This window comes from Thalassophryne amazonica, chromosome 11 (genome assembly GCF_902500255.1).
Source record: "Thalassophryne amazonica chromosome 11, fThaAma1.1, whole genome shotgun sequence".
Classification (NCBI taxonomy): Eukaryota; Metazoa; Chordata; class Actinopteri; order Batrachoidiformes; family Batrachoididae; genus Thalassophryne; species Thalassophryne amazonica.
In genome coordinates this window covers 73,222,754-73,294,842 of record NC_047113.1, presented here as the reverse complement: position 1 = coordinate 73,294,842, position 72,089 = coordinate 73,222,754, and the positions used below count along the sequence as shown (strand labels likewise).

General features: G+C 40.4%; 1 protein-coding gene across 1 annotated transcript; it reads left to right on the top strand.

The window, feature by feature from the left end:
* The first annotated feature begins 18,752 nt into the window (after positions 1 to 18,752).
* fgf24 (fibroblast growth factor 24) lies at positions 18,753 to 50,902 on the top strand. Its single transcript, XM_034182157.1, has 5 exons — positions 18,753 to 19,398; positions 19,575 to 19,611; positions 33,385 to 33,562; positions 46,005 to 46,111; positions 49,692 to 50,902. The coding sequence occupies exons 1-5, from the start codon at positions 19,367 to 19,369 to the stop codon at positions 49,968 to 49,970; spliced, it is 633 nt and encodes a 210-aa protein (XP_034038048.1). The 5' UTR covers positions 18,753 to 19,366; the 3' UTR covers positions 49,971 to 50,902.
* The last annotated feature ends 21,187 nt before the right edge of the window (positions 50,903 to 72,089 follow it).

Below are 72,089 nucleotides of genomic sequence, written 5' to 3'. Positions count from 1 at the left end.
TTATTTAAAAAAAAAAAAAAAATAGAACATACAACAACAACAACAAAAAAAAGAACTTTTTTTTAAATGAATGTATTCACAGTTTTCTTTTCCCTCAGTACCAATGCAGCTGATTTGTAAAACTGCACTGCCTGGAAATACATCAACTTAAGTTTTAATTTCAGTACAATTCTAAAATTAAAAATCAGAAGACTACAAAATTCCTTAAATAAAAAGAACAGAAGGTTACTGTTTTCATTGTCTGTGGACAAAACACTCAAAATCAGCTGGACACATTTCCTTCAGACTTTGTGGTGGGAATATTACTTAAATAGAGAAGATTACATTTTAGAGTAGTTTGGTCAAGGAAGACATAATCCAAAAAACTCTGTTTTCTTTTTTCTTACCACTGAAAAAAGAAAAAGGAAATAAATGCAACACTTTTGTTTTTGCTTCCATTTTTCATGGGCTGAACTCCATCCATACATCCATTTTCTTCCGCTTTATCCGGAGTCGGGTGGCGGGGGCAGCAGCTCAAGCAAAGCCGCCCAGACCTCCCGATCCACATTGGGCCTCCTCCCAATGGGATGTGCCCGGAACACCTCTCCAGCGAGGCGCCAGGGGACATCCAAAAAAGATGCTCGAGCCACCTCAACTGACTCCTTTCGACGTGGAGGAGCAGCGGCTCGACTCCGAGCTCCTCCCGAGTGACCGAGCTCCTCACCCTATCTCTAAGGGAGCGCCCAGCCACCCTGCGGAGGAAATTCATCTTGGCCGCTTGTACTCACGATCTCTTTCTTTCGGTCATGAGCCAAATCTCATGACCATAGGTGAGGATCGGAACGTAGATCGATCGGTAAATCGAGAGCTTTGCCCCCCTACTCAGCTCTCTCTTCACCACGATGGTCCGATACAGCGACCGCATCACTGCAGATGCTGCACCGATCCGTCTATCGATCTCACGCTCCATCCGTCCCTCACTCGTGAACAAGACCCCGAGATACTTAAACTCCTCCACTTGAGGCAAGGACACTCCACCGACCTGAAGAGGGCAAAGCACCTTTTTCCAGTTGAGAACCATGGCCTCGGATTTGGGGGTGCTGATTTTCATCCCGGACGCTTCACATTCGGCTGTGTGAAGTGTGAGTGTGTGAAGTGGGCTGAACTCAAAGATCTAAAACATTTTCTATATAGACAAAAGATCTGTTTCTCTCAAATATTGTTCCCAAATCTGTCTAAATCTGTGTTAATGAGCACTTTCCTTTGCCGAGATAATCCATCCCACCTCGCAGGTGTGGCATATCAAGATGCTGATTAGACAGCATGATTATAGCACAGGTGTGCCTTAGGCTGGCCACAATAAAAGGGCACTCAAATGTTCAGTTTTATCACACATCACAATGGCACAGATGTCAAAGGTTTTCAGGGAGCATGTAATTGTCATGCTGACCAAAGGAATGTCCACCAGAGCTATTGCCTGTGAACTGAGTGTTAATTTCTCTACCATAAGCCATCTCCAAAGGCATTTCAGAGAATTTGGCAGTACATCCAACCATCCTCACAACCACAGACCACGTGCAACCACACCAACCCAGGACCTCCACATCCAGCATATTCACCTCCAAGACCATCTGAGACCAGCCACGCGGACAGCTGCTGCAACAATCGATTTGCAGAACCAAAGAATTTCTGCACAAACTGTCAGAAACCATCTCAGGGAAGTTCATCTGCATGCGCATCATCCTCATTGGGGTCTCAACCTGACTGGAGTTCATCATTGTAACCAACTTGAGTGGGCAAATACTCACATTTGATGGTGTCTGGCTTCTGATCTGCTCTATGCAAAGCAGATGTGTTGCCTCCCACACCATAAAGCAAAACTACACATATCAGAGTGACATTTTTATTGTGGCCAGGCACACCTGTGCAATAATCATGCTGTCTAATCAGCATCTTGATATGCCACACCTGACACCTGTGAGGTGAGATGGATTATCTTGGCAAAAGAGAAGTGTTCACTAACACAGATTTAGACAGATTTGTGACCAATATTTGAAAGAAATAGGTCTTTTGTGTATATAGAAAATGTTTTAGATTTTTGAGCTCAGCTCATGAAAAATGGAAGCAAAAAAACAAGTGTTGCATTTATATTTTTGTTCAGTGTATATGTCAAGAACCAAGAAACCTAGATAAGACATGGTGTGAAAAATACTTTGTTTTGATACATTCATACTTAAGCAACAAGGACTTCGTCAGTGAGGACGATTCTGGCCAATTTGAAGTTTTTGGATGCAACATACCTCTTTAGTTCCTTCCCGCCAGTTCAGATTGGGCTGGAATTTATACACAAACCTGCCCTTCGTGCAAATTTATACTTGCGCCCACCCCTTCAAAAAGATCAAACCAAAACTGACTTTTATACAGTAGTCTAAATTTTTTGGGGTCCACAATAAGCGAAGTGCACATCGCATCTGCGCATGCATGGGTCAAACGGGGGCAAAAATTCCAACTACCAAACTCAAACCACTCCCACTGAATTTCGTATACAGTAGCATTAGCAGACTGTAAAAGTTAAGGCTTTTACAGGGATTGTTTCAAAGGCTTTAAGCCTTAAGCGATGCATACAATAATGACAGGGGCACATTGTGCTGTTTTCAAATGCTTGAACAGAATTTATAAGCTTGAAAGTTGGCTGAAAACACATAATTGCAAAGCTCCGCCGAGTCCACACAAAGACAGATAGAAGAAGAAATGCGGTTGTAAACCTCCGTTCATTCTACACAATTTCACCACAGAAAAGAAAGATCCAGATGGACGTAAAAGACGGACTAAAATTGTAAGTTTCTTGCACACATTTATTTTGTCAATATCCTGAAACTGTGCCGAATTACGAGGTCTGTTAGAAAAGTAACGGACCTTTTTATTTTTTGCAAAAACCATATGGATTTGAATCACGTGTGATTGCATCAGCCAAGCTTGAACCTTGAGTTTTTTCACGCCTGTCAGTTGCGTCATTCGCCTGTGAGCACGCTTTGTGGGAGGAGTGGTCCAGCCTCCTCGGCCGATTTTTATTGTCAGGAAAATGGCTGAATTGCTGTATCAAAATTTTTTCAGAAACTGTGAGAGACAGCCAGGTGGAAACCATTCGGAAAATTCAGATGGCTTTTGGTGAAGATTCAATGGGCATCACAGAGATTAAGGAGCATTACAATTGGATTAAAGATGGCCCACAGCGGCTGAGGGCGCCCCGCGCTCTGAGCGGCCATCGACAGGCTGAAACGACCAGATCATTTCCAAAGTGAAGGCTGTGTTGATCCGGGACATCATGTGACTACCAGAGAAATGGCAAGAGAGGTGGACATAGCACTTTTTCGGCGCATTACACTGTTACAGGAGATTTTGTAATGAAAGACGTGCGGCGGAATTCGCGCGTCAGGACGGAGCCGCGTAATGGCGCAGAACAAAAACCACCTCCGTGTTGGAAGTCTCACGGGACATGCCCAGCTCTTCCACCATTCGGAAGATTCAGACAGCTTTGGGTGGCTTTTCAGTCGAGTGAGTATCCGAGAAATTGTCCAAGAGCTGAGCATGTCACATGTCCTGTGAGACCAACACGGAGGTGCTTTCATTCCGCGCCACGTGGCGAATTCCCCCGGTCCTGTTTTCATGACAAAATCTCTTTTAACAGTGGAATGTGCCGGAAAAGTGCTGATGTCCACCTTTTCTGCCATTTCTCTGGCCAGATGACGTCCCGGATCAACACAGCCTTCACTTTGGAAATGATCAGGTCGTTTCAGCCTGTCGATGGCCGCTCGAAGCATGGCGCGCCCTCAGCTGCTGTGGGCCATCTTTAATCCGGTTGTAATGCTCCTTAATCTCTGTGATGCCCATAAGATCTTCACTGAAAGCCATCTGAATTTTCCGAATGGTTTCCACCTGGCTGTCTCTCACAGTTTCTGGAAAAATTTGATGCATTGCTGCTCCAGCCGTTCAGACATTTTCCTCACAATGAAAATCCGACGAGGGGGGAGGACCAGTGCTCACTCAAAGCCTGCCCACAGGCGAATGATGCAACTGACAGGCGTGAAAAAACTCACGCATGCGCACGAAGGTTCAAGCTTGGCTGATGCAATCACATGTGATTCAAAGTAGTTTTTGCAAAAAATAAAACGTCTGTTACTTTTCTAACAGACCTCGTATAATGTGGCTGATGACGCCATTTTCATGCATCGGCTTATGACTGTAATGCCGCGCCATGAATGACGTGGCGCATAATATTGTATTATTGACATCTTCTATAAACGAACTGCATGCATGCACATATCATTGTATGTCTGTAAGTAAGTCCTTTCGGCTGCTCCCTCGATTGCACTCGGGGTCGCCACAGCAAATCCAAGGTGGATCTGCATGTTGAATTGGCACAGGTTTTACGCCGGATGCCCTTCCTGACGCAACTCCACATTACATGGAGAAATGTGGCAGGGGTGGGATTTGAACCCGGAACCTTCTGAACTGAAACCAAGCGCATTAACCACTTGGCCACCACCCCTACATATCATTGTATGTCTGTCAACTTATCAAAACAAACGTGACACCAAAGAGGTTATATGTGAGACCCTCCTTCCTTGTAGTCATTACGAAGCCGGCGAGTAGCGATTTCTCATCCCTGCTTAGCAAATATTCTGCAATTTCCACAGTTTCAGACTCTGGATTTTGTCTAACCATCCGTCAGTTGCCTTCAAGGGGTCAGAAATTTGTTTGTCTCCAACTATCAACAAGGACTGGTCATTTTCAACAGCAGCTCTCTCTTCCTCCTTTGTCGGCACTAACGGTAGTTTCTGTAACAATGCAGCGTAGGCAAGCACAGCCAGCTCTTCTTTCCATTTCTGTCCACTGCCGTACGTAGTCCTGGTTGTAACAGGCAATCCGCGGAGCTTACAAAAACGCTTTAAATCGTCAACTTTCCCGCGGTTGAAATGATCCAAATCACAGCACTCCTCGCTGCTTTCCACCGTCATAGCATGTGGATTGGTAGTTGAAAAATTTAGCCTACCCATAATGCACCACATGGCCCAAGATGTGCACTTCGCTTATTCCACCCAGAGTAAAGCCAAAATGTGACTTACGCGAATGCGAGTTAACAGGGTTTACCTGTAATTTGGTCAAAGGCAACGTCAAGGAAAAACACTGAAACACCAAGAAGCCTAGATGGATGATCTAAAGTATATATTGACCACAAAAATGAATGATTGGTGTGAATGACTTCATAATGAAATCATATGATGAAGTTATACATACTTAAAAAAAAACTAACATGTATATTTAGTATGTGTAGTGTGTGCATCAGCTCTCTGATATATTAGACAAATACCAAAATTGTCCTTATGGTCCTTTTTGTAGCTTGCAGAAATAGCATATTTAGTCAGGTCGAGGTTCTTACTGCAGCTTTAATGCTGTATATGAAACAAGCAGCCCATTAATGCTGCCATTATCACTGTGCTAAAAACAATTACACAGTGATTTCTTTCCAGAAAAGAACATAACACATTAAAGAGCTGACAAACTACACCTCACTTCACCAGCAGTCCGCCCATTTCTGAAGCCGTATTATGTCATTAACTTGCATTGTTCAGCAGTTGTCCAACAAAGAACCTTTTAACAGTCAAAGGGAGTCGACATTTATCTGTCAAGCGTGGCCCAAAAAGCTGGAGCCCACGGTGTCCGTTTAGCCGAGTTATTCAGTTGTGATGTCACTGTGGCACAATTTGGCAGTTTGATCATTCAAACAAATGGAATTCATCCAAGAACCAACAATTCTAATCTTTGGAGGTTTTAGCGCCGATCAAGGAGATATTGCATTCTTTTATTTGTACAACTTAAAGTCATCCTCAATATGAAACAGGCGACTGAATGGAAACATTAAAGTTTCTGTGTGTTCGCCACCAAAGAGCATCCGCACCCGTATGCTCTGACCCTGAGGCAAAACCTAAACGGCCCTTAATGACTCCATGCAAACATCGTGTGACGGTGAACAAATTACTAAATCGCTTCCCTCTTTTTTTTCTTTTTTGTAGCCACTCCCCTTTCCTTCAGGTGATACTTGAAAGGTTTTGGAGGTGCGAGTGCGCCTGTTGCTCCCTCCTCTGGCTCCTCTCTCTGTCACCCTCCACAATGTCAGGGTGTCGCGACCCCGTTGTGACCCAAACCTGCGTTAGGCGTTGGAGTTCGGTAGCCTGAAGGAGGGCATGGCAAGCAGCGTGAAGAAGGACACGGGGGGTCAGCGTGTACTAATGGGGTGAGGCTGATTCCAGTGAGATGAGAGGAAGAGGGCCGTCCCGTTAAGGTCTTCACACGCTTGCTGGCCTGTGACTTTTCAGTTTTAAAAAAAAGAAGCTTCTGGGTGGCTTATATGAATCAGTGGTCACCCCGTTGCATCAATCGCCTCACCTTGGGGACTGAATGGAACACATGCACCCCCCTCTGAAACGCACCCCTCCCTCACCCCTCCTTTCCTTTAAGTCAATATGTCCGTGTCAGAGATGAAAGTGCAAAGTGGGAGGGACGCGGAGGGGGTCCTGACACTAATGTAGTACATTTGGGCTTCACTTACTGATCTGCCCAGTTCTTTTGTCAAGCCTTAAATGCCTGCTCGGGCCCTTTGAAGCGCAGAGTGCTCGCTCGCTCGCTGCGCCTGCCTGCCCGCCACCCTCGGATGCCTCCTCCTCGAGCTTCAATGAGATATCCTCTGTGACGTTCCCACAGTCCCGTCGCTGCGCACAGACATGCATAGCTGCACACAAGCAACGAGGTTCAAATTCAAAGGCTAGAAAGGAGTCTGGGAGGACATCAAAATAACATAATTCACCACTCTGCAGCTCAGGTTCAAAATCATTCAAACGGTTCATCGAGTCATCGATATAAATAATCAGCAGAAAACCTACAAATGTTTGTCTCGTCCCAGCTTTTCAGTTGTCTTATATTTTTGGTGATTTAATGTATTACTTCATCTGAAAACGAGCGATCTGAGATTTCTGATGTCCGCTAATCCAGATCCTGATCACCTCCAAAATTCAGTGGAGTCTTCCATGCCCTAATATCTATCTGTGGTGCCAATTTGGTGAGAATCCCTGAAGTAGTTTTGATGTAATCCTGCTAAAAGACAGACAGACAGACAAATAAATAAATAAATGCCGATGATTTTATTATGTCCTTGGTGGACGTAATGATTTAAGCAAATCAACTCAGTGGTTCATTCTTTCATTTTTGCCATTTATCCAGGTCTGAGTCGCAGTGGCGGTCGACCAAGCAGCTCGTCCCTTGCTTCCCTATCATTGGCAAAGTCCTCTAACTCGTCCTGATGGATTCCAAGGTGTTCTCAAGCCATCTCGGAAATATAATCCCTCTTGGGTCTTCGCTGGGGCCCCATCCCAGTTGGATGTGTCTGGAAGACCTCCCTAGATCAATCAATCAATCAATCAATCAATTTTTTTATATAGCGCCAAATCACAACAAACAGTTGCCCCAAGGCGCTTTATATTGTAAGGCAAGGCCATACAATAATTATGTAAAACCCCAACGGTCAAAACGACCCCCTGTGAGCAAGCACTTGGCTACAGTGGGAAGGAAAAACTCCCTTTTAACAGGAAGAAACCTCCAGCAGAACCAGGCTCAGGGAGGGGCAGTCTTCTGCTGGGACTGGTTGGGGCTGAGGGAGAGAACCAGGAAAAAGACATGCTGTGGAGGGGAGCAGAGATCGATCACTAATGATTAAATGCAGAGTGGTGCATACAGAGCAAAAAGAGAAAGAAACAGTGCATCATGGGAACCCCCCAGCAGTCTACGTCTATAGCAGCATAACTAAGGGATGGTTTAGGGTCACCTGATCCAGCCCTAACTATAAGCTTTAGCAAAAAGGAAAGTTTTAAGCCTAATCTTAAAAGTAGAGAGGGTGTCTGTCTCCCTGATCTGAATTGGGAGCTGGTTCCACAGGAGAGGAGCCTGAAAGCTGAAGGCTCTGCCTCCCATTCTACTCTTATAAACCCTAGGAACTACAAGTAAGCCTGCAGTCTGAGAGCGAAGCGCTCTATTGGGGTGATATGGTACTACGAGGTCCCTAAGATAAGATGGGACCTGATTATTCAAAACCTTATAAGTAAGAAGAAGAATTTTAAATTCTATTCTAGAATTAACAGGAAGCCAATGAAGAGAGGCCAATATGGGTGAGATATGCTCTCTCCTTCTAGTCCCCGTCAGTACTCTAGCTGCAGCATTTTGAATTAACTGAAGGCTTTTTAGGGAACTTTTAGGACAACCTGATAATAATGAATTACAATAGTCCAGCCTAGAGGAAATAAATGCATGAATTAGTTTTTCAGCATCACTCTGAGACAAGACCTTTCTGATTTTAGAGATATTGCGTAAATGCAAAAAAGCAGTCCTACATATTTGTTTAATATGCGCTTTGAATGACATATCCTGATCAAAAATGACTCCAAGATTTCTCACAGTATTACTAGAGGTCAGGGTAATGCCATCCAGAGTAAGGATCTGGTTAGACACCATGTTTCTAAGATTTGTGGGGCCAAGTACAATAACTTCAGATTTATCTGAGTTTAAAAGCAGGAAATTAGAGGTCATCCATGTCTTTATGTCTGTAAGACAATCCTGCAGTTTAGCTAATTGGTGTGTGTCCTCTGGCTTCATGGATAGATAAAGCTGGATATCATCTGCGTAACAATGAAAATTTAAGCAATACCGTCTAATAATACTGCCTAAGGGAAGCATGTATAAAGTGAATAAAATTGGTCCTAGCACAGAACCTTGTGGAACTCCATAATTAACTTTAGTCTGTGAAGAAGATTCCCCATTTACATGAACAAATTGTAATCTATTAGACAAATATGATTCAAACCACCGCAGCGCAGTGCCTTTAATACCTATGGCATGCTCTAATCTCTGTAATAAAATTTTATGGTCAACAGTATCAAAAGCAGCACTGAGGTCTAACAGAACAAGCACAGAGATGAGTCCACTGTCCGAGGCCATAAGAAGATCATTTGTAACCTTCACTAATGCTGTTTCTGTACTATGATGAATTCTAAAACCTGACTGAAACTCTTCAAATAGACCATTCCTCTGCAGATGATCAGTTAGCTGTTTTACAACTACCCTTTCAAGATTTTTTGAGAGAAAAGGAAGGTTGGAGATTGGCCTATAATTAGCTAAGATAGCTGGGTCAAGTGATGGCTTTTTAAGTAATGGTTTAATTACTGCCACCTTAAAAGCCTGTGGTACATAGCCAACTAACAAAGATAGATTGATCATATTTAAGATCGAAGCATTAAATAATGGTAGGGCTTCCTTGAGCAGCCTGGTAGGAATGGGGTCTAATAAACATGTTGATGGTTTGGATGAAGTAACTAGTAGATAGAACCACCTTTCTGTGTGAAGAAAGAGCACCTTGACTTCACGTCCCTCCTGGATAGTTGAGCTTCTCACCCTGTCCTGAACTGTAAGGCCAGATACCTGATAAAGGAATCTCATTTCTGCTGCTTGTATTTGCAAACTTATTAATTTGGTCATTACTTAAAGTTCATGGCCACAGGTGATGATAGGATGGTTCAGTAGTCTCTTCATACTTTAGATCTGGTGTGTGTTGGAATTTTTGGTATAGCAGTAATTCTCTGACAAGAAGATTCCTGGTTTAAGGCCGCACACTGCCCAGTCTCCAATACATCTGGAGGTGCACCAGGAAAGCCAATCGACATAAAACCTGTGCCAGCTCAATGTGCAGACGACCCAGAGCAAAGAAGTATAGCTGCTCTCTGTACCCTCTTACTCCATTTAAGGCTAACAGAGGGGCTGGATGCCAGCAGTCATAGGGCGTGAGGCAGGGTTCACCGTGGATGCCCGTCTGTCACAGGGCCACATATAGACAAACACATTCACACCCATTCATGCACACCTACGGACAATATAAATTTTCCAATCCACCAAACCTGCATGTCTTTGGATGTGGGAGGAAGTCAGAGCACCTGGAGGGAGCCCACACAAACAAACTCCACACAGAAAGGCCAGTTAACTCTACTTTATCATCTTTAATCTGATTAAATAAGTGACTGCCTTTTTGGAAAATTTGCTTGAAACAAGACTGTAGCTCTCTGATATAACGTTTCAAAAAGTCTAACCAGCGGTCAACTGGTTTAACATCTATAAAAAAGTACAATGAATGTTAGACAAAATATTGAAAAATTCTTCATATTTTCCTAGAATTAAAAATACTCATAAAATAATTATTTTGCAAATAGGAAATAAATACAGAATTAGCATGAGATGTGTCATCAACTATTTAATATCAATTTGATTAGTGTAAGGTTCACAATACCAGTAATTTAAAACTGTCTTCTGAAGTTCTGAGAAATCTCAGTGTCCATGTATTACTACACAGTAAATTTTATGGAGTAAAATTTACTCTGCCAGGATAACATTTGGTGCTAAATCAGTTCTATCACAGGGTAAAATCAACTCTATCATGCTGTGAATGACTCTTATTGGAGTTGAAAAACAGAATCTAACAAGACGGTAAGAGCTGATTCCACTCTATAATAGAGTGTATTTAACTCTATTTGGACTGGGACCAAATTTGATCCTGGCAGAGTATATTTTACTCCGCAAAATTTACTGTGTATTTGTAGACCAAGGGCCTGATTTACTAAAGCGTTGCATGTAAAAAAATGTGTGCAAACACCACTGCACTCACAAAATCATGCATGCTGATTTACCAACAGAGCACAATGAGTATTGCAAATATGCATGTTTTCTAACTCCCACTGCTATTTAACTAAGTCAAGTGTGCTCAGCCAGTCAAGACCTAGGAATCACCATACTTGTCTACTTGGTTGTGGCTGCAGCAGAGACGTGGGAACCAGGGCAGGTGACCTCCAGGAGTAGGGTTGATGACTCCTGATATACAGGTACATCAACCACCACAGCTCCCTGAGGTGAAGCAGTCGAGCACCTCGGCCCTATAGCACAAACTTCATCACAGACTACGTTTACATGCAGCCAATAACCCTTTCATAACCGGAATATTAGCAATAACCCGGTTCTTTGCGGGTCCTGCATCCGTACCCCCGGAGGCAGTGAGCGAAGGGACAGCACACGCATTGTGTTCTGCTTGTGTCTGTTTATAATCTTCTCACCCAGAAGAAAAAAGAGAGTGTTTACACAGGAGAGAAAAGTGAGAAACTGAGAAAAGTGTGTAGTGAGGGTTTTTACACGAAGCAGGATTTGCACGAACGCCAGACCAAATCAAGCACCGGTGGAAGACGTGCGTCACTGTTTAGATGGGAATATTCCAAATGATACCAATGACCATGTATACAGGAGTAACTGTCTGCTTAAGCATGTAAACGGGTTATTCCTAATGATTCAGAAACCGGAATATTGACCTTAACCCGAATATTAACGGCATGTAAACGTAGTCACTGTCCAGCCACTCTTCTCATATCCTATCAGGTGCAGAAAGCTCCTGCTACACCTGCACTACCTCATGGTGATCCCCATCTTAGTGCTCCCTTCATGAGTCCAGGAAGCAAGAAAAAACAGTATAAAATACAGTACAGACTAATTATTCAAGTTTTGTGTTTTTTTCTATTAGTTTTGCTTTTAATGTTTTTTTCAGTTCTATTTCATTTTAGTTTATGTGATGAAGGTTGAGCACCAATGTGGATCCTTGTGCATGGAAGCAGCATGACATGAACCCACTTGTGTAAAGTGAATCTGAATAGATCCCCTGTAGAAACACCAGAAATCTGTACTTGAGTGTTGACCAGGATTTTGTTGGTCTATGGTGCAATCACTGTCTGCTGCCTCACATTATCACTGTGCTTGACTACATTTTGTTTTAAGACTGACACGCTCAATGTGGGTGTGGGAATTACAGCTACACTGGTCAGAAACAATTACAATGACACTTGTGCCGCGCTGTGTGCTGCTTTACACCAAATGTAAGACGGCTCCCAAAATGACAAATCAGGAATTTAAACACATTAATATAACTAAACTCATTGTTACTTGCAGTTTCTGGTGGAAGCAGATTTTTAAGGATCATTTCAGTCATCTGTGGTTTCAAAGCACTTTCATTAGTTGCCAAACACAGCGAGTCAGGTAAAATAAGAACTTGAACTTGTTTTTCCTCTGTACTTCACTTGTCTACTAATCTCTGTTGGAAACCTTATCCCAAGTCTGGAGTGATTAAAACACACACATACACACAAATCCTGGACAATGGTGCCGCTCTGTCCTTTCAGAAATTCTCATCCTCCTGTTCCAGCTTGTGTCTACTTTTTACAATCTTAAACCACATTTTTAACTGCACCAGCTGTTAGGACGCGTCAGTTATGTGAAAATGTATTTTGAGCAAAAGGTGACACGCCTGCAGTGGAAAGACCTCAAACCCAAAACACACACACATACATGTAGTCTCAATCCCAAACTGTGACTCACAACTTGTACCATCACTAACGTCTTTAGCCATCGCCCTCGCCCCAAAGACCTCTAAACTAGTGCATCATTGTGTCGACAAAATAACTGACAGTTTTTCTGTGTGTGTGCGTTCAAATTGTCAGTGTAAAACCCTGTGTGCACATAATAATTGGGTGCTGACATCAGGTACAATTTAGGTTGTTTTCTAGATGGTCTACATTGCAGATAATCTTGTCTAGCTGGACCATGTCCCCTCTGCAACAGTGGACAAACTGGGCAGTCAAAGCCCCTGAAGCCTGGACAGGTAATGTCTCCGGGTCCATCAACTAGCTTTGCAGCACTCTGTTGCAACCTTTGGATGGCATCCTGATCCCTTTTAAAGAGCGGACCTCAGATGACATTTGTAAACTCTAGGTACAGGCTGGTGTAGAGCTTGAAAAGACAGGCAGCAGATTTCATCTTGACTGGTAAAAGACTTGCAGATCAAGACCAGTAGACTTTGTATTCTTAGTGGCCACAGCTGCCTGTTCATGAAACTTGAGGATCTTGTCAGTCATCACTCAAAAATCTTTCTCTTGACAGAGTTGCTGGATTTGGTGATTTCCGCCATCTGATATCTCTACTGCAGTTGTGAAGGCCGAGATGAACTCTGTTGTGTTTGGGTCTGTTGAAGAACATCTGCCAAAAGTCTGGCCAGTTCAGAACTTGGCTTTTAAAGTTGTATTTCATCCACCAACAGAAAGAGGAGGTTATATGGGATTGTTGTTCACTGCTGGAATGACTTTGTGTAAAATGAGTGGTTACTTAGGGAGTCCGGGATGAGACCAGTTGCATGCATCATGAGCAGAGTGTGGGCTGCAACACTATGGCCATGTGGTAGTGTGTTTACCTGATTGTGATCCAACATGCAGGTGTATCATTGTGAACAAACCCAGTGAGTGCAACAGGCAAAGAGGATATCCATATAATGTGTGACTGCATCGTCATCGTGGCGATCTCTTGGTGACAAGGTAGATTCTTTTAATTGATGCCTGGATCGGATGGTGGACACTGAGATGAGGCCCAGTCTTGGCGTGCACTGTTTCTTACAGACACTGCACATGGTTGCTGTTTGAGACTTCACTCAGTCAGGATCTTGCTCTCGCTCCTTCCTCTTTCTCATCTTCTCCTCAGTGTTGTTTGGCTGCATTTTTTGAACACTTCTACTTTCATGTGGATCATTGCTCACCAGCTACCTCAATCCCTCGCTTATTCTTCCCGGGTCTTCACTTCAGTGGAGCAGCTCTTGAGTTTGTGCTTCAGGAGGTCCTTGTAGTGTTTCTTCTGCTCTTCTCTGGACCATTTCCCTTTGCTCATCTTGGAGTAAAAGATCTGGACATTGGCTGTCTTCCATTCTAATGACATGACCCACCCATCGTGACTTACCTACCAAAGCTGGTTCTTGATGATGGCACACTCTATGCTGTGGATCTTGGCTTCAACCAGGACGATGTTGGTACGGTAGTCTTCTCACCAGCTGTGGAAGTTATTCCTCAGGCAGTGTTGGTGGAATCACTTGAGGATCTTCAGGTGGTCCAGGTCCAGGTACAGCCAGGTTAGCATTACAACAGTTCTGTAGATGAGGATTTTTGTCTCTTGTTGAAGATCTCTGTTGATGTAAACATGGGTGCGAAGCTGGCTGAAGGCAGTTCCTACACTCTTGAGTTGGTGTTGGAGCTCGTCTTTGATGTCGACACTTGATGAGACGTGGCTGCCCAGATATGGAAAGTTGGTCACATTCTTCCCGACCTGTCCATGCAGTTCCACAGTGGGAAACTTTGGATTGGCCATTTTGGGTGGCAGATGATACAGGAACTGTATCTTATTGAGGTTGATGTGAAGACCAAGGTTCATTGAAGGTTTTAAGGATTTTCTGAAGATCATCTTTTGCATTAGAAACACAGGTCGTGTGAGTTTGCGTTGTAACCCCCCCCCCACACACACACACAAAAATTGCCATTCACAACCCAGTTTCTCACCACCACCAGCACTGTCTCTTTTATTTGGTCCTATTATGCCCCCTGTTGCCATAGTAGCCATGAGAAGTTGTGGGACTGTGTAAGTGTGATGGCACCATGCACATAGCACAAAATACGAGGTCTGTCAATAAAGTAACGGTCCTTTTTATTTTTTTCAAAAACTATATGGATTTCATTCATATGTTTTTACGTCAGACATGCTTGAACCCTCGTGCGCATGCGTGAGTTTTTCCACGTCTGTCGGTGACGTCATTCGCCTGTGAGCACGCCTTGGGAAGGAGTGGTCCCGCCCCCTCGTCGGATTTTCATTGTCTGGAAATGGCGGAATGAAACAGACTTTTTTTCCATCAGAATTTTTTCAGAAGCTGTTAGAGACTGACACCTGGAAACCATTCGAAAAATTTATCTGGCTTTCGGTGAAAATTTTATGGGCTTCACAGAGAATAAGTTCTGTTACTACAGCGTTAAGGACCCCTTTAAGGACGCTCGGCGTGCCGCGCTCCGAGCTGCGATGACGCGGCACAAGTCACCGGACCATTTCTAAACGGATGGCTCTGTGGATATGAGACCGTCGTGTGCTCTTTCTCTGGTTATCACAAGAGCTGGACATCAGCCATTTTCCGGCAGATTTCACTTTTAACAAGAGATTTTGTCATGGAAAGCCGCGCGGAGGCTTCGCGCGTAAAGACCGATTTGCTTCGGAAGCGAGACAAAGGAACACCTCCGTTTCGGCGTGTCAGAGGACAAGTTTGGACATGTCTCGGCTTTCAATGCTTACCAGTCCAGTAAGTATCAGTGAAATTGTGGAGACCTGGACATGTCCAAACTTAAAGGGGCGTCCTTAAAGGGGTCCTTAAAGCAGTACTAACAGTCCTTATTCTCTGTGAAGCCCGTAAAATTTTCACCGAAAGCCAGATAAATTTTTCGAATGGTTTCCAGGTGCCAGTCTCTAACAGCTTCTGAAAAAATTCTGATGGAAAAAAAGTCCTTTTCATTCCACCGTTTCCAGACAATGAAAATCCGACGAGGGGGCGGGACCACTCCTTCCCAAGGCGTGCTCACAGGCGAATGACGTCACCGACAGGCGTGGAAAAACTCATCCATGCGCACGAGAGTTCAAGCATGTCTGACGTAAAAACATACGAGGTCTATTAGAAAAGTATCCGACCTTATTATTTTTTTCAAAAACCATATGGATTTGAATCACGTGTGATTACATCAGACATGCTTGAACCCTCGTGGGCATGCGAGAGTTTTTTCACACCTGTCAGTTACATCATTCGCCTGTGGGCAGTCTTTGAGTGAGGAGTCACCCACCCTCTCGTCGATTTTTTCATTGTTTAGGAATGGCTCAGAGACTGCTGCTTTGTTTGATCAAATTTTTTTCAAAACTGTAAGGCACAACTGAGTGGACACCATTCGATAAATTCAGCTGGTTTTCGGTAAAAATTTTAACGGCTGATGAGAGATTTTGGTCTGGTAGTGTCGCCGTAAGGACGGCCCACGGCGTCTGACGGCGATCTGCGCTTCGAGGCGGCAGCGTCTCGCTGTTTCAAGCTGAAAACTTCCACATTTCAGGCTCTGTTGATCCAGGAAGTCGTCAGAGAACAGAGAACTTTCATAAGAAGTCGGCATGAGGAGTTTATTCGGACATTCCGTTGTTAACAGACATTTTGTAATGAAAGAACGTGCGGGCAGAGTCGCATGTCGGGCCGGACCCAACCGCGGGGGTCGCGATAGGAAAAACACCTCCGTTGGAAACCTTAACGGGCAAGTTGGAACATGCCCAAGCTGTTAAACAATTTCTCAGTTACTCACTTGTTGAAAGCCATCAAAAGCCGCCTGAATTTTACAAATGGTTTTCAACACGGAGGTGTTTTTCCTGTTGCAGCGCACACAGATTCGCAAATTCGCCGAGTCGTTTCCGTGACGACTCGGCGAATTTGCGCGCATGTCTTTCATTAAAAAATGTCCTTAAACAGTGGAATGTCCGCATAAAGTCCTCATGCCGGCCTCTTCTGAATCTTCTCTGTTCTCTCACGACGTCCTGGGTGAATTAAGCCTTAAATTAGGATGGTTTCAGGTCGAAACAGGCCGACGACGGCGCCTGGAAGCGCTGCACGACGTCCTGCTCTGTGGGAAGTCCTTACACCAACAGAAACACCCCATAATCTCTCATCAGCCGTTAAACTTTTCACCGAAAACCAGCTTAATTTCTCGAATAGTGTCCACTCGGATATTCCTCACAGGTCCAGAAAAAATGTTGATAAAGCAACATGCGCCGTCTCAAGCAGCGTGTGAAACAAAGGAATTCAGCCGAGAGGGCGGGACCACATCTCACTCAAGGCCTGCCCACAGGGAAATGACGTCACTGACACGCGTGAAAAAACTCACGCATGCGCACGAGGGTTCAAGCATGATTGGTGTAATCGCACGTCATTCAAATCCATATAGTTAAAAAAAATAAATAAAAGGGTCGGTTTATTATCTAATAGACCTCGTATGAATGAAATCCATATAGTTTTTGAAAAAAATAAAAAGGACTGTTACTTTATTGACAGACCTCGTATTTGTATTTATTATTATTAGCTTTGCCTTGGCATGCCAGCCTAATTAAAAATTGGTTGTTTCTTTGTCATGAAAACCATTCAGGTACCAGAATCTTGTGAGTTTGAGAAGTTGGAGGATGACATGCCAACATTCAGAAAAACAGTACAGAAGAATCACACCACCTACATGAAAGCAGCCCCCTATCCAGAATGGACAACTTTTTTTAAGTGGTTGGAAGGTTGATAATGATGTTTAAAGAATTGCGGTTGTCTATTCTGCTGTGAATTTTATGGATGAGATAATTGTGTGCAGTCACGCATATTTGCATATTTTTAGCTATAAAATTTTTATACACCCAAAGTGGGTGGTGCCAGGGGACCCATTGGAGCCAGCACTGAACAGAAAGTGGCTCCTTTGACTGTGAGTCAGCTTGGGTGGTCATCAGTCAGAACCCAAAGCAATGTGGCAGGCGTGACAACGAGCTGCACTCTGCCACCAACCCGCTGACATAATAAATTAAAATAATGTTAATCTACATGTAAAAATCTGAGGATTGCTCAGCCTTGGCAGAGGTATGCACACTGTCAGAGTGCCCCCTCTAGTTTTATTTGTGTTATGCATTCAAAGGTCAAGCTGGAATTTGTAGTGAATTTGCCAGATGATCTCCTTGATAAGTGCTCTTTTCTGTGATTTGATTTTTCCCTGAGGCAGACAAGGATGAATGCTTAACATGACATTAGACATTGACTGTGGTTAACAAGATCAGGTCTCCTTGTGCAGACAGCCATGAAACCCGTGTTAGCCTGATTTATGCACATTTCACAGAACAGCACTTTTAAAAACTCCAATGCAACTTCATCATATGTGTAGGTGCATCATGATGCTTTAACTAAAAAATAAATAAATAAATAAATAAATACATGCAGCAAAACACGCATTTCTTACAGATCTTTGAAATCTTCAACTTGGGAATTTATAATCATTTAGATAATTTTGAATATCAATAGCGCAGGAATGCCGAAGACCCAGTTTTAATGACGCAATAAAGGGCAGAACCACAAAGGTTTTTTTTTTCCTTTAATGGCAGTAGACATGTGATCTCACTTTACTGCTTCCAGCTCTGCGGTGGTCGTAAACACATTCACACCTCTCTTTCATTTAAATGTGGGATAAGTTACAGCACATTATTGACAAAAATCGAGGTCTGCATTTGAATGTTGTCTGGCAGAGTCGAGGCCAATCCACAAAACAGAAAGAGGAGACGCAGACGCATAAAGACTGTGATGTCGCACCACCCAAGTTTGTCAGTTAATAAGAGGGAAAAAATGAAATATGCGACTATTTGACAAAAATGAATAGATTTGAACGGCCCCAATTACGCAAAGTGCGTAAACGTAAATTCTCATTAGCTCAGATAGTGTCAAGCCTCCACTTCCACGAAGATCATCCAGTGCCCGTTGTCACTGTGTCCATATCTGAATAACAATTAAAACGTCAGACTTATTTGAGGAAAACCTCCGTTACAAAGCTCAGAAAGAGTTTACGCCGTTGTATGCGCAGCGCTTTGCGCAATGAAAGGAGAGAGGGGGAAAAAAAAAACCCTCTCGAAAATGATGGTCTCTCTAAGATTACCCTATCAGGTGCAAACCGCTGACATGTTTCCACCCACAAACAACAAAAAAGTCTCCCTGTGCCCAAATCTCCAGCCGCAGACGCACAAACACCTCCGACAGACACTAGTGCGCCATCGCCGGCTCCCCAAACTCTCTAGGGATCTGCTGCTGCGATTTGCACTCCACTTTTCAACTTTTAATGCAATTTTGGATACGTGTTGAGCAGTTTGTTAGCAGAGGGGCAGGCTTTATTTATTTTATTTTCTTAAAGAGAAAAAAAAACCCTCCCGTAGCACTTGGCGCGACAAAAATGACCCATGCAAGGTGTTTAAAGTCACCGCAAGTACGGACCGAGCTGAGGAGCCAATGATCTCTGGATTTGGTGCAAAACCAAAAGGATATTTATGTGAATCCTTTCGGCGCTTGGCACCGATTTACGGGGAGATCTTGTGAGATCTCAGGTGTCGGAGGAGACTGAGTGAGTGGAATTGAAGACAAAAAAATCTGGATAACTTCAACAAGGAAGCACCCGATGTTGCACCGTGTGACTGTGCTGTTGTGCGCTGATCGGTCCTCGCTGTGGGATTCAGCCTCCTTACCGCCGGAGCTGCGTGCGTAAAAGACGCGCAGGAGCAAAGAGAGGGATCGAGAGGGGGGCGACTTCGTCAGCCTTTCCCGGGCTCTAAATCAGTGGAAGCAGGTGTATTTCTGCAAGCCAAGATGTCCCTGTTGCCTTCGAGGTTCATTTACCTGTAAGTGTTCCGCATCTCTCGGTGCCTTGCGCGTAAAACATGCATTCTCACCAACAGAAGCCGCCAAAAGCTTCATATTTGTGCATTGCTGTCATCTCGGCAAGTTGCGTGTATTCCTGGTGTAATTGCCTGTGTGATTCACTCCCTCCTCCCTTCTCTCTCTTTCTGTGTCTCAGGTGTTTACATTTTCTGGTACTCTATTTCCAGCTACAGGTACGTGTACCCCCTTGTTTCACTTTAATTCTTGTCAGCAGTTTGACGATGATACAGGCTTGTTTTAATGCTGAACACCAGTTTCGCACGCTCTTAACTAAATTCAAATTCAGCCATAATACATTGTAAATGGAAGCTATATAACTAGAGGAAAGCCATATATATATATATATATATATATATATATATATATATATATATATATATATATATATATATATATATATATATATATATATAGTGTGTGTGTGTGTGTGTGTGTGTGTGTGTGTGTGTGTGTGTGTGTGTGTGTCCATTTGTATATGTTATAATTTTTTTTTTACTTGGGAAATGTCTTAAACTGTTTTGAATCTTATTAACTTTAACATAATCTGTTTAAGTTGTTTAAAATAGTTATACGCCGTTTTAACCATCGTGTAATCTTAAGCGTGTTTTTAAAGTCAGATATTAGCTGCCTTTGAATGGTTTTAACCACCTGGATATTTCCTAAGTTTGTCTTAATGCAGCCAACCAGTGCAATTTATTTTGGTTTTGGAGTGTTGCTTAAAATAAAATAAAAAGCAAGTTTTTCCTTTTTAATTTGATGTTGTAAACTAATGATTATTTGACTAATTGGGAAATTATCAGTGGATTAATGGGTAATGAAAACAATCATTATTTGCAACTTTAAGAAACATATCTAAAAATGTTATTGGGTTACGATGTTGTGCAATATATATATATATATATATATATATATATATATATATATATATATATATATATATATATATATATATAAATGAATAATAATGTTTTTAATGTTTTTGGGTTTCTTAGAGTTCTTTTACTGACAGAATAATGAACAATTCCTCATATTTAGAACACCAAAGTAAACAAATTAGATACTTTGGAAGGTCCACTAAGCCAAAATAAACTACCAACTTATTTTTATGTGTAAAATTTGGATGACAGTTTCAGCACTTTACAACAAGTTTACAGAATTTAATCTTGTAATGTCCTGGATTAGCAGTTATACCTTTGGTGCTTGTTTGTTTCATTTAAATAACTGACTGCACACTGGGATTCAGAAAATATGCAGACACAATTTCCTTTACTTGCTTTGGTTATGTCTTTAAAAAATGTCTGTGCCTATTTCTAATGATGTGCATGTAATTTTGACCTTTTGTCACAAATAAAACTAAGTGTGCATGTAAAGTATATGAAATACATTTTATTGTTTGCTTAATTCTGTCAGCTTTGTTGCACTCAACTTAAAAATAAACCAAAAAAACTTTTTTTTAATATAGAAACGAGCAGACACTGATGTGTGATTGTTCCATTAGAACTGACATTGTGTCGACTGATCATCCGTCACGTTACAGAGGACGGAATTGTAAAGTAATCACATATATGACGAGTACTGCTGAATGATGTTTCATTTTTTTAAGGGGGGGGGGGGGGTGTTATTTTAGTGTTCAGTTTCCATGTTTTTTGTAAATCACTCAAACTTTATTTAGCACCTTTCATACAAGTCAATGCAAGTGTTGCACAAGCAGCTGACAAATACAGTACACAAAGAAACTGTAAATTAAGCTTTTAAAAAGTGTGATTTTATTACTCCATACATCTGACAGCAAAAACGTAATCAAATGAGTTTAAACAAATAAAATAAATAAAAATGTTTAATATTTGATAAAGAATTAAAAAAGTCAAAACTTATACATTATTAAAAAAAAATCAATAAACTGAGAAAGGGAGCAGAATAACACAAAATAAGATTAAAAATACTTTTTTGTTTTTTGGAAAAAAAAAACAACAACAGAAAACTAAATGGTGGCAACACAAGATTACAAACATTATTTTTAGATCTTGAAGAAGGTTATTCCAGTGGCTCAGAGCTAAAAATTTTTTCTTTGGTCTCAAACTTAAATTACTAGAGGTCCTTACTTCCCTTTCAAGGCCACAACAACAGTCAAATAATAATGATAATACTTAAGTTTAATGTTTCTATATTTAGTGTTTTAGGTATATTTTGATTTAATTTTTCTTTGTACTTGCTGTTGTTGCACTTTTGAAGGTCAGTCTGAAGAATAGATTTGGAGACTGGATATGAACATCACTAACTCAGTCCTGGTCAGAATTACTGGCAGCACTATATTTTTTAGTACTGAGTTTAAAATATGTTCAGAAATAAATGCAAACGAAGAAATTTTGTATAATCACAATATTAAAAAAATGCCAGAAGTTACCGAACAGCAATAAAATCCTTTCATATCTAGTACTACTAATAGTAGCAGTAATAATAATAATAATAATAATATAAAATGTACATGTGACAGTTATTGGCACTCGTTACATTTAAGGTAATCTTTACAGCCAGTACTTATTTAATTAATTAATTTTTTATTGTTAGACAACTAGGGATGTATAGATGAACATGTCTTGAACTTCATTTAGTCTTTAAGAAATACAAACAGTATGGCAAATGTACGCGGAATAGGCATTTATCAAAAACTAAGTGATTGTGCTGGAAGGAGACTTGTGAGGGAAGCCACCAAGACACCCATGACGACTCTGAAGGAGTTCTAGTCATCTGTGGATGTGACTGGTGAAACTGGTGCACTTTTTGTCTGCTATATCAGGTTCATGGTGGAACAGAGAAGGAATTTCTTAAAATGAAAATGTAAAATTTCAGCTGTAGTTTGACGGAGAGTCAAGCCTTGATTTGAACTGTTTTATTGTCAGAAAATTCTTCTTGGTTCCACTCAAACATGTCGCTCTGCAAACTGGTGATGCAACAGAGATAAGTTGCACAGTTTTTCCAGTCATATCAACTGCTCCATCCTAGATCTGGCTTTAAAAAATTATGATTTACAGTAAATTTTTCAAAAGGTAGCAGTATTTATTTTCATGCATGCATAATTACATTGTATGTAAGTGTAAAATGTTTAGTTTGTTTTTAAAATTTCGCTATATGAAAGTGTTTTGTTGTTACTCAGCAACTTTGGACATTTTATTAAATATTCTTGTACAAAACTGGATTGTTTGCATTCACAGATAAACATATTTTAAATGCTGTACTTAGTATCAACAAGTCTGACCAGGACTAAATTGTCTAATTAAACCACAACATTTTTGCTGTCTGCATTTGAAATTGTGGTCATTTTGTTTGCTTGTATTTTTCAGAGTGTTTATATTTTGCAGTCATACTTCTGTATTTGATTTTTGTAAAACTTGACCTCCATAATGAGAGGGAAAAAAATCAGTGTATTCTCCTATTATTAAAAATTGGAATATTTAAAGTATCTTCCCGTTTATCTGACTCTACCACAAAAATGTAATGGTGTCATCTTCAGGTCAAGATCAATTTTTTGAATTTTTGTAAATATTTTTAAACTTATTTTGGAGAAATCATCTGAAAAAATCTAACAAAACAACAGAAGAATTCTAAACCTTACCTTCTTTGTGAATATGATGATGTGTATGTGTATGCGTGTGTGTGCTACAATCACGTATGTGCACGCCTTGGTTGTCACTGACATACAATACTCAACCCCCCATCTATAAAATCCTGCAGCTGCACCTGTAAAAGAGAAAACAGCTGCTGTGAGCTCCTCTGTCAAATATCAGTCATAAATAGCTGATATATCTCCATTTTATTTAGTTCAGGAAGAGTCTGTGGGTTCTCCTCTCTACTCAAAAACCTACATCTCTTGTGGCGTTTTAGACAGACATGGTGGAAGATGTTCATGCGCCAATTGTGAGCTACTTTAACAATCTTGAGCACACAGCAAGCTTTGTAGCCTGTGGGGCGGGGCTTTAAGAGCTTTGAATTAACGTGTAAATAAAAAAAAATGCAGGAATGGGCCTTTAATATCTTTAATGGCTCATTGTGAATTGTAGTAATGGCGCTTATACGTGTCACGCTGTGGCTCCAAAAAAGCAGCCACGTTTGAACTTTGAATGACAGGCTGTATCTTAAACGTACACGAGGAGGAAGACGAAGGACGAACGGCGGCAGACTTTTGAAGTTTCAACCATATCCGTTTTCATCCTGTGTCTTTGAAGAAAGGAGACAGCTTGATAAAACAAAATGTTGTCGCTCACGCTGGCCTCAGCCATGTGCTTAGGCTTGTCTTCCTCCTGACACGACAAAGCCACCTTTGTGTTTATTTAGCGATGTGGAGATTTGGGATAAATCCCTCAGCAGCTCACTTTTGTTCGATGTGTCTGTATTCTTATTTGTGAGATTTGAGGTTAACAACAGGCGATGCCATTTGACTCTAGAAAGGGATGTGAGTTTTTCAGCACAGTTGTGTCCAAATTATACCTTCAAGCTTAAACTTTTAACATTTTTGCTAATTCTTTGATGTTTTATTCCATGACTTGGAATGGTGTTGCTATGATGTTTAAACGGTGTTTGTTAGAGTTCAGTTTTCAGTCCAAAAACCAAAACCAGCTTTAATAATTTTGTATAACAAATATGAAGAAAACTGAAAACAAATATAAAAAATATGATCACTGTGACATCATAAAGTAGACTAATATTATAGCCTGAATTCTAAAGCATGTGCAGAGGTTTTGTGATGTCACATAGCTTTAAAAACAACAAAAACAAAGGATTTAGAAACTGATCCAAACTGATCAAATTTCACAGAAAGTTAAATAAAAGTCTTTTTCATTGTGACAGTTTGATATTGATCACTCTGTCACCATTTGATCATTTGATCTGTCCTTGTAAGTAAGTCCTATAGAAGTCGCAAGGCTTGCTGGTGCCGCTGCTTATTCTCGGATTCTATAGCGTGAAGCTGACTCTTAAACGTTTCCCCGATTAGTCGATTGATCCATTAAGTGATGACTGCAAAATGATCAACAACCAGTTAGAGAGACATTTGCTTCTCAAATGTGAGGATTTTATAAATTTCTTATATCGTACTTCAGATTACCTTGTGTTTTTGACTTTTGGTGGGACATAATCTTTGGAATTGTGATGGGATATTAAAAGGTACTACAAACAGTTTATTGGACCAGTTACAGTGACTGTATAGTTTAATTAAAAACAAAAAAAGCCCACTGCCAATCACAGTTTTCCCAATCAATACACCTTGTTGAATGTTAAAAGTGCAGTTTGCTGTTCTTTGAAAACTCAAGGTTTTCAAAAATTATCCCATTTAAACACATCTTTTAACAGACCTGCTTAAACGGTTCCAAAACATTTTGATTACATTTGTGATAAAGCCTGTTTAAAAACCCCTTTAAATCACTCTATCCTGTGCGTAGAATGCCTTAAATCCAGATTATCTACAGTTCAAACAGATTAACTTCCAGTATCACCTATTTACATGACTGATTTAAATCCACTTTAAAATAACAATCTGGTCATATTTTATATTTGAATTGTAAAAACAAAAAACAAAAAAAAAAAAGAGAAAACCTTTTTGCATTTTGTCCTAAAATGAAAAATGGGGTTACTGTGTCAGAGAAACAAAACAGACACAAATCTGATCTGGATTAAACAAAACAATGGCTCATGTCCTCATCACCAGCCATGTACACAGAAGATTTTTGCAATATTACGCAGGTGGAAAAATTGAGGGCTGGTGATTTCTGTGATGTGTAAGTCGAAAGATAAGGAGGGGTCAAAAATAACAGCAGGGATTTCTAGCTGTGGCATTCTGGGAGATAAAGCAAGTGTCAAGTGATGGTGTGTGACAAGCTGTGGACAGGTTTGGTCCTACACTCTGTGCACGCTGCACTTCTTATGAGTCTGCAGCAATAATTCATCAATATTTATCTTCGTATCGCCTTAAAGGAGACATGATGCTTTTGTAAAATTAAATAAATATATTGCTATTGTAATGTATTAGGTTATAACTATATCTTTGTTGTAAAAAAAAAATCCATGTCAGACAACTATTTGTGCTGTGCACGTGTGAAACAGACAGCAGAGCACTTCACAGCGACACCTCTGTTCTTCACCTTCCACACCCACATTTTGTTTGACCATTTAGGGGCTCGAACATACAACTCACCACTCACAAGGCCACTTCTCCAACATTTTAGACCAGCGCATCCAATACAAAGTGAATGAAGGTGTGGAAAATAAAAGTCAGCTGCCTTGGAATCAAGCAAGCAAACCATCAACAAGAAACATTCATTCATTCACTGATTTTCTGTACCCACTACTCCAATCAAGGTCACGCTGGAAATGATGCCAGTCTGTCGCAGTTTGGTACTGGATTGATAATTAAAAAAAAGCAGAAGGGCATAAAGTAGAGCTCATGCATCTTTGATAATAACTGCTGATCTTTGATCTTGGTAGTTGAACATTAAACCTCTTTGATCCTGCGAATTGGTTTACCTTTGATCACCATTACTGAAATGGGATCAAGATTACTATCTTTGATCCTGATAGAAAAATGTTGATCCTAATTGATGGCTGTTGATCCTCTGCCCTGATCATGAGTGTTGGCCTTTGATCCAATTTACTCATCTTTGATCCTGTTTACTAATCTTTGATCCAGATTGCAGAGCTCTTACTCCTATTGCTGACGTTTGACCATATTCTGTAATATTTGATGATGTTCCTGACTTTTGCTTGTAACTGGTCCTTGTCCCTGATTGTGATCATTGAAACTCGTTGCTGTTCTTTGATTCTGATCAGTGAACACTGATACTCAATGCTTACCTTTCATTCTGATTGTTGACATTTAATCCTTTTATTTACTAGTGATATTAATCTCAGACCATTAATCCCTAATCACAGAACTTGGATCTTGATCTTTGAAAGTAACTGGTGGCCCTTGAACATGACAACTGACTTTGATTCTAACTGATGAGCTTTGATCCACATGACTGATCTTTGATCCTGATCATTAACATAAAATGCTCACTTTTGATGCAGACTGGTGGACTTTAGTCCTTTTTCCTGGCCATTATTAGTAGTCACTGGCTCTAGTTCCCTAATCACACATCTTTAATCCCCATAATGGAACTTTGATGCTGATGTCTCTAACTTCTAATGTTAATGAAAGTAGAAAAAAATGTTATCCTGGATTCTCCTCTTGTTCTGACTTGGATGGATTCTTCCTTCATCCATGCCCTACCTGTCCAATCAAGATTCATTAAAATGGTTTTATTTGTTTTTGCTTAATGCTGCTAACAAACAAATAAAATTATATGTCTAGGTTAACTTGAAATTCAAAGCTTATTGTTTTGAAGTAAAATGATCTTGGTTCATTTGAGTTAAATAAATTAAAATGAGCAATGGCTTAAAAAACACTGCACAAGGAAAAAATCTGATGATCTTTTAGGTTTTGAACAACCAACTCTACCAACTAAGACACTGATATTTCTGTTCCAAATTACATTTCATATATATTATCCGGATTTATGTAAAGAATGTACACTGTTTTTCAAGGATCGTGTAGATGGTACAATATGTTGTTCTGACACTGTAAAGTGGGATTGATGGCAAAGTATTCCTGTATGACACAATATGCTGTAGGGCCAATAAACCCCAATGTGTTCAAATCCCAACCCCATTAAGGAACAGCATGCTTTGTGTTTGAATCTGTGAGTTTGCCGTGAGTGATATTTGAATATTGTTGTTTTCTACATTAATTCAATAACTTTAATACTATAATTTGAAACATCTGAAAATATGTGAAAATTTACTCACTTTTTCTAATGTATGTACATTCAAAAGATATTTCAATTTTCAATTTATTTTAATTTATATAGCTCCAAATCACAACAAAGTTGCCTCAAGGCACTTCACACAAGTAAGATCTGACCTTACTAACCTTACCAACACCCAGAGCAACAGTGGTAAGGAAAAACTCCCTCTGAGGAAGAAACCTCAAGCAGACTAGACTCAAAGGGGTGATCCTCTGCTTGGGCCATGCTACAGACACAAATTACAAAACAAATGTACAGGAAATGTTGCCGGTGCACAGGACAGGAGGGTTTCCGGTGTCGCAGACCGAATGGTCCCCCTAAAAAAAAAAAAAAATCGGTTCCCCCTGATGATGCGGTTCACGGATTAACACCTTGTTTCTGCTTCAAACTGCACACCAGTCATGATCTATCTCAACGACAGATATCTGAAGCTTCCGTACAACAATCATTTCCACATAAATTCAGTATTATTTCATCATAAAAGGCGGCGAAAGCAAACAGAGCACCGCGGCTAAACGAGCTGCTAGCTGATGCGCTCACTGCACGTCAGACATTTCAAAGCATCATGAAATTTTGCCTAATTTCTGCTTAAAACTGACTTTAGAATGATTTAAGAGGTTTTACCTTTATCATCTGATGGTTCATAATCACATTAATCCATTTGATTGCTTTGGGTGAAGCGACTCCGTCTCAGACGTGCTGCTGTGGTCCAAAATGATGCATGCACAGATGCAAAAAGGTGGACCGATTTTTAGGGGCAGACCGTTCAGGCGGTGACACCGGAACAGATACCACACCCATCTTTGGGTGGAGCCGTACCTCGAATTGAGAGAAAAGAAAGAAAAAAAAAAAAAACAGAATCAGGCATCAGAAAGCCAACAAATACAGTGTAATTTGTCAGCATTAAGCAACAAGAAAAACAGAAGAAATACTAAGGTGATCGCCGGCCACGAGCCCTAAGCTTCACTAAAAGACCCAGAATTTAGATAAAGTTGAGGCTGCTGCATGCCCCGTTTCTTAAAAAAATGAATTTAAAAGGGTTAAAAGCATAGTAACACACTATGCCAGTATGCTAGCCATACGAAAGGGAAAATAAGTGTGTCTTAAGTCTGGCCTTGAAGGTCTCTACAGAATCTGACTGTTTTATTGACGCAGGGAGATCATTCCACAGAACAGGGGCACAATAAGAGAGAGAAATGTAAAACTAATTAGGTTACACATACAGTATTAGACGTAAGATAAAGACCAACTGAGGCAATCAGTTGGCTTGTTTTATTTACTTATTCTTTCAAGTGTATGACAGAGCCGGTAGCTGAGTGGAGAAGGAGCTGGCCTGCCAGGTTTAGACCTGAGTTCGAATCCCATTCATTCTACCTGTCTGTGTCTTTAGATAAGACACGTAATCTGCATTGTCTCAGTCCACCCAGCTGTACATGGGTACCAGGGAAGTAACTCATGCCTGATTGGCATCCTGTCCACGGGGAAGTCCGACTCTCATCCTCTTCACACTGTGGAGTCCGGAGATAAGCATCAGCACCAAAGGGCCTCAGGGCTTATAGAGGACTTACTTTGAGTTTCGTGAATGTATTCTGGTTTCCAGTGTGCCTCCGTAGAGGAGATAATAGATCGCATATAAGGACATAATTGTGTAGCTAGGACCTGGGGCCAAAGTCTGTCCCAGACTGCATTTTCACAAACAGTACATCACTCTGACATCATAAACAACAACCTTTGTTGAGGCATTTGTTGTGCATGCATTCATTAAAGCCCATAGTTAGGAGCTGTTTGCTCAGAGCATCTCAGATCATCAGCACAATGAGCCCGTGAAGTCCTGCTGTCAAGACCCAGATCATGTATTAGCCTTCAGCAAGTTCAGGTCAAAATCATGGGTCGTCTGACCCTTGTCCCTTTTGTTTAGATTGCCCACAACACAGTTTTGACTTGCATCTCTATCTTAAAGAGGTATTGGGGTAGTAAAGTTCTTGCAGAGGATCTGGACCTGGAACCCGTTTAGAAGGAGAAGTGTGTTGGAAACCTGGAGGGGATTTGTGTTCAGATCCTCATAAGTCATTTGTTTTTCTCTGACTTGAAGGAGCTTGTTTTGCTGTGGCCATAATTTCCCATCATACATGCTATGTGTCATGAATTTGTTGAGGTTAGAATAACAAAGACTCAGGGTATGTAATGTGTATATAATTAGCCACCTGAGAGCAGCCACATAAAAAGCCATTACTGTGCAATTACCACAGTGTACAGCTGGGGAAATGGGATCTTGGCGTGAACTAAGATTCCAGGACTTCTGAAAGTATACGTTTCCTCTTGTCAGGTGACATGGTTGCTTTGGGACATGCAGCAATTTTCTTCCATTTTTATGTCAAGTCTAAGGTGTCGCATAAACACCAGAGTGACTTTTGAAAGGCAGATTTGTACAATTTATATATATAAAAAAAGAAATCCTGCAGCGATGGCGTTTTTGTGGTACGAGGTGCCTTTTGCCATCTCAGTCACGTCTTATTTATGGACCCTAGTTCACCTGTAGGCAGATATTTGTTTGACAGTCGTGCAACAGGTCTGGTTGCTTCAGGTATATACAGTAGTGTTCAGAATAATAGCAGTGCTATGTGACTAAAAAGATGAATCCAGGTTTTGAGTATATTTCTTATTGTTACATGGGAAACAAGGTCCCAGTAGATTCAGTAGATTCTCACAAATCCAACAAGACCAAGCATTCATGATATGCACACTCTTAAGGCTATGAAATTGGGCTATTAGTAAAAAAAGTAGAAAAGGGGGTGTTCACAATAATAGTAGTGTGGCATTCAGTCAGTGAGTTTGTCAATTTTGTGGAACAAACAGGTGTGAATCAGGTGTCCCCTATGTAAGGATGAAGCCAGCACCTGTTGAACATGCTTTTCTCTTTGAAAGCCTGAGGAAAATGGGACATTCAAGACATTGTTCAGAAGAACAGCGTAGTTTGATTAAGAAGTTGATTGGAGAGGGGAAAACTTATACGCAGGTGCAAAAAATTATAGGCTGTTCATGTACAATGATCTCCAATGCTTTAAAGTGGAAAAAAAAAAGAAAAAAGAGAGATATGTGGAAGAAAACGGAAAACAACCATCAAAATGGATAGAAGAATAACCAGAATGGCAAAGGCTCACCCATTGATCAGCTCCAGGATGATCAAAGACAGTCTGGAGTTACCTGTAAGTGCTGTGACAGTTAGAAGACGCCTGTGTGAAGCTAATTTATTTGCAAGAATTCCCCACAAAGTCCCTCTGTTAAATAAAAGACATGTGCAGAAGAGGTTACAATTTGCCAAAGAACACATCAACTGGCCTAAAGAGAAATGGAGGAATATTTTGTGGACTGATGAGAGTAAAATTGTTCTTTTTGGGTCCAAGGGCCGCAGACAGTTTGTGAGACGACCCCCAAACTCTGAATTCAAGCCACAGTTCACAGTGAAGACAGTGAAGCATGGTGGTGCAAGCATCATGATATGGGCATGTTTCTCCTACTATGGTGTTGGGCCTATATATCACATACCAGGTATCATGGATCAGTTTGGATATGTCAAAATACTTGAAGAGGTCATGTTGCCTTATGCTGAAGAGGACATGCCCTTGAAATGGGTGTTTCAACAAGACAATGACCCCAAGCACACTAGTAAATGGGCAAAATCCTGCTTCCAAACCAACAAAATTAATGCCTCGCAGATGTGAAGAAATCATGAAAAACTGTGGTTATACAACTAAATACTAGTTTAGTGATTCACAGGATTGCTAAAAAAGCAGTTTGAACATAATAGTTCTAAGTTTGTAGCATCAACAGCAGATGCTACTATTATTGTGAACACCCCCTTTTCTACTTTTTTTTTACTAATAGCCCAATTTCATAGCCTTAAGAGTGTGCATATCATGAATGCTTGGTCTTGTTGGATTTGTGAGACTCTACTGAATCTACTGGTACCTTGTTTCCCATGTAACAATAAGAAATGTACTCAAAACCTGGATTAATCTTTTTAGTCACATAGCACTACTATTATTCTGAACACTACTGTACTTGTTAACGGATCGTAGCAATGGAATCCAGGGCCGTCATTTATCAACAGTTTGCACACAGATTTGTGTGCACAAGCATTTCTATGTGTAGCAGCTGAACTCTTTTTTGTCTGCGTTGTGTTTCTGTTGTGAGTCCTCCCCTTCGCTCCCTCAGGACACAAACTCACAGTCTCGGTATGAGAGATGGACGGTCTGACCAGTTGCTTAAAAACCCGGACTCTAGCCGGTATGGGCAGAGTATCCTTTACCTATTGGGGGAGTGAGGCCAATTGTCTACTATTGCACAGTGACTCCTGCTGGCCTCCGTCACATATGCAAAGTGCAGAATTTATCAACTTATACTTCTCCATGTTATGTGGAGTTGCATCAGGAAGCATCCAGCTCTTCCTGATGACTGTAGTGCAGTGGTAAAGTTCCCGTCTGGTAAACTGAGCTTTGGGGAGGTGATGGTCTAGTGGTTAACCGTTGGACTTTAGACCAGACGATCTTTAGTTCAAAACCAAGCCCCACTAGAAAATCACTAAGGGCGCTTGGGCAAGGTCCTTAATCCCCAGTTGCTCCTGCTGTGTACTGAATGTCTTGCATAGCAGCACCCTGACATTGGTGTGTGAGTGTGTCTGTGTGAATGCGAGGCATCATTGTAAAGTGCTTTGAGCTTCTGATACAGATGGAAACGCGCTATATAAATGCAGTCCATTTACCATTTTACCATTTAACTGCACATCAATATGCAGTTCCATATTGGTGCTGCTGTGGTGACACCAAAGTAAAAAGGCAGAAGCCAAAAGGACTTACTATACTTAGGAATGTGTGTAAATATGTGCACAGCTCTAAACAAAGATTGCTATCAAACTGTGCAACTGTATCCACATACATTATTTTCTCAAATTAATAACTACACAGTTATTGATGTCTAGATAGAAATAGACATGTATCCCTATTGAGGTCAAAACCTATTAAAAAAACACCCATTTGAATGAAACAGCAGCTTATAACCTCAGCAACAAGCACCTTGATTTCTGCCTGCTACAACAAAGCTTTAATCAGTTTCCCCAGCTACATTTTTACATTAAAAATGGGCCTGTGTTATTTTCACTGCTTACCTTTAATTAGGAGAGATTCTGTCTTAATATAGACACCAGCATGTTAACATTACAGGAGCACAGAGGATTCGGAGACAACTATAACAATAAATAATTATCTACATATTCTGTTAACAATGTTTTTTTTTGTGGTGAACTTGTTAAACATTATTAAAAATTATGTCCAAAAGAGAATGTGATGTCAAAATATAAAACAAAACAACAAAACTTGACACCAAGAGTGAATAATTGTTACAAATGGTTGGGTTCTAAACTCTGTTTGTCACCACCTAGTGTTGTTGGCACTGGCTGCATTTATTTTTGTCATCTCCATGTCCATTTCACAGAATTTTCTTTGCTTCACTCTTTTTGCCATTATTCAAGTGAGGGATACAAGCAACATGTGGGTTTTAAATGGATGTTTTGTTACTATATATGGTGAATTGTGGGCATTTGTGAATGCAAATGACCATGAATGTGCACAATAGTGTGTGATTTATCAATAGCTGATGTGCATATGACCGACATGCTTCTTTTTTTATACACTCTAAAAAAGGAACTGCTGTCTCAACAAGAAAAAGTCATGTAACAAATGCAATTGTTACATCAAGTTTGATAAATGAGCACCAATGTCACTCAGTCCCACCCTAGGGGGCTGCCGCCTCAATACCAAATGGTTGAACTAAAGTTTCTGCTAAGCGACTTAATTTACATTGTCCTGTGGTGTATTTAGTAGCTTATAAATGTAATACATTTTAAAAATGTGCAGGTTTAAAATAAACAAACTCTAAAATGGCACAAGTGCAATTTCCAGGTTGTTATTTTAGTTGTTTAGCCCCTGAAGGAATATTTCTTGACACGAGGCCCGTAAAAGCAGCAGCATACATTACTATCAACACCTGTACCATGATTCTCCCTCTCATTGCCAACCTCTCTCTCTCTTTTCTCTGTCTCACACCTCCTTGCAGGAGTCACAGCAGAGCAATGCTGATTTCAGGATTTACATCGAGAACCACACGAGGAACCCGGATGACCTGAGCCGAAAGCAGGTCCGGATTTACCAGCTGTACAGCAGAACCACGGGCAAACATGTCCAGATTTTGGGCAAGAAAATCAATGCCAACGGCGATGATGGGGGCAAGTATGGTATGGGAGAATTCCTGTGCATTTCAGCAGACACGTTAGATATTGACTTTCCCCTCAAATTAGCCAAATTTTGATGTTGATTGACCTCGATTCTCTGTATGAATTTGCCATTTTACTTTCATTATTAATCACTTCGTGCTGCTTTCACTGGAGGTTAGCATTATTTTGCATGGATGCTAATGCTCAACTAGAAGCACTCAGAGAGTGCAAACCTTCGCCAAGGCCATGGGGTCACTGACGCCATAACATCTACACGCCGTGGAATCATTGAACCTAAAAAAGTGTAACAATGATGTTTTTTCAGTAGTAAAAAAGTTTCATCTGCTGTGACTGGATAGCATGTATCCTTAGCGCTTGGCATTACAGTTTATTGCAACTTGCACCTTTCCCAGAAGCTACTGTCATCTGAGCACTGACATTGATATTGCATGTGCTTATAGACAAAAACAAATAAGAGACAAAATTCAATGTATTATTCAACTAAACCACAAATATATGAATTTTTTTTAACATTTATGAAACACTTCCCTAAACAAGGCCATAGGGTCACTGACCCTAAAGAGATTCCCTCCTTGGCACAGTGATCTATTCAACAGTTCAGTGTTGCAACCAAAACTATGATACATACACTTTTCTTTCCTTTATATTTGACATCCTTGACCATGAAAACATACCACTAGAACTTGGAATCACTTTTATGTCTTTATTAGTTCAAAAGTTATTGTATAAAAACGATTTTTCGGTAATGGCGGTTTTCTTCTGGATCTAGCTCCATAACATTTGAAGCTACATCAAATCTGATGACACCTTACTGAATCAGTACAGCTTCAGCTACAATTTGGTTAGTTGTGCATCTCTAGCTTCATTTGTCACCTCACACAGACACATTTTCTATTTTCCCTATATTTTTGCATATTCTGGATCACCTGATCCGGAATCCGGATCCGATCATCACCAAACTTTGTTGTGTGATAGAACATTTGACTATGTTACACCCAAATTTTTTTTCAAGCCTTTGTGCCTTGTTTTTGTGGAGTTAGAAACTAGAATGTCAAAATTCCCCCTATCCCACAATGGTGAAGAATCCTTTAAAAAATTCCTGGATCCGGAACATGATCCAGATCACCACTAAAATGTAATCACTTGTTCCTCTTGTCATTTTCAACCACTCCACAAAATTTCATCAAAATCCGTTCAAAACTTTTTGAGTTATCCTGCTGACAAACAGACAGACAGACAAACAAACAAACGCGACTGAAAACATAACCTCCTTGGCGGAGGTAACTAAACAGCAAATATACAAATTTTTTAACATTTATGAAACACTTCTCTAAACCCTAAAGAGATTCCCTCCTTGGCACAGTGATCTATTCAACAGTTCAGTGTTGCAACCAAAACTATGATACATACACTTTTCTTTCCTTTATATTTGACATCCTTGACCATGAAAACATACCACTAGAACTTGGAATCACTTTTATGTCTTTATTAGTTCATAAGTTATTGTATAAAAATGATTTTTCAGTAATGGCGGTTTTCTTCTGGATCTAGCTCCATAACATTTGAAGCTACATCAAATCTGATGACACCTTACTGAATCAGTACAGATTCAGCTACAATTTGATTAGTTGTGCATCTCTAGCTTCATTTGTCACCTCACACTGACACATTTTCTATTTTCCCTATATTTTTGCATATTCTGGATCTCCAGATCCGGAATCCGGATCCGATCATCATCAAACTTTGTTGTTTGATAGAACATTTGACTATGTTACACCTTAATTTTTTTCAAGCCTTTCTGCCTTGTTTTTGTGGAGTTAGAAAGTAGAATGTCAAAATTCCCCCTATCCCGCAGTGGTGAAGAATCCTTTAAAAAATTCCTGGATCCAGATCGTGATCCGGATCACCATTAAAATTTAATCACTTGTTCCTCTTGTCATTTCCAACCACTCCACAAAATTTCATCAAAATCCGTTCAAACCTTTTTGAGTTATCCTTCTGACAAACAGACAAACAAACAAACGCGACCGAAAACATAACCTCCTTGGCGGAGGTAATAAGGGCTTCCTGAAAGTAACAAGATAACAAACGGCAGGTCAATAATGTCATTATTGGCCTACTATTTTGGCATGCTGTATAAGTTGTTTATTCTTTAAAGACAGTGGTATTCACACTTTCTGACTGCTTGACAGAAACCAGGTTCCATTGACTTGTTTCAGTAAAATGTATGTCACAGGAACACTCCTGTATCGCCAAGTTAGCTTGCTAACATTTCAGTAAGATGAATTGCAAATCACCTCGGCGGTATTATCTGGTTACAGTAACAGAGTGTTTAGGTTTAAAACAGTGTTTATTTATTGTTAACTTTTACAAAAATCAGAGGGAACTAGAAGCACTTGGAAAGTGCAAACCTTTGCCAAGGCCATAGGGTCACTGACGTCACATGGAATACCCTTTGGCAAAGAGACTTATTCCACGTCGTTTCACGCATCTACTGTCATGGTTCAGATTCAGTAGTTAAACATCTTCAGCAAATGTATTTATAAAGAGAAACTGCATGAACTACACAAGTTTTTTTTTTTTTAATTTTTGTAATAAGTTTATTCAATGAGGAGAAACAAATGCTAAATTATTGTTGTGTTGTAACTTAATTTTTGTTCAGCCTTTGTGACCCGTCTTCATGAAGTTAGATGCAAAAATGTTGAAATTGGCCAGATCCTGCAATGATAAAGAATTCTTTAAAAAAATACTGGATCCGGATCGTGTTCCGGATCGTTACCAAAATTTAATGACTTCTAAGTTAGTCCAAGATAAAAATGTTAAAAATTTCATTGAAACTCATTGAGGATTTTTTGAGTAATCCTGCTAACAAACTAACCAACCAACCAACAAGCAAACGGACGCGACTGAAAACATAACCTCCTTGGCGGAGGTAAAAATGCCAAACATTACATTTAGATTTATATGAAAGTACAGTTTTCTGGGATGATAAGCCATCTTGAATTTATTTATTTATTTTCCTGAGCAACCAACCAATGTACAGTACCAGTCAAAAGTATGGTCATACTTTCCTATTCAACTGAATGGGAAATTGGGTCCAAGCTTTTGTCTTGGCAGTTCATGAGACTGGGTTACGAAAAATACATAAATCTATTCATGGTTTTAGAGTATCCCAGAATCCTTTGCATGCTGGGGAGGGAGGCTTGATAATGGCTCAGCTTAATGCTAACTTTAACATTGAAAATTCCATAGACATGCTATGCTAACTTTAACATTGAAAATTCCATAGACATGCTAACGCGTTAGCATCGGTCTCGTTTTTAAGTTATGAAATACATCTTGCAACTGTTTCAGAAGACCATAACAGGTCGGTTTAACATAAAAAAGGTAAATATTACTCACAGACATATGTTCTTTAGGGTTTTAGCGGGGAAAAACTAACATACAGCGAAATAAAGAACCAACGAAGCAGCAGATCGAAGATCGAAGCACTGTTTCATTGGTTCAAGGTTCAAAGCAAAGCCGCGCTGCAGAAATGCTTGATTACAGACCTGCTGTAGGGTCTGTAATCAATGTAAAGAAATGATCATTTTCCTGACAAACACCCCAAAAACAATGGCCACTGTGAAGGACCGATAAGGGAATAGTTAAGCAAAAAGGCTATTGATGTCGATGGATCGAATCATTTCTTAAAGATACCTGAAAAGAACCGGTTCCCGACACGCACCCCTAACACCAACACACTTTTTTTATTTTTATAAAACTCACATGCTTGATGAATTCCTGCTCAAAAAGTAGTTCCGAGATAAACATTGTAAACATTGGCACGATGGAGTTTGATGCGGAAGAGTTAGAAAGATACGACTGGAATGTTTTGATTACCATTTACAGTTGGCGATTAAAAAGACTTGGGTGTTAACTTCGTGTTAAAGTCAGAACAAGAAGCTATACTGAAAGAGATCTATCTGGGAAGAGACACATTCTGTGTGTTGCCCACAGGTAGGCATTTTCTTTAAATTGTCCACTTTTAGCTTGCTATAAGCTAAGCTAGTGGCGCTCGTGAGAGTGTGGCGAAAGTAGTCTGGCGAGTTCAATCTGTGGGTGTGAGTTATTCCACAATTCCAAAATAACAGAGATGTCGGTCCAGTGAGAGCAGTACTCTGAGCGGGGTGCACAATGGCGTCAATGGGCACGAAATGTGTAGTGACGGGGGGGGGGGGGGGGTCTGGGGGAGTAATGGTTAGGGTTGGGGAATGCGCGGAATTCCTCCGCATGTCTGTCTCAATGTGCCGAAAAACTGCTGATGTCCACATCTTTTCACAATTCCTGTGGTAATCAGACGACGTCCCGGATAAAACACAGTGTCCAGTTTGGAAATGAATGGCACATTCCACTGTTACAGGAGTTTTTGTCATGGAAAGAGGAGCAGAGACTTCGCGCATCGCGGTGGTGCCGCATGGCGCACAGCAACATCGTGATGAAGCCTCACGGGACATGTTCTGGCATGTCCAGGCACATCCACAATTTCTCGGATAATCACTCCATGGAAAAACCACCGACAGCTGTCTGAACGCCATCTCAAAGCCGTCCTGTGAGACCAAAACGGAGGTGTTCTTTTGTCTCACTCCATCAGCAAATCGGTCGTGACGCACGAAGCCTCCGCTCGGCTTTCCATGACAAAATCTCTTGTTAAAAGTGAAATCTGCTGGAAAATGGTTGATGTCCAGCTCTTGTGATAACCAGAGAAAGTGCACACGACAGTCCCGGCTCCACAGAGCCATCTGTTTAGAAATGATCCGGTGGTTTGTGGCTCTCGATGGCGGCACGGAGTGCGGCGCGCCGAGCGTCCTTAAAGCTGTCCTTAAAGCTGTCCTTAAAGCTGTCCTTAAAGCTGTAGTAACAGTCCTTATTCTCTGTGAAGCCCGTAAAATTTTCACCGAAAGCCAGATAAATTTTTTGAATGGTTTCCAGCTGCCAGTCTCTAACAGTTTCTGAAAAAATTCTGATGGAAAAAAAGTCCAAATCATTCCGCCATTTCCAGACAATGAAAATCCGCCGAGGGGGTGGACCACTCCTCACTCAAAGCCTGCTCACAGGCGAATGACGCAACCGACAGGCGTGGAAAAACTCACGCATGCGCGCGAGGGTTCAAGCTTGTCTGACACAATCACACGTGATTCAAATCCATATGGTTTTTGAAAAAATAAAAAGGACGTTTTCTTTTCTAATAGACCTCGTATGTGTGATTTTGAATTTATTTGTAGCTTGACATGAGCTTCTTTGTCAGATTCGCTGTTTTCCAAAGCCTCGATCTGGTGACCACTAAGGTCTCCGTTGCTTATTAGACAAACAAGATATTTTAAGCAGTTAACCCAAACGCATGTGTCAGATGCACAAAGTGATGTTTGGTTAAACGCTGGGACAAAACATGAACCCACTTTGCTCTTTCTTACAGTAACAGCTGAGTCACAGCCGGAAAATTGCTGCTTTTAAATTCCTCTCAGCGAGTGTGTTCAGTCACAGATGCACAGACGTGAAGTTGCCTCACTGCTTGTTAGAGCTTGAGTGGAAGCAGATCCAATTTTTCCCATGAGGCCTTGCCAACTCTATCATTGCCCCACCCCCTCCTCCTCCTCCCATTCCCCCAACTCCTTCTCCTTCTTCTACCCATCCAGCTGCAGTACCTGGCACTTGTGAACTCCTTTGCACCCAGTAATAAGGATCAGGAAGATGCCGGCCTCACGCTCAGTCCATGCAGCTTCACAGTAACGAGTCACAAGCCACTACAGAAGAAATCTGTTGCTTTTGTGCAGAACATTATGGCAGTTAAGGTCACCTACTTTATAACTGCAGAGAAACGGGCAAATTATTGTTTTTGGTTTTGCTGCAGAATAATCCCTCCTAACTGATGCTGGTCATCAGAGAACAGAGGGATGCAATCTGGGATCAAGGCAGGACTTGCCATCATGTTTTGAAATGACTCTACCCACGTGCAGTGGCAGATCCAGAGTTCTTTTTTTCCTTTGGGGGCCTTAAACTTTAGTTATGCCGTGAAGAATTTGTATTAGATGTTCAAATATGCATTTTTGAAGTCAGTGTGTCAACTGCCTACACAACAGATGGATCTAATCCAATTTTTGATCTCCCACATCGCCTCCATTCAGAAAATGGACTGTTTCAAGTTTAGTGCACATAAACAATGCCAATGTATATGTGTTGTCTTAATTCTGATGTGTGCCATTATTATGGTAAACAATTAATAATTGTGGATTAATTGCTGTATCTTGTCTGTGGTAACTTGAGTGTGGACGTAATCTCATTGTTGTTGTACTCGTGTGATGACAATGACAATAAATCTATTCTAATAGCTCTAATATCCTAATATATAATCAAGAGTCCTGTCCATCCAAGCATTTTCCATGTTAGGTCAAATCTTCTATTTCACGCAAAGCAGCGCACAAGTCGGTGCACGTGTCATTGCTATTTTCCAACCATGCCATTATCATTTTTGTGCCCATCTGTTGGTTTTAAAGTAGGGTGGGGTCATCTGCATTGTTGGATTCTTCTTGTGAAGCAACAGTAAGCAACTACGTTGTAGACCACCAAAAAACCTGGTCCAAAGTCGGGCGAAGAGCTTTTCTGCTATTTTCAGTGCGATAAATGAAACACACCTTACATAGGAGGGTTAACATCCATCATCACTGAGACGCTGTCTGGAGATGGAGGAGGTGTTTCAGGAATGAGTTGTTAAACTGCATCACCTCTAACAGATCTGATGCATGTCTGTCCTTTGATTGCACTGTTTAAGTAGTAGTGTGCCACATTCACCGCACATAGCATTTCAAGGAAATGACAGGAGTCAATCTGATTGGTTTAATTTGTTACACCCATTGGCTTATGGCCCCTTCACACATAGTGTGAAGTTTGGATGGCGTTGGGACTAAAACAGCGAAACAGTTCGAAATTAGCGCACCATGAAATATCGTGCCGATGGGTCCGGTGTCTTTCGGGCAGGAACAAACAGTGCCAGCTGCGGACATTGCGCCGCTTATGTGGAATATAAAAAAATAAAAGCCAGCTGGTACCTGTGAGACCACATCGTGCTGCTTATGCAGAAAAAAAAAAAAACAACAACAAAAAACCATACAACCCAATGGACGCAAAGTCACGCCTTCCAAAATCTCTGATTACCAGTCAGCAACTTTACCACTGAGGTATGGAGCTGTTCTTTGAAAGCTGCTGGAATCTGCCTCATATCAGGAAGGACATGGAAGTATTACAAAAAAAATTAAAATCACATACCATATAAAACACTGCATTTATCAAGCGAGTAATACAAATATTGATCAGTCTGCTCCTCTGGTGATGACCCATGGTCACAGACATACAGTCATGAAATGACATGAATGAGAAACAGTTTGCTCGTCTCGTTCATGTCCACATCTGCTAGCGCGTCTCCAACTGGCCCTGTGCACGTCTTGTGGACGACGCGCCGCAGGACACTGTGTCATTTGGAACAGAGCTCACGTGGGTGACATGACAGTGAGATCGCCTGCTGCGTGTTCTGTTCTGAAGGTCCGTTTCAACCTGAGAGCCGCCTGTCTATGTGCACGCCGTGTACACGCTCACTAGCTGCAGCACGTCACCACAGCGATATATGTTTTTATTTATGTCCACTTGATAAAAGCAAACACACACACACGCGCATCATCGTGGGCAGTTGTTTGTCCATGTCTGTCCAAACACAGTATGTGGTGTCCAGCTGGGATGTCCAGATCCACAGATTTCCACAGCCGCTTCAGTGGGAGGACACACCTCCTGTCATCTCAGCGCACAGACCAAAGCCACACTTGTGTGGGATTTAGACAGATTTCTCTGTGAGTACGAAAGTGATTGTCTGCAGTCTGTTGTCATGCCAAGAGCGCTACTGGCCACACATTTTCTAAGTGCCATGCGAGCGGTGTTAGATGTTTGTGTGTCACCTGGAATTTGGCCGCCACCTGCCGCAAGAGGGTGCGATGGGTTCGCACAGTGCACACTTTGTCTTTCAGGCACTTGTGTGTGCAAATAGTTGTAGCAACAGGTGTACGAGGTGTTGGAGGCAGGAACGACATTACATGGTTTGCACATGATTCCTGCGTCATGCGCACTAAGTGTGCACTTCGTCCAATGTGTGAAGGGGCCCTTAGTGTTGGCTTGATCACTTTGGTGGATAAATTAGGAGCGATGAATTAAACCATGCCTTTTGTGTTCTGATGCTATATTTGGAAATAAGAACAACCAGCTGTGTTGGTGACTTAACCACGCTACCTCATGGCGATTTGGAGTAATAGAATTTTGGCAGTTGTTTGTGGAGATTCTCAGTCATCCAGGTCACGGTTTTCAAGTAGGTTGAGTCAACTGTCTTATTTCATGAATCCCAGTTAAATCAGCCGACTCATACTCAATATTTAATTTAGAATAATCTTGTGGCTCCCTCAACTGTCTTATTTCATGAATCCCAGTTAAATCAGCCGACTCATACTCAATATTTAATTTAGAATAATCTTGTGGCTCTCTTCAGCCACAGACTGAAATTAGGACAGTGAGGATCCAGTTGTTCTCTTTTACAATGCAGTCAGGTGGATCAATGCAGATGCACGCCAGCAGTGTAAGCGTGCACAGACTTCTGCAACAAGCAGCAGCACAGTTGGCACACTCGACTTGAATAGTAAGTCTGAGAATCATTTCTTACATCTTGGAGATGTTGTAGAACATGTGCTTTTGATACGTTCCGTGTTGAATGTGTGTCATGTGCAGCTGAGCTGAAGTTGGCTGTCTGATCCTATTGTGCTCTGCTCAAAAAAGCAGCTGCCATAGGACTTGTGCCAGAATATAGAACAACAAGAGCAATCACAGATTTCTGATGTCTGCCAATCCGGATCTGGATCACTTCCAAAATTCAGTGGAGTCTTCCATGCCCTAATCTCTATCTGTCGTGAAAATGTGGTGAGAATCTGTGAAGTAGGTTTGACATAATCGTTCAAAACCTATATAAAGTTAAATTTTGATCCAGACTCCAGACTCAGATCTGGATCACCTACAAAATTCAGTGGAGTGAGTCTTCCCTGGCCTAATATGTATCTGTGGTGAAACTTTGGTGAGAATCGGTGAAGTAATTTTGACGTAATCCTTCAAAGCCTATATAAAGTGAAACTTGATCTAGAATCCGGATCCAGATCTAGATCACCTCCAAAATTTATTGGAGTCTTCCATGGCCTAATACTTGTATGTATCTGTGTTGAAAGTTTTCTTAAAATCCGTGCAGTAGTTTTGACATAATCCTGATAACAGTCAGTCGGACAAACAGACAAATAAACGTCCTTGGCGGATGTAAAAATTGTAAAATTTCAGTCAGATTTTTCATTGATAACCTCATCTGTTAAACTTGAGGCTGGTTTTACAAAAACTATCTAGACTATCCAGAGTCAGGCCTGTTGTGCGTGTATGCAGACCCATATACAAGCTGCTTGATGCTCTCTTGATGAAATAAAACCACTGGTTCTATGTTAGAATGTATTTTTGTTATTTTATCATAAGCAGCCTGTAAGGCTTCTGTACTCAGATGGCTTCCAAGAGATTACTGAAGTGTGCTGTTCATACGTTTACACACTTTTTGAAGGATGTGGATTATGGTTCTCAAGTGCTTAGACTGTAAATAAAAGCACCACATTCCCTCCTTTGTAAACTAAATGCCACTTGTTAGTGGTGCTGATGACAGAGATTCCTCTTCGTGTTTGTGTTTCTGTGGAACTGTGACTCAACGATCTAATTAAGTTAACCGAAGCTTGTGGCTGCCGGGATCTTCATTTTTAAAGATGGTGGTTAAACTGGGAGCAAACATATTGTATGGGTTTGGACTGGGTCACTGGCAAAGAATAAGTTTAATCTGATGAACTCGGTCAAGACGTCATACCTGAGGTTGGATTTTGGGTTGCTGCACAAAACCAACAGTGAGAAAGAAGGGCAAAGTGTTGTCTGATTTGGCTTTTAAATGTCTCAGTTTTTCCTTCTTAAAGAGCCCAAAAATGTTCTGACTCAACACGAACAAAAATGACTCCCTCTCTGTACTGAAACACCCCAGGTTCACCTTTAAGACAGGTTTGTCACTTCCATCCTCTGGGTGGATTTAAGAGAAGTTGATGGGAGGGACGCGGCTCCCCCCTCTGGCTCCCCTCCTATTCTCCCTCTGCTCCCTTGAGTGCTACTGAATAGCTCTGTGTGTTAAACAAATGGATCATCTTAACTTTTTGATTGAGTGAGCACAGACTAAAGGGAACTTGAAACCTAATCCTGAGGGGCACATAACCGCTCCACAAATGTTTGGCGGATCTCTTTGCCGGTCGAGGGGCGAGCCGAGACAAAGGCGGCCTCGCAGGAGTTAACTTTGCTTTAGGAGGCGGCTCAGGGAATAAAAGAGCCGCCTGGATGAGACTTCAGACTGGATTACTGCTGCGTCAGGATGAGGTGAAGGTGGCCTTGTTATCCGGGTGCACATCTCCACCATATTTCACTTATTATATTCAGTAAAGCCATAATTTGTCTTTACATTTGCGTTTGAAAAACCAACGTTGTGCACATTTAAAAATTACTTGAGATGATTAGAGGACAGCTCAATGTCTGCAACACCGCCATATGGTGACACTAAAATAAAAAAATTACAATTATCAAAAACAAATGAATTACATTAAACAGTCTTTGCAGATAGACCATTTTTCACAGTTGCACCAAAACTAGTTTCATCCATTTCTGTTTTTTGAACTCTGCAGACTTTTAACATTATTTCTGAGTTTTTGCTTTATATTTAATTCTTTTTAAGATGACTAATTATACTGCTAACTGCTTAGATGAAGGCCAGGAAGAATGAACTGCTTCCTGATGAACACAGCGGAGACGCAGTCAAAATGTAAACGTGTGCCGTTTTCAAGTCCATACTTTGTCCTGATTACGTTTCTGCCATGTTCTCATCGTGTCACATTTGGACTAAATTATTATGATGCGCATGATCACACGTATGCTATGTCCAGTTCATCCTTACTACGAACAATCACATCTCACTACACATGTACCATATTTTCACTGCGTCTGTCCTGTCCTTAGCAATACTGTGCCATGCTTTTCAGTCATTCTGCAAGTTTTCTTGTGTCCACATGTAGATTCTACAATAAAATACACTCAAAAACAACTCCCTATGTTTACTTACCGTACATTGTTTATACGTCAGTGTAGTAGTTACTATAATGCACCCTGATGTGACCACGTCCTCAGTGCGTATTTTTTGGACATAGAAGTTCAGACCACACCAAGTCCTTATTGTTTCTACTGTGTTCCTTCTATGTTGTTCAAGTTCTTATTACATTCACTCAAATTTTTGTGGACATAGTGGAAATGAGACATGTGACGGGGGGGGGGGGTTACCATAGCCTCCAGTCCATTGGGTGGTGCTGTGTTCCACTGAGTCAATACAAGCCAGCTGGCAATGAGAGGTTCATTCTGTAAGAGAGAATAGCCCACCACCAGGTGGACTGGAGGCTAAGGTAAGCAGCTAAGTGTATAATCAGTCATCTGAAAAAGTTTATTCACATTTCATGAAGTAAACATTTCACATTTGTTATTTTTTCCATTTTGGTACAGCAGGTAGCTCAGTGGGCTAGGAGCTGCTGTTGATATGTAGACTTGGGTTTGATTCCCAGTCATGCTACCTGTCTGTGTCCTTGGACAAGACACTTCATCTGTATTGTGCCAGTCCACCCAGCTGTAAATGGGTAGCAGCTTTGGCTGGGGAAGTAACTGTCTTCAGACTGGCATCTCATCCCTGGTGAAGTCATAGACTCTCATCTGTCACACTATGGAATCTGCAGATATGTCCAGTCCCCACTGGGCCTCAAGGCCTATATAGGTCTTAAATCAGGACTCTATTAATGGACTGACCTTCAACAGTTGTCTATCTCATTATTTTCTATGCCTTTGCTTTAGTACAGATCTTGATAATGATCCAGATCTGATGGAGATTTTTTTTTTTTTCAGATAGTGGTGCTCCATTGAGGTTGTAATTTGGTTTGGGGCTTAATTTAACTTAAAAAAATCTGTGTGACCTTTGCAGAAGCATGCGATCCACAGAGTGCCATTCTAGTGTGTGCGTGTGTGTCATGAAGCCGTCACTATAAGACTTCTGTTAATTGCTTTTTTGTGCAGCTTATTTCACAATGAATGGATCATTTCTCTGTCTCGATTAGCTTGTTAAGTGATCTAAGACACGGCTGGAAAATCTTCAGAAAAAAAAAAACCTGAGCGAGAATTTAAAATGTGTGTGAATCCTTGACGTGGTGGATATAATTCATGTTTGCACGTCTGCACTGACTTTCTGGCTTTATCTGAGTCTGTTTTTTCTTTTACATTGCAGCTCTTCTGGTTGTCGAGACGGAAACGTTCGGGAGCCACATTCGAATAAAAGGAAAAGAAAGTGAACATTACATTTGCATGAATGAGAAGGGCAAAATAGTTGGAAGGGTGAGTAACTTTTGGTTTTCACTCGACTAACTCAGAGAGGAAATAATAAAATAATATTCCTGTGGAGAATTTTTACTGATAAGGTGTTTTAAATTGAACTGGAGTCCTTAATCCTGCCTGAATTAACAAGGGTGTTCTCTTTTTTTTTTTTGCACAGCCTTACAAAACCCCTTTGATAGCTCACAGCCATTCTTCCATTACGTAATCTGCCTTTGACACTCGATCAGTCAATTACAGGTTGCAATCACCACAATGCATTCAGAGACTAATGGTCACTTTGGAGAAATGCCTTTGCAATTAAATCATTTAGTCACAGCAGGTGGCCACAAATGCAGGATGACTGCACGTAACTCTGCAGATATATATATATATATATATCAATCAATCAATTTTTTTTTTATATAGCGCCAAATCACAACAAACAGTTGCCCCAAGGCGCTTTATATTGTAAGGCAAGGCCATACAATAATTATGTAAAACCCCAACGGTCAAAATGACCCCCTGTGAGCAAGCACTTGGCTACAGTGGGAAGGAAAAACTCCCTTTTAACAGGAAGAAACCTCCAGCAGAACCAGGCTCAGGGAGGGGCAGTCTTCTGCTGGGACTGGTTGGGGCTGAGGGAGAGAACCAGGAAAAAGACATGCTGTGGAGGGGAGCAGAGATCAATCACTAATGATTAAATGCAGAGTGGTGCATACAGAGCAAAAAGAGAAAGAAACAGTGCATCATGGGAACCCCCCAGCAGTCTACGTCTATAGCAGCATAACTAAGGGATGGTTCAGGGTCACCTGATCCAGCCCTAACTATAAGCTTTAGCAAAAAGGAAAGTTTTAAGCCTAATCTTAAAAGTAGAGAGGGTGTCTGTCTCCCTGATCTGAATTGGGAGCTGGTTCCACAGGAGAGGAGCCTGAAAGCTGAAGGCTCTGCCTCCCATTCTACTCTTATATATATATATATATATATATATATATATATATATATATATATATATATATATATATATATATATATATATATATATATATATATATAAGATGTCTGAAACATGGATTATCTGGAATTTTGTTTTTGCAAGTTTCCACGGTCTCTACTGCTATCTGCTGGCCAGTAGTGTTCATGGCAGTATTCACCCTAAAGCTGGGCAGACACTGTACGATATTTTCAATCATTGTACTCGGCTCCAGCTCAAACTGTGCGACAAAACCACATGGTGTAAAACTTCAGAGTGCACGATTTATGTTCTCACACTATACAGCCCAATGCTCTGATGCGATCTGCCTGCTCACATTGTACATTCAAAAACCACACGTCGGTCTCATGTTTCCAGAAGCAAAACGTAAACAGAAGCTTTTTTTTCAAACTTTATTTACATTTCCTTTTTTTTTACAAAACCTTCAATGGGAGACATCGAGTTTTAAAAAACAAACAAACAATACAAGACTTTATATGAGTTGAAGAAAGGGGGGGGGGGGAGAGAAACAGAAGCTGCTCTCGCAAAGAGATGATCACTGTTTATGCGCTCTCCAATTCCGCATTTGTGTTTGCACATGCACAGTGTGAGAGGTTGGACGCTTGTAGTGCTTCAGCAGCGGGATACCCTCACGACGGCTGACCAGAATATCAACCAGGTTTTATTTTCATCGACCGTACAATCGCAGATCAGGAGGTGGTCGTGAGAGGTTAAACGCAGCTCATTACTCCTTGTATACTACACGATGCAGGACGTGCGATTAAGCTGAAACTCGGCGCGATCCAAAAAAATTCTCGCACAGTGTAAACCCAGCTTAAGTACTGAGCGTCTAGGCACCAGTAGATCATGGCAGTATTCTATTTATTTTGACACCGGTTATATCAGACGGTTATCTAATTACAACTTGGCTTTTTTGAAAATGCCTTTTTTTTTACAAATAAAAAAATGACATATTTTATAAAAGCACATTTATCTCTAAACACCAACACATGACACACCTCACATTAACGTGTTGGTTTACATAGAATGAATGAGTCAACCAATCAGTGTTAGCGGAGGCACATTTTACCCATAATCCCTTTGGCGTCTGTCTGTGTTTGTTACAAAACTTAATAATTAGTGCATTATTCAACATTAAAGATATATATTATATTTTAACTTTGTACAAATGACAGAATTGACATTAATGGAGTTATTCTATCAGTATTAATTTTATTTATAAACCAAACCATAAGTCAGCACTGCTTTATTTTCCAAGACCTCTGCCTCACGGCAATGCTGATATTGAGTAGAGGGTTGAGCTTTGCTGATTCTCTCAACTGCTTTGCTGCTGGAAGCTATGCAGTAAGCAGGAGCTTCCAGCAGTGGGCAGGGCGCACAAAGACAGAAGTGCTGACTCATTGTTTGGGTCTGTTGTCACCTTTGATGCTACCAGAAGTGATCGTGGTGTTAAAACTCAAAATCATCTTGTTAGTAGTTACAGGTGTACCGGAGACAATACTGGAAGTTATCGGTTATTTGTAGCTTCCGATAAATTTTTGGATGGTTTATTGGTTTAGCTTTATAAAAGATAACGTTTCAGTTAGCTCATTATCTGTTATCAAAGCTAATTTTTTTGGTTAGCTGTGCCCACCACTGGTTGTTGGCCTTGTTTGACTTTTACTTTGGAGACCAAGCTTTCAGCATAGTCAAAACTATTCCATTTATTCATCATATTAGCAAAACCAAAACTTTTCATCACTTGTGATCATACCTGGAGCAACTTTTGACCTCTGTACAAAGTGAAACAGACCTTTGACTGCTATGGCGTGAAAGGGCAAAACAGCAAAAATGGTGCCAGTAGAATACCTTTGATCAGACAAACAATATGGTATACGTCTCAATATGATTGGAGCATTTTTACATTATGACCCTTGTGCAATCCTTCATTGACCCCTACCTGACTACAGCTACCATCCTAGGATGGCTAGCAAACATTTTTCAAGTTCCTTTAGATAGTTGACCAAAATACCATATCAATTCAAGTCAATTTCAATTTATTTAATTTATATAGTGCTAAATCACAGCAAAGCTGCCTCAAGGCACTTCACACAAGTAAGGTCTAACATTACCAACCCCTAGAGCAAGCACACAGGTGACAGCAGTGAGGAAAAACTCCCTCTGATAATTTTGAGGAAGAAACCCCAAGCAGACCAGACTCAAAGGGGTGACCCACTGCTTAGGTCAAAAATAAAATTAAATTAACAATACAGAGGAACATCAAATTTTTGAGAATGATTAAGCCGACGCAGACTTCTAGGACAGCATCAGTTGGGGAGGGTTTTGCCACTCTAGGTGATAGCGACCAACCTATCTGCCCCGTGAACTAACAATGTGGGTGATACTCCTTGTATGAGTCTCCCGATGTAACTGCTCATTTCACATGATTATCCCAGTGGTACGTAAGGATCCTCAAAAGACATCTAGTGCACAAAACCATAGGTCACTTGGTGGTGTTCAAGTCTCACCACCATCCACATTTGGTACTGTGGCTAAAAAAAAAGTTAAAATGAATTTTAAGCTTCACAATAGTCATATATTTTTTTTTTTTGTAATTTTTCATTCTTTCAGCCTGATGGACAAAAACAGGAGTGCGTCTTTGTCGAGGAGTTCCTGGAGAACAACTACACAGCTCTGGTGTCTGCAAAGTACAAAGGATGGTACCTCGGCTTTAATCGGAAGGGGCGGCCCAAGAAAGGCTCCCGGACCACGCAAAGGCAACAGGAAGTCCATTTCATGAAGCGCCACCCGAGGGGCAGGGTGGATCCGCTGGAAGAGTTTCTTTTCACCACAGTAACTAAGCGGACACGAAGGGCTCGCCGATTAAAACCCAACTCCAAGAGGAACTGACACGTCCAACGGGACAGCACTAATTTTCCCTCTGGAAAAAAAACTCAACTAACGAAAACGGAAAGTCTCAAGCTTTTTGTCTTAAAAGAATATCACCTTAAAGACTAAAAAAAAAACAAAAAATGAAAGACGAGAGAAAAAGGAACAAAAGATATTTTATTTTTGTATTTCAGGATGTCTGTTTCCTAACTCTTGGATTCTTCTGGGTTGTTCTCATTGTGCTAACGCATGTTTCATGTTATTTATACTGGATAAACTAAAGGACCTCTAAGAGAATTCTCATCGCCGTCATTCTCAGCTATGTCTGAACTGCAAAGAACAGTTTTTATTTTTTTTGTGGTGTATTTCGACAAAGGGGGCTCAAGCAGAAACTGACGCAATGTTATAAAAATCAGCCAACTAGAGATTTATTGGAATACCTGTTGGTTTTTGTTTGTGTTGCCCCTGACAACGCGGATCCCATACTTTCCACTGGAATCGGACACCATAGCGATGAGACAGAGAGAGGTGGCGGTCGCAGGTGACACTGCCCTGCCTGGATAACTGTGTAACTCTGAGTGCAATATTTTACAGGTTCGCTCTCTCGCTCTCTCTTTCTCTCTTTTTCTCCTTACACCTCTCCAACTCAGCTTCAGTCCTGCATTGCTGGAATGCTCTGAATCTTCAGCGTATTGTGTGAGTTCCTCCACACGCAGCCAGCGATTCAGCTGAAACACAACAGGCTTTGACGAGTTTGACTACTAGACTTGTTTAAACACTAAAACAAAAAATAACAGTGGAGTTTGATATGACTCGGAATTCCACGCAGTCTTCCAACTGTGTCACATTTGGGAGATTATGTTTAATCCCAATCCCATCAGTGAATGACTCACCACTCAACACATTTTCAAATGCTTCTTCCTCACATGAGTTAAAGTTGTTCCAGAAAAGGATTTCTTGATTAGTTTTTTATTACTCTGAGCTAGCACACATGTTGATCTTGGTGATGAAGATCTCCTCTACCTCCTCGTTCTTTTCAGTCTGTCTGTTCCTGTAAAGCCAAAGCCGCGGTCACACTAGCGATGGGCAAACACAATTTTTTTTTTTTTTTTTTTTTGCCTGCGTTATTGAGTGTAATGGCAGGACTGGAGGACTGGTGAAGTAGGTTTCTCATGGCTAATATGTTACAAATATAGAGCTAATTACTAGATTTAATCTGACAACTGGATTTTTTGTTAAAATCACAAACTATGCAGTAACCTGGTGTTACCAAATGAATACATATTACCTAATTACATTATTTACTCACAAAATAACTTTTAAAGTTTGAGTCAGCTAGTTTACCAGCCTAACTGGCTTCATAAGATAGCTGGTTTGGTAAGCAATTGTAGAGCCTGATCTACGCTAGCTAGCTAGCTAGAGCAGTGACTACCTGAAAAATAATCTAACAACTCTTAAAGTCAGCATGATGGTGAAAGATCTCAGACATCTTCCATTTGTTGGGGGGGTTACACACAAATGTTGGGCAATGTTAAAAGTGGTATTGCATCATTCAGTAAATTACTGCCTGCCTAATTAACAGTGTACAGTTGCTGTTTGTGTTGTCCTTGTTTCAAGTCCACACATGCGCCGTTCTTCTTGTATATCTGGAGTTTTGTCAGGAAGAACATCAGGCGTAAAGGTTGTGTCAAATCAACATGCACATTCACGTAAGAAATTAGTTTGTTCCAGTTTCCTCTCTTCATAACCTTGCATTTGTCACTGCAGTTGACTATGATTCCACTATAGGGCAGTTCTATGGTAGAGGAATTACCATGACAGCAAAAAATATGGGCATATTTTACCTTACCATTACAAATTACCCTGTAACAACTGGGAAAACATTTTCTACTTTTAAATGCAAGTGTTTATGTATGTGAAAATTTGACATTGAGGAAAAGAGTATTGCCCTGTGTTGACTGTAGGCTTTAAATATTAAAATAATTAAAGCATTCTGTTGGGGCATTGAGTATAATGATGCAAAACGTTAAGTGGGATATGCGTGCATATTCTTATTAATTTCCATGTCTATATACAATGCACAGTTTGAGTTTAACATTCAGAAACATGCTTTGCATTCAGTTTCTGTTTAGAATAACAATAAGTAAATGATTGATTGCACCATCTTGTTATTGGTGATGTCATCACTGCCTCCCAGCGGAGAAATATATGAGGTATATGAATTTGGCTGAAAATATGTACTTTTACGTATATTTTACGACAAATATTTAGTGAAAATAAGTTGCATAATTTGATGAACAATCAAGAACCATTGCTCAGCATCTCTTTCATTTGATACAGACTCTGGAACAATGCTCCTATACACAGGCATTGCAAATGTCCCACTAAACATTAGCCATTTTATGGATGTTCTATGAACCCTATAGACACAATATAGACATGATCTGCATGTCCATAAGATGTGTTTAGTGGGGTTTGAAACATTTTCAAATAGTGTTTCAAGTTTGCCCTCATGACTGACAAAACGTTTTGGTTAATACCCCCAGCCACACATTCTGTCTATTCTTTCATCCCAGTTTCTTTCTTCTTCTTGAAGAGATTAAAGCGGTGAGCTTTTGACAAGAGAATCCTCAGTTCAGAATGGAAAAATCACAAAGGCCCCTTGGGTAAAATCCTTAATTCCCAAGTTGCGCCCAGTGTGAAGTTGAGCGCCTTGCCGACATGCATATGGGTGAATTTGAGGCATCACTCTAAAGCACTTTGAGCATGAAAGCATGATATAAATGCAGTTCATTTAACATTTCTTTATTTGGCTATGTAATGGACATAATTCCCCATCTGGTGGCAAATTTAATGGCAGGTGGCTCATCCAGCAACATATCACATTGATCACAGCTGATTTTTTTCATTGATCAAGTGGATTAGAAGTTAACCACCATCTCTAATGTGACTTCATCATTATATGATCTTTTATTCTGTTGCGTTATATTTACAGTTTTTGAGTTATTGCCTGGACAAGCTGACTGAGATTAACTAACCCACTCACTTGTCCATAAATTTGCAGTACAAGCCCTAAGATGTTACAGGCCATGTCTAGGAGAACATGGTGATGCCATACAATGCCAAATCCACCACTAGATCGTTACAAGTGCAAGAAATTACATAAAGATGTTATGACTCACCCACAATAAAATGAACTGGCCACACAGTAAATTTTGCAGAGTAAAATTTACTCTGCTGGGATAACATTTGGTCCCAGTCCAAATAGAGTTAAATATGCTCTATCACAGTGTAAAATCAACTCTTAATAGAGTAGAAACGCTTGATTTGACAAGATGGTAGAGCTGATTTCACTCTACAATAGAGTGTATTTTCCTCTATTTAGACTGGGACCAAATGTTACCCTGGCAGAGTATATTTTACTGTGCAGACATCTGTGGTTCAACATTGGTGACCAGAATGCTTTACAGCGATGCTGTTATTGTGCACTGGACCTGAAAATTGCTACGACCACTTTTTCTTCTGTGATTCGTCCAAAGAAACAATGCAAAATTAAATGCAAGTGCCTAGCAACAACTCTAGCATGGTTCTGTAATTTCCCCCAGTTCTTTATGTAACTTACTAACCCTTACAAAAAACCACATTGATATATTCCTCATTTTGAATTTATTGAAGGTCACATTGAAAACCAGACCTGGGTCCTTAACACTTTTATACACTGTGGGAGTTACAGTGGGTGTGGTTTAGTCTCACCATTGTAATGTTACTAGCTCTCACAGGTAGGGGGAGCCCTCCCTGAATCTGAAACTTTCACATGCATGATGGAAGAGAAACTTAACTCGTATGTTTAAACTTTAAACCAGATCTCAGAGACTTCCAATCAAACAACATGAGCAAATACTTGATCACTAACATAAAATAAGGGATTAGCACAGATATTATCTAACAGTTTCATGCAACAAAATCACGGCAAGCTGACTTTGAGAATTGTTTGAGGTCAACGATTTTTGTCTCAGAATTTACTCCAGCCTGTACTAATCTGTTTCAGGAACTGTTCATACTCTAGTGCAACAGGATTTTAAAACACTTGGTTATACGACACAGGTTAGTTGCCATGGATGTAGCTCTGAGGTCACCGGTATCGAGGGGGTGATCTGCTGTAATGACTTTGAAATGAGTTGAAATATGTTTAAGAAAAAAGAAAGATAGAAAGCGTGTGTGACCAGAACCATTTATTAATCACTGACTTTAACAGATGTCTTTTTAATCAACACTCCACTGATGAAAAATCTCAAAATTGATTTTTGTTAAAGCCTGTTCTGTCCAGTTACCAGTTTATGAAATCCAACTTGTACTCTTCATTAAGACAGATTTCAAACTCATCCATGAATCCTGGAACTTTTCAGTCAGCCGCTTTAGCTCAGGCAGCCGGAGGTGACTGCGTCTGAAGCCTAAAATGAAACGTTTGTGCTTCTGTCTTTACTTTTCTCTGACGAGTCCGACCTCTTTCCCCCAGTAATCCGTCTGTCTAATGTTGGGTTTTTGTACGAGTTACTACTAACAACATGACACATTTATGATTTTTTTTTAAAGCAAATGTAAGCAAAAATAATTTTATGACTATTATTAAGATATTTATTGCCTCTTTCTGTAAATAAAATGTGATGAGTTTTATTTTGGCCTCTGTTAATAAAATGAGGACTACAGTGTATTTAAAAAACAAAAAACTTTTTATGTCTTTATTTCTGTCTGGAGAAAGATGAAAACAGTCCTGGATGCTTTATGAGTGCGTTGAACATCATACGGGATAAAAGAGGAATGTTGCAGGTAGTGATCGGTCGGACACGGAGAACATTCCCTTCTCTGCCTATTGCCAAGTTATGCATTTTTATATACAAACCCAAAGTGTGAGCGCTGTTTCTGAGGTCAGTGGTTTTAAAATTGTGAAATATTCAATACAACATGCAGCGCTGAAGCCCACCCTGTTTTGACAGTAACAGTGGCGGCGCCAGAAAATGTTTGTTGGTGGGGCTGAGGGAGGGCTGGGATAAAAGTTGCAGGGGCTCCACAAAATGTCATTGAAATGAACAATATATAGTAAATTGTTTTATAAATACCAAGGTATATGTTTTAGTCACCCGTGCTCCTCTAAATGTGGTATCAATGCACACACACATCACTTAGAATGATTGCCGAACAACGATATACAGCTTCTGTATATTCTGTGTTAGTGCGCGGCTGCGGCCAACGTGCTTGATGAATTCCTGTGCAAAAAGTAGTTCCCAGATAATTGTGATCTATTCCTGTGAGATAAGTATATCTCATCTAAATCAATTCTAAAATTTAGCAGTAATAAAATGATAAAGATACGTAAGTGAAGTTTTAAGAGTAGCCGTAATAAATATTTAGGAAACCTAAATTTTTGGAGTATGGAGTTAAATTTGTCTCATGAATACTTGCAAATGCACAGGGGGTGATTTACAAATATCCTTTGATTTGTACACGTGCTTTGTGATCCACAAACACAAATTTCTGATTTGTAACTTGTGTGTGGGTTTTTACAAATAAATGTTTATTTGCAAAACTGAAAATTCTGTTTGTAAAGGGTGATTCAGTATTGGTGGATCACCGAACACACACATTCATCACTTTGCTCACTTATGCAATATTGAGACATTCTCAGTGCAAAACTGCAGTTGAGATCCACAAATATGTCAGTCGTTATTCACATTATTGGCAGAATTTCTGGTGGGGGGCTTGGCTCATTATTGAGGGGGCTTAAGCCCCCCAAGCTCCCCCTTGGCGCCGCCACTGGACAGTAAATAGGGTGATGTGAAACTGCATTTAACATTTGTAGTGTTTTCATTACTGGACCAGCAATCTGTGTTCATTTGACAATTTTGTTTGTCCAAACAGCATCAAATAACATCCAATATGTTGCCCAACACGTGCTTATTTGTCTATCTTGGTTACTTTGGGATTTTAAAAGTCCTTACATTAAGTAACAGTGCAGGTGGTTGTGCACCCATGTGGTAGAGTGAGTTCCTGGATGTTGCTAAACTTGTCGCCAGGGAAACGATATTTTGAAAAGTGAATTCAACATACAGAAAAAAAATGTACAATTTATACTCCAGAGCGACTTGTATATGTTTTTTCCTCTTCAATAAGACATTTTTAACAGGTGTGACTCATACTCTGGGAAACATGGCAATCTTTTTAAAGATGTAAAATCTTTTAAAATGCAGTCCTATACAAACAGCAGCTTGTATAAATTGATCATTTTTGTCATTATAATGACCCAGAGGTGACGTATCTTCGCAAATCCCATTTTAGGGTTTTGGCCTGTTTCTTTAAATGCAAAGGAGCTGATGATGGTCACAGCCCCTCTCCAAGAGGAGGCTGAGGAGCATCAAAAAGCAAACCGCCTGTCCCCTGCAGAACCTGTGGACATGTTGAGCAGAACACAGTTTGCCTTATTTGGGGTGTCTCACACAGCACCCAAAAGTCCCAATATGCATTTCCACAGCATACATCAATAAATTCTGAAGATTTGATACTGATAATCTACAGTAATTTGCTCAGTCTATAGCACATACTGTAAGTCTATCTGCAGTGTGTCCACCTGGGCATAGACTTAGAAGTGAGACATTTTCTGGGGAGGAAATTGATCTACATGTAAAGCGTTAAAATGTGTGCAGTTTCATGAACAGCAGTCACTACAGCTCCCTGAGGTGAAGCATTTGCATGCCTCAGTCCGCCTCCATCTCCAACCACTTGATCTCCTTCGTATCTCATTAGGAGCAGACAGCCCTGCATGATGATGATGTTTATGATTTGACTACATCATAATAGTTGGTGTGTCAGTATATAAAATATATATATATATTTTATGGATTTTGGGTTTTCTTTTTGTTATAGCTCAGTAGGAACTACCAATGTGCAGACCTGGGTTTGATACCTGTCTGTGTCCTTGGACAATACACTTCTTCTGCATGTCTCAGTTCACCCAGCTGTAAATCAGTGCAGACCTTGAATTTGAAAGTGACCTGTGATGGACTACTGACCCATCCAGGGAGAGTCTTAGACTCATCTGCTTCACACTATAGGATTTTTGGATAAGCACCGGCACCAGTTGGCCTCAGGACCCACACAGGACTACTTCTTCATTTGATATAGTCAGGTTGTCCACAGTAGCGTTTATGTAACAAGGTGAAGTCCAGATTGAGAAGATGTTCCTATTGGCCCCTTTTGGCTGCACTGGTAGAGCCTTGGGCACATGCATGAGCAATGTGGTGTTTGGGCCCACTGTGACCACAAAGATATGTCATTTGGTTAAATTCAAATTCTGCCTACCCCTGTGTATGTGCTGAAGTGTCATTGAGCACCACATATTCAGTTTGGATTCTTGCACGGATATCAGTGTGTGATTCATTGGTCTGCCAACCACATGAATGCAATGTTAATGCAAACTAAAAATTGTATGTTATATCATCCAAATATTTAAATTACTTGATTACTTGAAATTAATGACCTCCAGTAATACTGTGAGAAATCTTGGAGTCATTTTTGATCAGGATATGTCATTCACAGCGCATATTAAACAAATATGTAGCACTGCTTTTTTGCATTTGTGCAATATCTCTAAAATCAGAAAGGTCTTGTCTCAGAGTGATGCTGAAAAGCTAATTCATGCATTTATTTCCTCTAGGCTGGACTATTGTAATTCATTACTATCAGGTTGTCCTAAAAGTTCCCTGAAAAGCCTTCAGTTAATTCAAAATGCTGCAGCTAGAGTACTGACAGGGACTAGAAGGAGAGAGCATATCTCACCCATATTGGCCTCTCTTCATTGGCTTCCTGTTAATTCTAGAATAGAATTTAAAATTCTTCTTCTTACTTATAAGGTTTTGAATAATCGGGTCTCATCTTATCTTAGGGACCTCTTAGTACCATATCACCCCAACAGAGCGCTTTGCTGTCAGACTGCAGGCTTACTTGTAGTTCCTAGGGTTTGTAAGAGTAGAATGGGAGGCAGAGCCTTCAGCTTTCAGGCTCCTCTCCTGTGGAACCAGCTCCCAATTTGGATCAGGGAGACAGACACCCTCTCTACTTTTAAGATTAGGCTTAAAACTTTCCTTTTTGCTAAAGCTTATAGTTAGGGCTGGATCAGGTGACCCTGAACCATCCCTTAGTTATGCTGCTATAGACTTAGACTGCTGGGGGGTTCCCATGATGCACTGAGTGTTTCTTTCTCTTTTTGCTCTGTATGCACCACTCTGCATTTAATCATTAGTGATTGATCTCTGCTCCCCTCCACAGCATGTCTTTTTCCTGGTTCTCTCCCCTCAGCCCCAACCAGTCCCAGCAGAAGACTGCCCCTCCCTGAGCCTGGTTCTGCTGGAGGTTTCTTCCTGTTAAAAGGGAGTTTTTCCTTCCCACTGTCGCCAAGTGCTTGCTCACAGGGGGTCGTTTTGACCGTTGGGGTTTTTCTGTAATTATTGTATGGCCTTGCCTTACAATATAAAGCACCTTGGGGCGACTGTTTGTTGTGATTTGGTGCTATATAAATAAAATTGATTTGATTTGATTTGACTTGATGATGAAAATAAATGGATTGAGAATGGACTTTGCACACCATGTAATAATGCAGAGGTTGTAACAAAAAATTCATATTATTGGTTCCGAGTTGTAAGATGCACTTTCTAACTTTAAAACGACTTTTATATTTATATGATTTCTTCATTCTACATGCAGAAAACACATTTTTGTTAATGTTTTTCCATTTATAAAAGCCCAACAGGAATGCAGAGTGGTGTGATGGGTGCAGGAATGATGTTTACAGTAACTGTCAGACTGAAAGATGGCAGCTTTGAACAGAGAGAGAGAGAGAGAAGAGAGAGAGAGAGAGAGAGAGAGAGAGAGAGAGAGAGAGAGAGAGAGAGAGAACCCTTTTTGTTTAAATTCTCTGCAGTGTTACCAACCTTCATCAAACCCTCCATCCTTCACGGTGGTACATCTTCCCCAACAGACCCAGAACTCCTTATTGTGTCGTGAGGTTTTGGGGGCTGGCCTGCTTTTATGTAAAAGAGGAAGCACACTGCTTGAAGTGGGACTCTGACAACCATATGGGCTAAAACAAGTGGACTGGATTCAGTGGCATAGAACTGGTGTGCTACAGCAAGTGATTTAGTACCACTGCCCTGTAACCAGTTGCATAGAACCACTGGGCTCAGACAAGCGGACTGGAAACAGTGGCCTACAACCAGTGGGCTAGAACCAGGCACTGGCACAGATCTAGTTTGCTACAGCAAGTGATGTAGAACCAGTGGCGTGTTGGTTGGTGGCTATACTGTGACTTATATCCCTTCAAAAGCACAAATTCACACTTTCACCCATGTGCTGTTACTCCATACATAATGGATTGAAAGGTAGCCAAGTCAAGGGTAATAAAAAGAAAATAAAATTTTTGTTGCGTTAGTTTTAAAATGAAATAATTCTTACATGGGATTCATTTTATGAACCATCTTATTCCCATTAAGGGTTGCAGAGGGGCTGGAGCCTATCCAAGTGGCATGGTATTAAAAGTAAAATGTGCAAAATAAATTAAGACATTTTATTTTAAATCTAAGCCATTCTTAAAGTGTACTTTAAATAAACTAGAAGTGTGTGTGTGCCACCTCAGCCAAATACAAACATTTGTTTTATTATTATTCAAGTTGCATTGGTATGCTAATATGATTTAACATGGATCATCATGTCAAACAAAACCCCTCTGATTACGCAGAACCTGAACAAACTGAGAATTGGGACGACTATGGCCCTTACATTCAGAAAATGTGAAACAGAATAGTGCCAGCTAAAGGAGAGCAGCCTTTATCCTCTGATTGCATCATTTGATGTTGGCTCTGCACCTTTTTTCTTGTTGTTCTACCTGTAAATTGTCCCAAATTTGCATTTTGTGTCCTGTTGACGGTGATTATGCTTATTAAACATTTGCTATTGCTAGTTCAATCAGTTAGTTGTATGTAGCAATGTGTGCCATGCTGATTGTAAATCTATTTTAAGGGTGTACTCACAATAGGGACTCTGGGCCACATGCAAGTACATCCTGTCCCCAGACTCCAGTTTGCTTGACTAGTGTGGGTGTTCTTGGACATTGCTGGGGATGGTGCACTGGCATGTGTCTGGCCTGACTTACAGAGGTGGTTAGAGCTGTCTGCAGCCACTTGTAGAGTGATAAACAGTGCCTGAGAATGGAACATGGACATTGCATCATTGATGGGATTGTTTAATTGAACAGTAATAATAATATTGATATTAGGAGCAATTACCCGTAATGTTAATATTATCATTAGTACTTGGATAATACAGTCTAAAATTAATTCAAGAACATTTGGGTTTCAAACAGATCTGGTTTCTTCTCTTATTAATTTACAGTCAGTGAGTAAAGCCATAAAACATTTCCTCATCATCTGTTGTCTCCATAAAAATGCTATGTGTGCAGTATGATTTATTGATAAATGTCTTTTTGCAAAATTTATTCAGACGGGGCAGGATTTATACTGTATGGGGAGGTGGAGTGAATTAATTATGAGAGTTATTAGACTTCTTCAGTTTTTTTTGCCATGTCTGAATGCCATAATTGTAGTCATTTTTATAGACTGTGCACATCTGTGACCTTCTGTAAAATGATCTACAGAAATTACGTCAGACTATATTAATTCTGTGTGAACACGTCTGTGGAAAACAACTTTTCTGCTGTTAATCTCAAGTATGGCGGTGCATAAAGATGCATTTGGGAAGCACACTGTCTTTTGATCACCTGCTTTGTCACGCACACAAAAGACCACGACTCTGGATGTAGCTATTGGAAAGGACATGTTACTTGGCTTTGTCTCTGCCTACTTGGCTTTGGGGAAGATGGAGCATGCACCCAAAAAATCAAAAACCCCTCAAGAAAAACAGTGAAACCAAGGAATAGCTTGAAGCTACATGATAAAAAGTGTCTGTAGAGATGAAACCACTCTTTCAGAGTGGTCCCCCCCGCCCGTCCCCACCACAGAAGCATGCTGATTGTTTTTCTTATATTGTGAGGAGGGACAGCTGCACATCTGGATTGTTTATTGCATATCCTCTTCCATCTATGGTAATCATATTGATGTTTCTTATCCCGTGCTATTTGGTCATAATACAACGTAAATATTACATTACCTCATATAAAATTAATTTAATCTTAATAGACCTAAACTCAATCAATGTGTAATGATATACTTCATTATATAAACACCTAAATAGATTCTTGTGATATGACTGGTGGATTGTGTGTCATGCAACATTCCTTATTTGTTCTATTGCATAGAGAAATAGTCCACTCTCTGAATGATGCCACGAATTGTGCATTTTGGTTCTAGTTGCTATTAATTTTTGATCCACTAAATGACTAGATTACCCTTTCATAAAAATGTATCCATAAGGCGAGGAAGCTAAATCCAATGCACCATGAGCTGAAGTCACGCAGTGTTCATGTGGTCATCTTTAGTAGAAATAGAAGCGCTCTCAGATAAAGTTCATGTGATTTTTCTCTGGACTGAAGAAAGCAGATGTGTGCTTCCACACACACTGTGGTTTGGTCCTCAGCGAATCTCGCTGAGCTCAGCAGCATTTCAGCAGCTCACCAGCCAGGCAGAATCAACTGCTGGAAAGACACAGTGACATCTTTGCCCCACTGCTGTTGGCTTCCTGTTCCGAGAAGAAACACATCTAATTTTACATAAAATATCAAGTGACACGGATTTATTTAAGTGTCATATAAAACAAATAATGAATGTTTTCCATAATTGAAATATAAAATGTTCCAAATTTCAAAAACAAGCAAATTTTCTTACCATTGCACTGTGGTGTGTGGGAGGGCGCGTTCTCACAAGAAAAGTAACGTTACATTGATGTAGATGTGCTCGGGTGCCCTGAATCTGTGTTGCACTGTGAGTGCAGGCCAGCGGGGGAGTAAGGAAAGGGGAAAGCCATGGCTAAGCATAGGTCCAAGGCACCTAGACCTCGTGTGAGTAAAATGAAAATGCATATTGGCATATTAAATACAAATTCTGTCACCTCATAAATAAATAATCCTGCCCAGACATCTGGACCCCAATCAGCACAACAAATTATGCAAATGTTACCACATAATTCTACAAATTGTGTTGTGTTATCCTGTGTGTGTCAGCGCTCAGATTCATGCACTGTGAAGAACTTGGCTTGACGCACTAGTTTTGGTTATTACAATCAGGATCGCACATGGTTGAGAAGTTTAATCAATGCAACTTTTAAACCCTCCAAATTCTATTTATGTAAGCAAGGAGGTTTTCCCCTTTTTTGCATCCACATACTTCAAACTTGACCAAGCACAGCCAAACTGCATCTGGGTATATTGACTTTTAAACGAGCGCCATTGGTTTCTAACGCGTCGGCTGATTCGCAATAAGGAGACAACATTTTTGCATAAGCCTCCTACTAGGCTTTTCTCTGACTCAGGCTTTGATCATTGGAGGCTGGACGGTCTTGGAACTGGACCAATAACTTCAAAATGAAACATAGAATTCCTTTTTCGCAAAGCCCGGCCCCTTTTCAAAGGAGGTGGAATCTTTAAACGCAGTCCTGCATGCCAAGTAGTTTATATTCTATTATTAACCATCCCCGCACACTGAAACCGGGCACAATGGATACAGTATGGCCTTGTGTCAGTGCAGAGAAAACGTTGTGGTTCTGCTGCACAAGTTACACAACTTTTAGTGGAACAACCAAAAGTGCTCCTCTGGCTACGAGATCAGCAACCACACACTTAGCAATCAGCCCTGTCAACAGAAATATGTTCTCCTTGAGACATAAAACAAGCTTTGTCTCTGTGAATATTACCGAAATTGTCCTGCAGGTCAGTTAAAAACAAATTTCAAAGCCAAAGAAAACAGCTATAATATCACTCATGTCATTAAATGCAGTTTCACGTCACGTCATTTACTGTCAAAACAGCTGCTGGTACCACTCGTCTAACACGTGGAACGCTAAACCACACTTGACGACTGCAAAACTCTCAAAGTTTGTTGAACACATGGCTGAGGGCTGTTTTTACAGGATTACAAATGTGCCTACTGTACATAAAGTTTAAGGAAAGCCAGATTTCTCCTCATAGTGTGGTCAGTATGTGATTGGAAGCTAAAAAGTGAAAGATGGTGACGCGTGAAAAATTTCTAATCCCACCAAGAATTGTCTTTAATTTTGGAGAAACACTTGGGATGATATAGACTCCAGCCGTGACCCTTAATTGGAGAAAGCGGATTCAGAGAATTGCTGGATGGCTGGATTTGGGGTCAATGGTCCATACTTAGGTGCTCACATAAATAATAATATTCACAGAAAGAGTTTAAATGCTAAATACATAATTGTACATATTAATGTACTGTTTGTGGATGCACATATTCCCACCTGTGAGGCACTGTTGAGGTATTTAATGTTTAAGTTTATGCAACGATTAGAAGACTCTGATAATGCCATCATACAGACTCTGACAAATCCTCAACTGAGCTGCTGTCATTACACCTCTGTACTGAGAAATCATTGGATGGAGAGACTGTTAATATAATTTTAATACTTGTTTATTTCTTTTATTCCATGGACTTTGTTGTGTCTGCATTAAATAAATACATACATACATGAATTACAAAAATAGATATTACTTTCAACTTAATATGAACCCACATATATTTAAGGCAGCTTTAAGGGTGAGTGTGAAGTGACTGGGATGAGGATCAGCACCTCCAAATCAGAAATGATGGTCCTTTATTGGAAAAGGGTGGATGGTCCACTCTGAGACAGGGAGAGTTATTGGAGGCAGTGAAGGATTCAAGTATCTCCGGGACGTGTTCTTGAGTGGAGGTAAGTTGGAATGTGAGATCGACAGATGAATTGGGGGTGTGTCTGACGGTCTGTGGAGACTGCACTGGACCGTTGTGGTGAAGAAAGAACTGAGCCAGAAGGTAAGGCTCACGATTTGCTCTCTTATCCTCACCTCTCTTTATGAGCTTTGGGTAACGACCGAAAGAACAAGGTCACAGATACAAACTGAGGAAATGAGGTTCCTTTGTAGGGTAACTGGTCTTACACTCAGGTGCTCACATGTCTAGGATGGACTGGAGTGTTGATACGAGCCAGCTGAGCTTCGGGCATCTGGTGAGGGTGCCCCCTGGTCATCTTCTTCCAGGCATATCCAACTGGGATTAGGAGGCCACGGAGAAGACCCAGATTATACCGAAGGGATTTTATTTCCAAGATGGCTTGGGAACACCTTGAGATTCCCCAGGAAAAATTACAGGACATGGCCAAGGACAGGGAAGAGCAGGATGAGCTGCTTAACCCTGATAAGCAACTGAAAATTAATGGAAGGATTAACGAACATTTGAAGTCCTGCCAGTCATCTTTGAACAACTAATGAGCGTTTGAATATCCCATCCTGTTAGCAACAAGTGCAGGAAAATATTAAGTGACTGTAACTCAAACAGTAATTTGTGTCTTCTTGTGGGACTAAGAGTCCACTTTCTTGGCTTATGACACCCATGATGCACCAGGTCATCCAAAGGAGAATCTCATACTAGCCAAGCCAAAAATAATAATTCCTTTTTAAGTCTGAGGGCCATCAGGCTGGTGCTTAATTATTCTAGAACTACCCCTGGCTGTTTGTGCCTTGCCCAAGGACACACACAGGTAACCTAAAGGACACACCTTGAATTGCATTCTGGTCTATATATTGGTAGACCAACCCAAATCCCACAGAGCTGCAAGCTACACCAGTAGGAACATATTTGAATCTGGCTTACATCTTGGTACAGTGGTGTCAGTGATGTATTTAGAAGTACTCACATGTCAAGTGTCCAAACACTTTTACTTTTCTATTGAGCTAAGTTGGTCTATGTTGAAAAGACATTGAACTAACTTGTTAAGAAAGTCTTCCTGCATACTCCAGTTTCAAATCTGGTGCATTGTGACCCTGATAAAGGACACACTAATAAGGGCACAACTTCACTCAGATAAACATGGTAACGTGTACATAATGCTGGTTTCACAATATGTTCAAACAGATAAATTCATATAGATTTTTTCATTAAAGTAATTTACATTTTGACATTGTGTAATCTGTAAACACATGATTCCATAAAATTTCTTTAATTTTAGCTTTTTTTTTTAACAGACATTTTGCACTGTTTTCTGAATGAAGCACATTTAGTTCACACTACTTTGAGAGTGATATGTTTCATAAAGCTTCTTCTTCCATTTTTGCTTTGCTGGGTCCTTCAGATTTTGTCCAACAAAAGTGTAGGTTTGGGGGTGGAGCATCCTTAAATGCACAGGTGAGGCCAATTGAGACGTACCACTGTGATGTCATGGGGGTGTATTGCGCTTTTCATTACTAGGTTTTGTGTTGAGTTTTAGGGATTTTTTTGTGTTCAGTTGTTCAGTGTCCCCTCTTGTGTTTGTTGATCTGATCAGCTGGGTATATATGGTGCCATTTTGCCTCCCCCCTTGTTTTGGGCATGTTTTATGAGTTATGTTGAAGGTTTAATTTTCCTTTATTTTGTGTACACTTGGGCTATGTTGATTTTGTTTAAGGGTCTGTTGTTGTCTGTTTGGGGGGTGATAAAAACCCTCCTTTTTCCCATCAGACCTGAGTCTGTGGAAAAAAAAGCTCAGTCCCTAAGATGGATTGTTATGCAACTTTGCACTTATGAGGGTGAATCTGTTGCTGAATTGAGCCCATGACTGCGCTAACACTTTTTTCAGAGTAGATTTTTGGGATATGAACAGTCATCACATGGTCCCATCATGCAGCAAACATGTTATTTCTTGACAGATTTTTGATAACACCTGCATGTAGTGATGCATGTGGAGGTCCTGTTTGTTTCACCGTGTGTAAAGAAAATGACTCAGTTTTCATCCAGTTTGTATGAACATTGGTGGAATATCTGAGGGTCAGTCAAGGACAAAGTCTGCAAATTTTGAGAAAAAAATGGTTAAACATTAACTTCATGGGCTGAGGCAAAAAAAAAAAAAAGGCTTAGAACCTAAATACAATTCAGGGTATGTTCTGAATGGCTGTTTCAAAGAACAGGTTACTATTAAACATTAAAGCCCCATTTACACATAGATGGTAAGAGCTCCCGGAAGTGTCCCGGAAGAGTTTTTGGCCATCTTAAGGATCAAACGCCGTTGTTAACGCCGGCACTAGGGGGTGTGGCTTAGTTCCAGCTTTACCGGGAATCGTCAAAAAAATTATTCAACATGTCGAATAATTCTGGGACCGCTCCCGGAGAATTCGCGTGACGACGGAGACATCGCGAACAACGGCGTTTGATACTTTTTAATCACCGTTTCAGGCGGGCAGGTATAGCCAGGTAGCATAAATGTAAATCTATGCTTCCAGCCCAACAATGCCTCAGTAAGTGATAATAATAAACAATAACATCAAGTCTTATCTTAGATCACCTTTCTATTGATCACATGACCTTTGAACTTGGGTGATCTTGAAAGGTCAAACTTCAGTTTTAACTGTTTAACTCAAAGTGTTTTGAGCTTATATGTATTAAACATGGTGGAAAATTGTATTGCAGTAAGAGTGAATCCCAAAGAATTCGTTTGCATGACTCTGTGTCAGACTCGGAGTGTGCGGGCGCTGAGTGGTGATTCTTGTTTTTAACTCGGTTTGCTGCTTTACGGTCCTGTTAGGTGGTGAAAACAAACAGCGGACCAACAGAAACCCCATGTACCTACACTTAAAAACACAAAATTTAACTTCTCTCACACAAACACCAGTGCGACTTCGCCCCGGCACCAACAGCTGCCAGGTGACACAGCTCATTAACTTCTCCTTTTTTCCTATTCTTTGGCCTCTTCATTGTCTTGAGATATGAGATGAGCCTTTGTTGGGAGTTTTGTCCCCTTTTCTCTCGGCCAGGCAGGACCCATAATTAGTGCTTTGCGCTGGGCGTACTTTCTCACAGGGCAACGACACAATTAATCAGCACTTTCCCACCAATCGGCAAAAGCTGTATGATTATATCAAGGCCACTTTTTTTAAGCAGTGGTAAATATTAAAAACAAAACTGATGAATAGCACATGCACATTTTGAATTGTATTTTTTTTTTAACCCACAGTTCCGTCTATAAATATTTACGTAATGACTATTTTCATTGTGTTTGTATGTGTGTGTGTGTGTGTGTATGTGTGCGCCACACTACCAGAAAGCTGTGACATCACATTTACTATTAATTTTCAGCTTTAAAATGTTGTGATAGTGAAAATAACACCAGTATTCACATATATATGGACTTAACTCTACATCACAATAAATGCACAATATGAACTTATCAAAGTCACTATTTTGAGGTCTAAATACCCAAATATTAAAATATGTTACATCACTGCCAACAGTTTTCCAAACAATTTTACTACAAGAGTGAAATTCATGAAACTTTCTCCTGTTTTTTCTTGGGTGACATTTGGGATTCAAATCATTTTGGGACACTATAAAAATCCACTTGATTTGATTGAAAAATTTCTAGAATGATGCCCATTTAAATTCACACAACTAATGCCAACAACATGGAATAAATGAAATAAAAATATAAACGCCAAAATGATGGGTTTCTAAGTAGCAAATAAATAAATCATTTTACAGACGGTTTTCTTGAGACAAGTGAGGGGACGGATACATGAACATTTCCAAGTCACTGAATATGTTTTGGACTTAATTTATATGAATTATTCAGAAATACCAGCAGTATGGTACTGTGTAGTAAATCTCTCTGGAGGAGGCAGTTCTCAAAAACTGCGTGACCGTACAAGAAGGAGATGTGCGAGGAAAGCCACCAACACAGCTAAAGAAGTATGACTTATGTGGCCGTGATGGGAGAAAATTGTGCATGTTTTCATTGTGTGACACCAGTTTATATGCAGCTTCATGTTGAAGTGGTATAGAGGAGGATTTTCTTAAAAAGAAGACTTGAAAGTTCAGTTACAGTTTGCCAGAAGGCACATGGGAGAATCAAGCCTTGACCTGTTCTTTCTCTGATTTTGCTTTGAAATACCTTTACAACTTTTTTTTTTTTTATCAGTTTTGAAGAGACTGTAGTTGTACTTCACACACGCAAATATGAGGATATATTCTCATAGCATTTAGCAACTGGCCAGATTTACAGCAGATTTTGTGCCTGGGCCCCCGGCAGGTTAATGCAGCCACACAAAGGCTTGAGTTGGTGCCATTAGCCTCTGAAATTGTACAAGAAACTTCCACCCTTAGACACACACAAACAAACAAAAACAATACATTGCTTTCATGGGGGGCAGCTGTGGTTGCCAGAAAAATTCTCTAATAAATAAATGAATTGAAAATGCGTATGCACCTTTTACAGAACAACCTGAAAAATTTACAGTCCAAAGCTGTTGCAGCTAATCCAAAGTAAATCCAACAGGTTTTTTTCTTTCAAAATTAACATTATCATGCTGTGTGTGTGTGTGTGTGTGTTAAACTAATCAGTCCTCATTAATGAGATTTTGTTGCCCTGCTCCCATCATGCTCAGGATCCACATGTTGATCTATAAATTCTAACACAACTCCAGCTGCATAAGCTGAATGAACCTGGAATATTTCAGTTGGAAGACAAGCACGTTTACTGTTGATGCCACTGTGCTGTCACACAATAGGAACTACTCTGTGTGGTGTTATATGTTGTTAAACTACATTACCCAGAATGCTCAGGGCAGGAGTTGCAGAATAGAAGATGGTGCAGTGAAGCTGCAGAGTGAAACCCACACTGACCGTCTCTGTGTCTTATTAACATGCACTACCAAGCCGATCACTCTGAAAATATATAATGAATTGTATTCCATAATTATCATTAACATTTTGACTGCATTTGTACTAAGTATGTTAATATTAGTTATGGAAAAACATGTCTGTTTAGAATTGAACAGGATGATTATTAATAGGATAAAACTGATTCTGCAGTTCATTACATTTTAAGATTAATTCGCTTGTGGCAGAAGTAAATATATTCGCGCAGCCCAGTCTCACACTTTTTTTCATGCCCCCACACGAAAAGGACCCCATTTTCATGACACATTTTCTTTATTTTTCTATTTATAATACTCCCCCTTCTCCTAACTCTAACCCTCTCCTCACTTTAACCATAACCCCCCAGAACCCCCGTCACCCCACAATTCATGCCCCCATCGTGAATTTAAAATTTGTGCCCCATCATGAAAAGCACCCCATTTTCATGTCCAGATCACAAACCAATAGATTCATGTACTTTTCATAAAGCCGTCATGAACTGTCATGAGACTGGGGTTGGTTTGCGTCCCACACAGAATGTTACCAGTTATCCTTTCAGTAATTTTACTTAATTTATTTTCATAATTTACACTTTTAACTCCTAATGTGGAGTAAAGAGGGTATAGGAAATGAATGGATGAATTTACAGTTTTATACAGTAAAATTTACAGTATTTTCTGTGTTTATATTTATGTGTTTTATACTGTGTGTGTGCGTGTGTTTTTACAGTTATTCTGGCAACCACAGCTGTCAGGTTTTTTTTCCTAGTAAAAACAATGTAATTTTTGGATTAAAAACAAAAACAGCAACAAAATAATTAATGTAATAAATGCACTCACCCCCCCCCCCCCCCCAAAAAAAGCCAAACAAACAAACAAACAAACAGGAAAAAATAGGGACAAAATAATTAATGTAATAAATGCAAACAAACAACAACAACAAAAAAGAGGACAGAATAATTTAAAACTCCTGCAACAAAAGCTGTTCTGGAGCATGATTTTATAGTTGTCTGCTGCTAATAGAATGCAGAACAAAATTGGTCTGCATCAAAATCCAAAGTAAACAAAACAAAACAAACAAACAAACAAACAAAAAAACATGTAGACCTTTCACCTTCAATCGAAACACAGATCTGCTGCTGCTAATCTGATAAATTCTCATGAGCCAAGACAAGCAGCCCAGCCATGGTGGGCAGTCTCTAAAACTAATGATGTCAAGTGAATCCCTCAAACAGAATCCCATTTAAAGCAGAATAAAATAGGCAGTGAGGGAGGGAAATGCAGGGGCTGTGGGATCCAGCATGGCGCTGCTGTTGAAGGTGGTGGGGAAAACAGCAACATGGCGCAAGCAAGAAGAGACGTCCCAAACACTTGCATGACCACGTGTCATCTTCAAAACATGTCAACGTGGTGTTTCTTAAAGACTCTACCAGCTGCCATGTGTGCCAGATGTTATCCCTTGCTACCATCATATCATTATTCATATTGAAAAGGGCTCAGTTTTTATTTACGCCTTCATTATTGTCATCATATTGCTCTTGATTGCTGCCCTGGATTCTCCGCCATGGTATAGGATGAGTCTGAGACGATGACTCAAAGTAATGGAGCATAATGATGTCTCGAAACAGCCCCTGAAGCTCAGGTCAGGGGTTGGACAATGTGAACACTCAGCTACTTAGCTTCCTTTGCAACTTTGTGACAAAGTCTGTTTGCCCAACACCAATTAAGATGCCTCTCTGTGCACTCTGGTCAATGGGTTTGACAGAGAGGGTCGTCCAATGAGTTGACATGTCCCTGAGCACGAACAAGCTGGCCTGTGTCCTCGCCTCAATAATTGGTGTCCCTTGCAACGTGCCGCTTCCCAGGGCTGTCCTTTGTGTCCCCATGGCAGTCCTAAATGAGGGGAGTCAGGGCTTTAATGGGACTCCTGTTAGTTTTAAACAAACACAGGGTGACCCCCTACCGCTCAGCATGCTGCATAGAACAGCTGGGAGTCCATGGGGCTCTCACTAAGGGCCCGAGGGCCTGCTGCCCGCTCCCCATTGTGCACTGCATGACAGCATCTCAAGAGTTCAACACTAATAGTGTGTTCACACCACTAGCCGCCACATTGATGTTCTACTTTTCAGTGGCCTGATTATTAGGTGTGGCACAAACAATGGTTCAGAAAGAGGTGGAATGTCATACCGGTCCGCCGTATGATTGGCTGCTAGCAGGGAATATCGACTGAACATGTGCTGCCAGACAAGTTTACTGGACCAACACACATGGAAAAGAGATGACTGCAGCTGAGCAATGGTTCCGACTGCAGTGGGTGGACGAGTTCCAAGAGACAGACACAATGGTGCTTTTTGGATTCCGACAGGACCTTGATTCTCGTATGCCAGTTATCTAAAAAAAAAAAAAGTTAAAATATGAAAATATGACCCCAGTTCACAACTGTCACAAAAGTCTGCAAAGACAGAATTTAGTTTGATGTATTTGTTCAATAAGTGTCTATAAAAGCTTTTACAATTTCAAGACCAATGTGTGGTAGGACAAAATATAGTAACATGGTGATTAATAGTACCAATTTTTGGTTTTAGCCAATTAATTGCCTTTTTAAGTTGTAACATTTTAGTATTCAGACTATGTTAAGGCTAATGTCAGTTATATAGCAATCAAGGCAACAATGTCTATTTGTAACATTTTTATTTTTCGAGGGGAGCTAGGACCACCACCTTTTCACTCGCCAAACGAAACCTATTTATTTCTTTTCGGTTCCTTCAAAATCCAAACACAATTAGGATGTTCCCAAGAATAACTGGCCTCGACCCAGATATTAAAGATGGCGTCCAAAATGGCCACCAAAATGTGATGCTCTTTTATTGATTCTACTGGTTGTTGCTACGTTGCATTTTGGAGGTATTTTTCTGGCAGTGGACAGGGGCAAATGCCCACACGGACTGACCCTCTGTTAAGAAAATGAGGGTACTTTAATGCAAAATAACTATTTGGTGGCCAAACTCATGGATTTAATCATTTAGGCACAAATGACCATGATGATATTTACTATGACCATTACCATGGATTTTTTTTTTTTAATCAAACCCTTTAATATACTGTTTTACTAAAAAATAGTAATTAATTATGGCAATTGGCCACCATCTTGAATATCTTGCTTGAGGCCAGTTTTTATTTTTGAGAGACATGCTTTGGTTTAATTCTGGGGCTGCACAACAGGGATGGTCCAAGTGCCTGTACTAATTTTGTAAAGATACAATTAA

Bases quoted from the DNA above. Each gene is read 5' to 3' on its own strand.
- fgf24 (XM_034182157.1), top strand. From the start codon at position 19,367: ATGTCCCTGTTGCCTTCGAGGTTCATTTACCT. The intron at 19,612-33,384 runs GTACGTGTACCC...ACCTCCTTGCAG, and splicing joins TACTCTATTTCCAGCTACAG to GAGTCACAGCAGAGCAATGC. The intron at 46,112-49,691 runs GTGAGTAACTTT...TCATTCTTTCAG, and splicing joins AGGGCAAAATAGTTGGAAGG to CCTGATGGACAAAAACAGGA.